Source organism: Callorhinus ursinus, unplaced genomic scaffold (assembly GCF_003265705.2).
Source record: "Callorhinus ursinus isolate GAN/ISIS: 27379988/994484 unplaced genomic scaffold, GSC_fseal_2.0 scaffold24, whole genome shotgun sequence".
Classification (NCBI taxonomy): Eukaryota; Metazoa; Chordata; class Mammalia; order Carnivora; family Otariidae; genus Callorhinus; species Callorhinus ursinus.
In genome coordinates, this window is record NW_027397086.1 from 21,310,661 (window position 1) to 21,382,749 (window position 72,089).

At 45.1% G+C, this 72,089-nt stretch overlaps 1 long non-coding RNA gene across 1 annotated transcript; it reads right to left on the reverse strand.

Annotated features, from left to right (window-relative positions):
- Positions 1–24,030: 24,030 nt before the first annotated feature.
- On the reverse strand, positions 24,031–39,365 carry LOC141369965 (uncharacterized). Its single transcript, XR_012373571.1, has 3 exons — positions 39,254–39,365; positions 38,710–38,872; positions 24,031–25,133 (listed from the first exon to the last, which is right to left on the reverse strand). It is a non-coding gene; the product is annotated as an uncharacterized lncRNA (long non-coding RNA).
- Positions 39,366–72,089: the final 32,724 nt, after the last annotated feature.

A 72,089-nucleotide genomic window follows, 5' to 3' on the forward strand; every position in this document is an offset into this window, starting at 1 on the left:
AACCGCCGCCTCCCAGAAACTAGACTGGCAGATCACACACATTTTTTTTCACTGAATTATGGGAAAAAAAACAAAGCCTCATGAGGTAGGAATGATGACTCTCAATTATAAGGAAATTGAAGTTCAAAATCTTGATGTGCCTTCTCCGTGGCTGCCCCACTGGTCAGAGGAAGAGTCAGGATTGAGACCCAGGACTTCTGACTCTGTGCCTCAGACTCTTTCTCCTTTCATACCTCGCATCGTAATTCTTGATGAAAAAAAAAAAACAAAACAAAACCGTGGGCCAGTTCAGTATTTATTCCTCCACAAGAAGAAATTGCTAAATTATACAAAATCTGACAGCAGGTGGGACTACCCCCCACTCGCTGCCAAAAGACTCATTCACTCAGTTACCAACCAATATTTATAGCATAGCAAGTATGCCCTGGGCATTGCCCAGTACCTTGGAGTAGAGCATGAGCAGAGTGAAAGTTGAGTCTCTATCCTCAGGGTGATTCTTGCTGTCTCCCGAATGCCTTCTTTCCCAGACCCACTTTCCCGGGATTGATGAAAAAGAAGTCTATCTGTAAATCTCAGTGGTTTCCTACTGCTTTTCTCCTGGGACCTCCCATTGCCTGTGACATCATATGGCTGCCTTTTTGGGGTACCTCAGAGCTGTGACCCCAGAGGCTGACTATAGTAACTCTTTCACAAGTCCTTTAGACCCCTTCCTCACTAGCCCAGATTAAGAGTTTGCCCTGAGCGACTATAGCCAACACCAAGCAGCAAACCTCAGACCACAGACATGTGCCTTGAAGGCATTCTGAGTGTAGACACCTGCACAGCCAGTCTCTTTGGACCTTCCTCGTGATGGCTTGATTTCCCCTGGAAGAGCACCTTCTGGGTCCTGTGGGATGGACCGCACACATGAATCTTCATCATTTCTGCTGCCTGGAAGAGCCATCAGAGGGAGATTCCTTGGTGTGGTGATGAGAGCACATCTTGTCGTCTGTCCTCCCTGAATGCAGGGAAGGACTAGAAAGAAGCAATCAGTTGGGGTGCCTGGCCACGAGCAGTTTCCAGCTGACTTTGCCAGGTCCGAAGAACTATGACCTAACCTCTGCTTCAAGGAGACTACAAACAAATGTAAACAATCAGTTTCTAAGGCTGGTGTCCAACTCCTGGTGTCTCGGTCCCCTCTGCATTGTAATGTATGTCTCCGTATCCTGGTAACTGCTGAGAGAGGCTCTCAGTTGAGATGACCAGTACAGCCTGTGAATCTCAATAGAAGGCGAGATCCACGTGTGCACATCTTTCTACAGTTAGCAAGATCTGCTATTTCCAAGAGCTCACTCAATACCTCTGATAATATGGAAAGGCAAGTCTTGCTATTCTCATGTCACAAATGAAGGAACTAAAGTGCAGAGTTAGCAACAGAGCTGGGGCTGCACACTGCCAGCATGATTCTCCATCTTTTGCTTTATGATAAGATGAGATGATTAATATAATCGGAAGACCTTCCTTGAAAGTTTCTTGCAGGGAATGGAGATTATATAAACTAATTAATAAATGCATATATTTATATATCCATTTATATCTATATACCTAGGTACCTATATATAAGGCATTTAGCCTTTTGCCTGACACAAAGTAGTCCCTCCAGTAAGAAATAGCTCTCTTTCTCTCTCTTTTTTTAAGTAAGGCAACATAGTGTAATCATTGAGCCATGGTTTCTGAACTCGGGACAACTTAAAATGATATCATGATTTGGGGCACCTGGGTGATGCAGTTGGTTGAGCATCAAACTCTTGGTTTCAGCTCAGGTCATGATCTCAGGGTTGTGGGATTGAGCCCCCTGTCAGGCACTGTGCTCAGCATGGAGTCTGCTTGAGTTTCTCCCTCCTTCTTCCTCTGCCCCTCCCCCTGCATGTTCTCTCTCTCTCTCTCTCTCTCCCTCTCTCTCTCTCTTTTAAAAAATGATATCATGAGGGCGCCTGGGTGGCTCAGATGGTTAAGCATCTGCCTTCGGCTCAGGTCATGGTCCCAGAGTCCTGGGATCGAGTCCTGCATCGGGCTCCCTGCTCCTTGGGAGCCTGCTTCTCCCTCTGCTTCTCTCTGTCTCTCTCCCTCTCTCCCTCTCTCTCTCCCTCTGTCTCTCATGAATAAATAAATAAAATATTTTAAAAAAAGAATTTATAAAAAAATAAAAAATGATATCATGACCTTGGACAAGTTACTTAACCTCTCTGGGTATTAGTTTCTTTATTTGGAAATGAGAATAATGATTTTTTTAACCCCCAAAGCTTCCTAAGTTTCGAATGAGAGTTGTATAAATAGAAGACGGGAATTTGCTCCCCAACACTGAGGTACAAAAAGCAAACCACTACTTTGATAAGGTGGAGTTGGGGGGAAACTCATCTTCTTTCTGGGCTATGTAACAAAGATTGAAGGGTCTTTCATGGTGCCTGAAAATAGAAGAATATACTCTGTTCTCAACTCCATAACTATTCACTGAGATGGTAAAATGAAAATGTTTCCATTCTCAAACAGGAAACTCTCTGCCATCATGCGAAACATGAGCACTCGGCTATTTTGCAAGGATCCCCCTGACTCTCAGGGGTCAATTCTGTGGTATCCATGCACCACTCTGTCAGAGATCTTGGCACTTCTCAGGAGGCTGCATGAGTTCCTGTCACTTATGGGACCTGCCGAAGCATGTCCCTCACCCCCAGGCTCTGGGATGATAATCTTTGTTTACCTTGTAGGGCCAGTTCTGCCTTCTTCTTCACCCCAAACACTAACTTCCCTCAAGAAGTATCTCAAACAAAGGCCTGAGGGTGGGAATAGGTATGAGGGTGTCTTTTAGATGCCTTCTCTCTGCGGGGCTGCCGCAAAAAGCTTTTGATAAACTCGCCAAGGTGAGGGAACATGTACTCTAGACAATTGTCCAACCTCTTGCCAAATAGAAAACACAAATTAGACAATATGTTTTCCTGCCAAGAATAAGAATAAGAAGGGGCGGAGGAAGTGGAGGAGGAGGAAAGGGGCGGGGGAATGAGAAGAAGAAGCGGAGGAGAAGGAGGAAGAGGAGAGGAAGAAATAATATATGTAGTGTCAAGTACAGTACGACACGTTAAAGACACTTAATAAAAGGTGGTATAACTATTGTGCTATTGCAGTTTTATGTTACTGAGACTATTCTGTGGGGCTTCAGCACTTTCTTTCCATGCTTTGTTAAAATAGGGGCAGGATCTTGGAGTGAGAAACTGTGATATAGAACAAGCACTTTGTCAGATGGGCAGTGACTGGGTTATCCAAAATGAATAGAAATGAAATCTTGAAATCTCATCTAGGCCTTCTCTTGCTCACCTCCCCCTTACTTTCTTCATGTTGTTTGGCTTAGCTAAAGAAAGGGGATTTGGCATAGACTAATGTTGCGCAATATCATCCATGCAAGTATAATAACCAAAATGTGAGCAGATCCAAACCAGCAGTATCTTAAAAGAATAAGACATCTGACCAAGCAAGATTCAGTCCAGAAATGCAAGGATGGTTCAATACTGAAATGCTGATAACCGCATTACATCATTACATCAGATTAAAGGAAAAAAAACATGATCATCTTGATGAAATTTACCAAAGTGTCCTGATTAAACTAGGAATAGTACAGAAGGAATAGAAGGATAGTTCTTACATGTTAAAGAATGTGACAAATTGGGGTGCCTGGGTGGCTTTGTTGGTTAAGCATCAGACTCTTGATGTCAGCTCAGGTCTTGATCTCAGTGTCATGAGTTCAAACCCCCCATGCTGGGTGTGAAGACTACTTAAAAATTTTTTTTAAAAAGAAGAAGAATGAGAGAAGCCAATTTAAAAATTAATAATTAAACACCAGGTGCATTATCATTAAATTCAAGAACAAAACACAGACATTTACTATCATATGTTATTATTTAACACTGTTCTGGAAGTTCAAGTCTGTGAAATAAAGTACAAAGAGAGATAGATATTAACAAAGGTATTTAAAAACCAGTTACCATTTTCTGTTTCTTAACCCCTTAACTTAAACCCTTAAAGAAAAACAAAAACAAAAACAAAAAAATAAACACTTAATAGAGTTTGGAATGGTTACTGCTTGCAAATAAATATATAAAAACAACTTCTCTAAACAACTACTATAGGTCATTGAAATATTAATAGGAAAAAAGAAATTGAAATATTAACAGAAAAATCATTTTATAAATCAAATGATGTAAACAGTCTAAAAATAAATTTAATAACACCATATACAAAAAATAACTCAGCATTTGCATATACCTAAATATAAGAGCTATAACTGTATAACTCTTAGAAGAAATTATAGTAATAAATTCTAATTACCATGGGCTAGGCAAAGTCTTATCTATGATGCCAAGAGCACAAGTAACATAAATTGGATAAATTGGACATGCTCAAAATTTAACTTTTGTACTTCAAAGAACACTATCAAGAAAGTGAAAAAATAACCCACAGCTAAGGAGAACATATTTACAATTCATGTATCTGATAAGGGACTTGGATCCAGAATATATGAAGAACTCTTACAACTCAATAGTAAAATGACAACCCAGTTTAAAAATGAGCAAATGATCTGAATAGACATGTCTCTGAAGAAACTGTACAAGTAGCCAATAAGTACATGAGAAGATGCCCAGCATCATTAGCCCTTACAGAACACGCAAATCAAAACCGTGATGAAATCCCACTTCACACCCATCAGGATGATCGTGTGCAAGAACTGATTACTCAGTCCCACAGCAGGATAATGGCAACAAATCACGTTTAGCTCAGCAGAAGTCTCAAATTGATATATTAAAAAATGGCATACAAATTTCACTCAAAAATATACATTAAAAAATGGTTACACTAGTTGAAATGTCTGAATATGGCATCAGAACTGTAAATAGGGACAGAGGAGAGATCACCATTCTTTATTGTAAGACCTTTAGTAGTAGTTGTTTTTTTAAAAAAATCATAGTCATACATTTTGTGGTTGAAAAATTAAAAATTGATTTAAAAAAAAGAAAAGAAAAATGTGCATCTCAAGCTTTGTAGAAATTGAGATTCGAAATCATAAACAATCTGAATTTAAGAGATTTAAGAGACAGAAAGCCAATTCCTTACTTCTCGGGTTTAACGATCTGAAACAAGTCACTCAAATCTCTCTGAACCTAGACTTAAATGTAACACTCTCTGACCTGTGTGTCTTTAACAGATTGTGCCAAAGATCAAATGAGAGCATGAGTGTGAAGATGCTGTTTGAATTAGGAAGTTCACCACAAATGTTAGCTAATTACAACACAAAAAGAGACTTAACATGTCTATGCAACTAAAACCAACTCGGTTTCCTGCAATTTGGGCCAGTGGTTCTCCCTTGCACAGTGCCTGGTGCCTAGTAGGGCTTCCATTGTAATATACATGAATGTATAGGAATGTCATGCTTCAGAGAGATCAAAGATTAATAGAATCTCTCAATAGAACCATGAACTGGGCAACTGTATCATTGTGGTGACATGCCTAATACATAGAGTGATAGGGTACAACAGAAAATTGGTTAGAGTATTCCTAACACCCTCTTTAAATAAAAGGGTCCTGCTCTTCCAACTTTTGATGGAATAAGTGTATAATAACATTTACATTGAAGTATAATTTATAAACCAGAATGGCCCCTGGACAGTGTGACTCAGTAGAATAATACCCTTCGGATGCACAAGTCCCAGCTCTGACATTCAACAGTGTCACGGATTTAGGTGAACCACTTAACACACATGAGCATCAGTTTCCATTTCACTAAAATAGGCATAATAACCTCTACAATGTGGGACTCCAGGATGGATGAGAGATACTATACAGAATGAGCCTGGCTCAGGCTGTCCGGTTGATGCATGCAGTGATGTATCCCATTCTGCAGTGATGCATCCCAGCCTGCAATCTTCCAGCAGTCAGTCCTCCCTGTGAGTCCTCATGCTCTCTGCAGTTGAAATCTGCTGCTTTGTCCACAATTTTCTCAGGAAAGATAATAAGGTAATTATCATGGCCTTTTCCCAGTATATCATTTTATGAATATGTAACCTTCATCTCTGCCTGTCTCTTGCCTTATTTGTGTATTTAGCAAACTAAACCCGTGGCTCCTAACCCAAAGGATACCTGTATAAGCTCAGAGGCATGGCTAAAATAAGAATCCCCTGCCTCCATGGGACGCCAGTCCACTGACTCTGCTGAATCCTCTCCTCTGAATGTGCCCATACTTTCCCCCACGAAGTGGCTTCAGTGACAGATTCCCACGTTCAGTGTCCAGGACTCCCCCTTTGGGAGTCTGTCTATTACTGCCCGTTTCCCAAGCTTGGGCAGTAGATGATCAAGGGTGGCTTTCCTCCCGGATGCCAACCAGCCTTGTGAATGTCCCTCTCAGTTTAAGAAAGAACCAGGCTGAGCACAGCATGCTTCCTGGCAGACAACAGGGGGATGAGTCAAGGCAAAAAAGCAGAACTGAGCCATGGTGAACTTTAGTCACCACAATGGCATTTGCCATTCAACAAACATTTATCAAGCTGTGCTATGGGCTATTTTCTCACATGTTGTCCCACCAAGCCCTCTGTCACCCGATGAATGGGCATTATCTCCTCATTTTACAGATGAGGAGACAGACACACAGATGTTGGGTAGAGCTCTGTTAGGGCCGCAGCTAGTAACTGCTAAAGGCAGGATTTGCACCAGAATCTCCAGATAAGAAATTGTTTTTTCCACATCGCAGCTGCCTCTGCTTCAAGCCTGAAGTGTATTCATGAATCCTGCCTATGATTACTTGAGAAGCTGTCACGTTGAAGAGTATAATACTGGGAATCTTAGATTTGTGCTTTTCTTAGGATGGTATTATTTCCCCAGCTTCAAAGGATTTATTCATACATTCAGAAATGATTTACTGACTACCTCCCATATGCCTTGCACCCTGCTGGATGCTGGAAATACAGAGAAGCCTGGGACATGGTCTTCACTGCCACCACAGCTTAAAGAAGAGCAGAGAATATATCTCACTGGTGTCTTCACCAAATGGGTAAACCCAAGTGCCGCTGTCAGCTCCGGGCCTTCCCAGGCCAATTCTCCAACAACACATGGGGCCTTCAGCTTACAAGCCCATCCCTACCCTGCCTGAGTCACCTTAGCAGTGTTGTTTGTAACTGAAGAGCAGGGTACAACAACAAGGCAACTCTGAGAGGGCTCCTGCCACCCCTCTCCAAGAGCAATGACCTGCCACCGGTACCTGCCAACAGCGCCTAGTGTCTGGGGAGCCTTGCTGTAGCTGTTGGGTGGCTCTGCGCCCACTGGCTGCTTAGAGCATACCCCCGTCTAAGAAAAAAGATGCCCACTAATATCCCAGGCCTCCCTCTCCCTCCCGACATGAATCCCATCTCCTGCTTGGACAAATTTCTGGTCTGACATCTTAGGCCTATAGCTGGGGTCCTGAGGACCTATCTCTTTCAGATTGACTTCTTTCTGAGTCCTGGGGTCTCCCCACCACCCCAGGCCTTCTGTCAATGGATGGGGCTGTTTCCTAAGCCAGGCCGACCCAGAGTGAACCATGGTGCGTGTGGATCGAAGGAATGAAGACACCTGGCCCAGGGCTCTCATCGGCCGACCTTCCCTGTAGATCTCAGTGTAGGCGCCCCGCAAGCCTGAAACAGAACACCTAGACAAGTGTCTCTTTCAGGTTGCAAATCACAAAAAGTCAGGTTGCCTCGGATACAGAGGTTTTGTGATACTCAGGGAAGTAAGGAAATTCCAGAAACAGACTGCTGCTCTGCCAGGCTTCAAGGAGAATGGCTCCCATGATGGCCTGTGGCACGAGAGACAATAGCAGGCAGCCTGGAATTTTTGTCTTTAGAAGCAGTCACTGGGCTTCCTGTTCTGGTATTCCATCTTCCAGGGCTTCCTTTCTGTGTGTCTTTCTGTGTCCAGTTGTTTCTGTCTCTACCCTCACGTTACTCTGCTATTCTCTTTTTCACTGATTTTTCTCTATATACCATATTCAAAACTTTGCTAGCGAGAATCTGATCATGTCCCTTTATCAGCATATAAAATGGACTATTCCTGGAGGGTAGATGGTCAAACCAGATTCTCAAGGCTGCTGCTCATTACGTGATGTCGAGATTCTAGCCAGAGAGCGAATCTTGGTCTAATCAGTTGTCCCTGGCATAGGGTAGTCACAGTGCACATGACAAGTTATACTCAAGGCACTAGATAGTCTCAGAATCCCCTGCATTCCTCTCTGCCATACTTCCTCAAGGACTGACCTTATCTCACCTCTTTGCTAGTTAGCCAGCCAGCAGATCTCAAAGGATCCCAAAAGATCCCTGAGGTCCCAGCATGCCTTGCAGCCCAGCCCAGTGAAATGACCACAGTATCATTCACAGGAAGCCATTCCCTATTATGTTGTGGGATGGACCCGATGCTAAGAAAAAGAAGAAATCATCTGGCTTTTTTCAATTACTGCCCTTCTTTCTGGCTCATCAGGATCCCAGTTTCCTGGGTTTTCTTTTTTTTTTTTTTTTTTTTTTTTACCATATTTTTCATCCATCTCTTAGAAGGAAACAAACCTGATTCCTCATGAACTCATTTAGAGTCTTGGCTGCAGTTGTTTTCCCAAGTAACTCACTCCACATGTTCATCCCTCTTGCCCGATTCTGTTCTCCTGGAGGAGCAGGGTTTTATTTGTTCTGCAGCAAATATTACTTAGCTTGATCTACAAGCCAGGTGCAGCAGTGCATTCGGGGAGTGATGGATCGCCAGCCTCGTCAATGTCATTACCGTCACCAGCACCACCGCGGCTCATTTCGCAGTTGCCAGGGGGCTGACGCCAGGATGGGTGCCTTCCAGCCACACATTGTCCACACTGTGTCATCCTCATACAACCACTTGGGAGCCAGTTGCTATTTGGTCTCCATTTACTGTTGAGAAAATCGGGACTCCGAGAAGTTGAGTGCAGATAAGAAATTAAGATCATCTGGAGCCCTTTGGAATTTCCAGGTGACCTACAATGTGAGAATGGCAGACTGCCCTTTGGCTTGAATCTGCCCTGTTGATCTCAGTATGTTCTGAATGCTTTTCTATGCCAATCTGCATTCGGAAACTACAACATAACAATAAGCACAGTTACTCTGCAAGGTTCTCCTCGAACCCTGCCGCCCAAACCTGTGGCACCAACACGGGCCATGTGGGCACACACACTAAACCCATGGGCATAATGGTCCAAAGCTGTCCAGCACCTCATACTTTGCTCTGCTCTCACTCACCTCGTATCTTTACCACGAGAGCTTTGCCATCAGCTTTCTCATCCTAGCCTGAGCCAATGGACTCTTGGAGGCTTCGGGCCAGCATCCCTTACTGAAACAAGCCAACAAACAAAAAGCTTTGCCTGTGTACAGCCTTTAGAATATCCAATGCCATTTTCCTCTCTTAAGCCCCAGTTCTCTCCTTGCTCCGTCCAAGATGAAACTGGTCCACAGAGAAGTAAACCAACTTGCCCAAAGTCTCAGTGCAGAGGTGAGACCTAGGCCTGAAACCAGGTTTCTTCCTGGATCTTCCCTCAGTTGGAACATGGGATTAAAATCGTGTGCATACCCATTATGTGCTGACTTTCTCCTCCCTCCTGCTTGTGTCCCACCTCATACCCTTGCAACCCAGCTTGCACTGCAGCCATTGCTGGTGGGGTCTGAGGTGCTGTCCCCCAGCTGTACCACTTCCTCGCTTGCTTGCCACCCTAGGGTTTCTCAAACGTCATGAGGTAGAGCGTCCATGGGTACCTGCTCAGCACTTATGCTTGGGCAAATCTGGAAATGCATGGGAGTTAACATCCCACGGATCAGTCCTTAACCAATGTGGGAGGAAAGCAGGTGGATTAGTGACCCCATTTTCGTCCTCAGACGATTATGAAGCACTTCCTATATGCTCCTAGGAGGGCCCCAGCAGATTCCAGCCCCCACTGCCCCTAGTGATGATTGGCTAGATAGAGCACCCTTGCATTGGCCTTTCTTCCTCGTGCCCCTGCTTCCCAGCCCCCCAACTAGTGTCCCCTGAGATTATATCTAAAAAAACAATTACCTGCCCACAAACCCTCATGTCAAGCTCTGCTTTCTCAGGCGGTGACCCAGGCTCTGACGGCTCCCTAGCTGTTCTTCAACAGAGCGGCTTCACCTCATTCTGTTCTTTATACTGGGCTACTAACCACTTTGCATAGACTGTTTTATTTCATCCTCACGAAAGCCCTCTAGGATAAGGATGATTATGATACCAAGGATATAGGTCCAGCTGGGGAAACCGAGGCTCTGGCAGGTTCAGGAGCTTGTGATGCTGGAGAGTGCTCCTGCAGAGTTCACACAGTCATGTGATTATTCATGTGTCCTCTTTCTCACCAGACCTAAGCGCTTTTGGGGGGCAGGGATCGAGTCTTACATGTCTCTGGGATCTCCTCGAAGCAGAGCCTAAGCAGGAATCCCAGCACACAGCAGATAGAGGAAAGGACTTGTTTATGTGATGAGGATCCACACCGGCCTAGAGGAAGAAGGCCCCCTGGTCTCAATCAGACATCGCCCTTCCCACCACACCGTCCCACCCCCAAGATGAACCTAGGAGCCTCCTTGCTGCTCCTAAAGCTCTAAAGTTGTTGTAAGAATAATTGTTAACTTTTTTCAAGGACCTGCTACAACTAATTTAATCCTCAGATGAGCCAATGAGCTTTTGTTGTCATCATAGCTTGATCATATTGTGTGAGGCACGAGTCTCCCAGCCTCTGTCGTGAGCCCTTGAGGGTCTCCGGGACAGGGTCCTCCTGGCTCTGCTTCCCCCTTCCACAGCCTCCTGCCCGGGGTTGGGCACAGAGGAGAAGTGCTGTCACAGAGCAAGGGCAGGGCCCACTAGGTGTGGTGGCCTGGTGTTTTCCCCAGCTGGGCCTGGGCCCTGTGGTCCTGTGGTCAGCCTCAGGGCTGACCTTCACTTCTCAGACCTGCCTTTGGATCTGGCTTCTCCCAGGAGCCCAGCTTTATAAACAAAAAACAAACAGAGCAAATAAAAACATTATCTCATTGGTGCTTGAGTCAGCTGCTCCAGATGCTTGGGAAGATGGGGAGGGGGTGCCGCAGAGCCAGCAGGAAAGTGGGGCTGCACGGGGTGCACGGGGGCTGGGGGACAACTCCTCAGGTTTGAGAGTCTGTGGCCCATGGGACACCTTCGCCGGCATCCCCACCCCCACCCCGCCTCCACCAGCTGGCCGGGACGGATGCCTGCTACCTCCTGGGCACCCATTTCCCACCCCTGAATCCCCAGGGGAGGCACAGGGCAGCTGCTCTGTTTGATAAACAGAGCTGTTGAATTAGGTACCTTCATATCCATTATCTCATTTACTCGCCAGGAACGGTCCGTGAGCTAAGGCGTACCACCCCACTTCACAGGTGAAAAGCTGAAGTCCAGAAAGTGAAATCATGTACCCAAGCAGGAGCAAACAAGTGGAAGAACCTGGACTTGACCCAAGGTCATTGGCCTGGAGCTTCTGAGCTCGTCCCAGTCCCCCCTCCCCCCCCAAGAAGGTGTGGCAACATCAGAGCTGAGAGCAAACGGTTTGGCTCTCCTCTCTGCTGGGGACATTTGTGAGGATGGAAGGGGAGACAATTTAAAAGAAAGTCAGCTTGTGTTTCCCGAACCCACATCCCTCTGTTGAGCTTCAGCAGAAAGAGCGCTTGCCTAGGAGCCAAGGAACCTGGATCCGAGGCCCAGAACCCCTTGCTACTGACATGCTCTGTGCACTGAGTAAAGTCACCTCCCCTGTCTGGGCTGCAGTTCCTCTGATGATAAGTGAGTGTTTGAGATGAGCCCTGACACCAGGCAGCCCATATGGCTATAACTTCCTGCCCCATGTTAGGTGTTCCACATTTTAAAGGAATCTTCAACCCTTTTACCTCTTTTGAACCAGCCTAAGACACAGAACTTCAGTCAGCACCACGGGTTCGTGCAGCAGAACACAGAGCAAGGCAAGGCTTCGCAAAGCGGCGTCCTGGCTCTTGCCCGGCCACACGGATGTCTCCCCCCGCCCCAACCATGTTGCAGAGGCGCTGAAACTCCCAGAACTGTGCCCCATTCTCCTATTTTTCTCATGTGTTTCAGGTCTTGGCTCCCTCTAGCATTTCATTCTCCAGACGTGATTCAGCGCAGAAGTTTCATTACATCTTGACATTTTCCACCCAGTCTGAAAGTTCTGCGTGCGGGCCTATCCTGAGGCTCTCTTGCTGTTTGTTCAGTAACTAATTAGTGCTGGTAGAGAAACAACTATAGCCTCCAGGTCATTGCCAAGACCAACGGCATCCAATTCCACTGGAGGTACGAGGGGGTGGGACCAAGTCTAAAGTCTGGCAGAGGCCAGCAGAGCAAGGACATGTTGTGGCAGGGAGGGGAGAGAAGGTGGCCAGATGTGTGGTGGAGAGGCCAGGGACCGGGGCGATGGGTGGTTTTCAGGGGAGCAGTCTAGCTAGAACTTAGAAGAGCATGCCAGAAGATAACGTCTCGTCCCCTCCCTCCTGTTTGCTGACATCACGCCCTGGCTTACACCCCAGTTCTAACACATCTGAGAATTTCAGGGGCCGCTGTCCCTGTGGATCAGGTCTGATCAATGGAAGACCTCCACCGCCCCAAAAACTCATTTCGGTGATTTAATTGACATTCAGTGCATGAGCCCCTGCCCTGGCTAGGACACGCTGATGTAGAGGTAAATGCCTCATGGTCCCAGGTGCTCCAGGACTGACCAGCCAGGGGAGAAGCCGGTGGGGAAAGAGGCAGCGGGCTCAGTGTCGGAAGAAAGAGGGCGAAGTGTTGCGTAAGCTTTGGGGACACATGACGGGAAGAGAGCCAGCTCTGGCGGGGGATGCTGGGACAGGCTGTCTGGTGGCAGAGCATTTGAGGTGGGGCTTGGAGCCCACGTGGGGACTGATGGCGGAGGGAAAGCACGAAGGGCCTTCCAGACTCACTGGATCGGGACACTGCAAGTAGCTATAGCTGAAGGACGGTGGGGGAGGGGGTGAGGGTCAAAACACTCAAGGCTAAATGATTGGACAGTGCCCAGGTCAGAAAGGGTCCATCTGAGGATGTGGGGTTTCCTCCTCTCACCTACGTTGTCCCATATGGTCGCTACTAGCCACATGAGGCTATTTAAATAAATTTATACTAACTAAAATTAAAAATCCAGTTCCTTGGTGGCAGAGGGAATATTTCAAGTGCTCAATAGTCACAAAGGTCTAGTGGCCATTATATTGGCCAGGGCAGATATAGCCCATTTCCGTCACCACAGAAAGTTCCATTGGGCAGTGCTGCTATAGAAAGTGCAGACCGCTGAAGGAGGTTTGTCACCTGAGAAATATGCGGGTCAGATTCGTGTTTCAAGTGACATGTGAGGGACCAGAGACCCGTCATTTGGGAGACTTTCCTGTTAATTCTGCTGAACCTTGATGAGGATAGAGAATAGAAGGAGAGCCAATACTCCAGCTGAGTTTTAATGATGGAGAGCGAAGGCGGGGGGGTGGGGGGAGTGGCAGGAGCTTCGCTCTACCCTTCATTAGTCCAGGGGAGCCTTGACGGTGATAGAGAAGAGCAGGGAGGTGTGGATAAGTGCTATCATCGAACCAGAGGACCAAGTCTTTCCCAGAGCTGCTTCCTGCTGGGGCTGATGGGCTCCGAGTGCCCTTCTCTTTTTCATTAGGGCTCAGTGTCTTCCCGATGTCCACAAAATCCTGAGGCCCTGCAGAATCCTGAGGCTCTGCCACATCAGCAGGGATTCAGATCCAGACAGTCTGGGTTCAAATCCTTCTGTGGCACTTGCTGGCTAATATGATTTTGTGAAAGTTTTAAAGCTTCCCTCTGTTTCTGTTCCACATGTGAAGTGGGATGACAATGGCACCTATGTCGTAGGGTTTTTGAGCACCACATGAGATAATATTTGTAATAAACATGAAACAGAATTTGGCTCATAATAAGCCTCAGAAGAGTATAATCTCATGTCATGACCAGGAAGCGGTGGTGGCTTGAGGTTTAGAGTATGAACTCTGGATCATTCTTTCTGTGCTTGAAACCAAGCTTGGTCACTTTCTAGCCAATGGCCTTGGAAAATGTATCTCAAATTCTCTCTATGTTCATTTCCTCCTCTCTGAAACGGGGCTAGTACTAGTACCTGCCCCAGAAGGTTGCTGTAAGAGTTCAGTGGATCATGTGTGGAATGGACTTAGACCACCACCTGGCCCAATAACGTGCCCATAGTGTAAGCTCTTCTCATTGCTGCTAATGTTATTATCAGTGCTGTTCCCGTTATTATTAAGGAAGCAAGGCAATCTTCTGACTCTCTCATACTGAAATAATATTCCCCCCCCCACCAGTGTTGACTCCCGCAAATGGTGCTGGTAGTAAGAACACTGAGTTGGAGATCCTGTTCTTACCTCTATCCCATGAACCCTCCAATGGAATCATTTCTTCTTTTTCTTTGTTTCCAGGAACCCATCCCACCTCATCTTCCAAGTTGCTCAGGGTAACACACTAGAAGTGGCTCTTGATGAATAAGGGAGCTTCGGGGATCTTGAAGTCTTTTTGGTTCTCTTCTCAACAAAATCTGGCTTCTAAGACTCTTGACTCACTACAATCAAGGGGAAGATGTCAGAAGTTGGGTACAATGCTGTTCTCTTTGCATTATTGCTCAAAAATTATTTAATTCTTTCCCAGGGAAATGGATACCAGGGTTTCAGGTCCAAAGGCTGGACCCAGGATGAGTCAATACAGGCTCTTTGCTCCTCACAGGTTTGCGATGGGGTATCCTTTACACAGGGCTTCTCAGTGACCCCTCTAAATTCCCCCTAGGCCTTTCCCAAAGGACAGTCTCAAATAGACATCACGAGCATTATCAGAAGCCCCTAGCAGATATCCCACATAGCTGGGGAACTGCTGACTGATGGAAGTGACAGCCATGTTTTTTAAAGCCTTTTAATGCCTGTCACTAACCCCCCCCACATTCTTCCCTGCATGTTCATGCATATAAATCAGATATGATTATGCCCTTCACCACTCCGCTTCTCTGAATCATCCTGACATTGATTCTAGGATACCTCCTCACCGTTTCTGCACCAAGGAGAGCCTAGGGGATCCCTGGGATTAATTTGAGGTTCCTGACCTCAGAGTGGTTATGAGAGGAGGGGGGGTGGTAGCTGGCTTCTGCCTGCCAGACAGGAGGCCAGACCCTCTGGCACTTTGCGTGGGTTCTCTCACTTCCTCCAGGCCATGGCTGAGTGAAATGGGCATTACAGTGCTCGGTTTGTAGGAAAGGACACCAAAGTTTGGAGATCCAGAGGTTATGCATGCAGCTTGTCAGAGCTGGAGCTCAAATTTGAATCTGTATCTCCATCCCTCTGAGACTCTTTGCTTTGTTGAATGTCCCATGGCACCTAGTGCCATATTGGCAAATTGGAACCTTAGCAAATTGGAGGGACTTGATGGGTCCATTCCTATCCCTGGCCTCACTCAGAGTCCCTATTCATCCCTCAAAATCAAAGAGAACATATAATTTACCATCCACACTGGAGACTTCCATAAAGGAAAAGGTTTAACTGTCTATTAAATAATTACTCCTATACAGCAGGCAAAACCTGGGACATGATCTGCGTCACCCTTGTAGTTGACAATATGAAGTTCTCTGCATAGGTCAGGGGTTGAGAACTAGACATGGGAGTGAGTGTTTATTGGCAGGAGAGAAGTGGGAATCAAGGAGTGGACAAAGTGGAGGTCATTGGAGAAGATGTGGAAGAGGCAGAGTATAGAGTAAGAAAGAAAAGGAAAAACGCTGATAATCCTGGAATAGTCCCTTTCAATCTTCTTTCTGTACACCTATTTTTAAATATTATAATTGAAACCATATAGTTTGTATTCTGCCTTTTTCACTTAAAAATTTTAAGAGCATTTTCCAATATCTTAAAGATATCTCTAATATCTTTAAAAATATTGTATTGTCTGCCTAATTTTCTATTGTAAAGATGTAACAATATATGCCTAAGCAGTCCCTTTCTCTTTGGACATAAAATTTGTTTCCAGTTACTTGATTCCATAAATGGTGTCACAGTGGATCATATTATAAGTCAATCTCTGTTCATACTTCTTTTAGCTTGTGGGGAAATACTAGAATTTCCGATAAAAGGGGTATATGTGGTCTACGTTATCCCCTCCCCTTCTCCCTGTCTTGAAAAAACTGTGATACCCAGAGCTGTGGCAGCCTTTTTTTTTTTTTTTTTTTTGACAATGAGGTGCTCTGAATGAATTAAAGGCTGAAGGAATTGCATGACCCCTGGTCTTGACATTGATGAAACACTGAGCCAATCCCAGAAGCCAGACTTAACATATGTGAGAAAATCACCCTCTGAGTGTTTACACCGCTCTGTTTCAAAGTCTCAGTTTCCTGAAGCTGAACGCTTTCCTGCCTGATATAAGTGGAAAAGGGGAAGTGAGTTGGGAAAGAATTGCCTTTAATGGGCTGAGGAAGAGGGAACGAGAGTAGGATGGTGAATATTTATAATTTGCTACTCTTTCTTGTGGTTCTTTTTCATAACTTCTTCATCCTTTTTCATAACCTACGATATGTAAAGCACCAGCAAACACCTTCACTTCTGCTCTACCAGCTGCTTACCTCCCCTATCCATTTTTACTGCCAGTTCCTTTTTCATTTGATTTATCATATATATATTCTGTACATTGAAGTCTAGAGTCCCATAAGTGCTTCAGTCTTACTCATAAGTAATCCTGTATGTATGAGAATTATGCAGTAAAGCAACTCGTCCTGGAGGTAAAATTACTAGTCCACCTATTAAATCACATATCTATGGAAGTTTCTTTGGGCAGCAAAGACCAACTGACACAGAACAAGAAGGAAGCATGCAGGTGGCCTGGGCTTGTACCCCACCACGGACCTGAGGTCACATCCATCAGGCCAGGACCCCTGTCACTGACAGCTCTCCTTGTTTGTCTGTATAATGGACACTGGAATGCTGGCCTCTATCCACAGTAAGGGAACCTTACAAAACAACATCCATTAAGTCTACCCCTCCATTTGTCAAAGGGAGTGGTAATATTAGGGCACTGTGTATGGGATGAAGGCAATGGGAGGGGAAGCGTTGATTTAAAGATTTATTTATTTATTTTGAGAGAGAGAGAGAGAGAGAGAGAGAGTGTGTGTGTGTGTGTGTGTGTGTGTGTGTGTGTGTGTGTGTGGACATGGGAGGAGGGGCAGAGAGAGAGAGAGAGTCTTAAGCAGACTCTGCACTGGGCACAGAGTGCGATCTCATGACCCTGAGCTCATGACCTGAGCTGAAACCAAGAGTCAGATGCTCAACCGACTGTGCCACCCAGGTGCCCCAAGGCAGCAGTGATTTAAACCTACCATAAGCACAGCAATGTGCTAGGCATTTTATTCTCCAGCTTTTTTCAGGTATCTCTTGTCTGAGTGATTTTTATTTCCAAAGTGAGGCATACTTCACTGACCTCAGTCAATACTGTGCTGATGCTCAGGGAAGGCTAGAGGGTTGCAATTACCAAAATAGTTATGAACATAGAACCGGGAGTCGAATCCTCGCCCCATCACTAATGAGTGGTACGATCTTGGATGAATTACTTAATCAGTTTCTTCAATACCAAAATGGGGAAAATATACGCGGCCATGTCAAAGGGCAGTGGTCTGGAGGGAATGAAATGATCCATGTGAAAATATGGTGCGCGGTGTCCAGCACATTGTAAGTCAGTTTTCCTTACCAGTGTTTCTCCATCAGTGCTCTCCAAGGAACCTCGGCCCCTTCCCCTCCATACCCCCTCATCCCTGACTCCCGGACCCTAGAGAGAGGATCAGAGTGGGGCAGGCAGGCAGCCTCTGCTGTCATGTCCGTAACCAGAAACAGTATATTAGGAGAGCTCTTTTCATTTCTTTTAAACAAGAACAAATCTTGAAAAAGGGAGTGTGAATGGCTTCATTTACTGGCTGATGGAATTTGCTTGTCATCTCTGAATCCGCCCTCATTTTCCTCAGATTCAACACCTTCCCTTTCGTGAGCATGGAGCATTTTCTGAGGGTAGCCTTCCTGGACTCAGTGCCTGTCCCGCAACTTCCCAGGAGGGGGAAGAAAAGGCCTCTTCCTGCAAACCCCTTGTCCGATCCTCCCAGTTCTTGGTTTCTCACTTTGAAGTTAGATCGTTGCTTGGAATTTAGACTTTTAAACAATTATTTGCATTTTTTTGTATTACCTCTATCTATATCTATAGTCTTACGAGTTTTCTCTTCAAGACATCACTTGTTCAGTCATTGTCTCCAAAACTTGACTGTCACAGTGTCATTGTCTTTCTTCTGTATCCATTTGATCCATTATCAAAAGAAGTTCCCCACCCACTCTCGGCCCCACTGAGCGCTGTGTCTCTCTATCATTGTTACTGCCAGAGATTCCTTCTGCATAATTGGCCCCTATATTTATACTTGAAAAAAACTTTGTTTGAAATACGTCCCAGAAAGGAAAGTCCCAAGAAGGTAAACCGGTGATTGCTTCAACCTATCTCTTTAATTGTCTTTATTTCTTTTTCTTTGTTCCTTTTTTTTCTTCTTTCCTTCTTTTCTTTCTTTCTTTTTTTCTTTCTTTCTTTCTTTCTTCTTTTAACTAGCACTAGTCTGAGATCTATACGTGTCAGTCTCGTAGGAATGAATCAGACCCCCTCCCTACTTCATCCCCCATCTTAAAACTCACTTCAGCTCCTTTGGTAGCTTGACTGATACCATATTCTTCTCTGCTTCCTCCTCAGCCAGTTCCCTGGTGCATTTGGCATCTTTAGCATTCCCTGGAGCAACAAGACCCCTTAAGATCCACCCCCAAATCCCTCAGCTCCCCACTCCCCTTTTATTTTTCAATTTGTGGAAATAAAATATGTTATCCATCTCCTGAAACTGCCTCTTCAGTTGTTACTGATTAGAATATCTGGATTTAGAATACATCATGGGATATTTAGAATCAATAGGTGTGTGTTACAAACAGAAACAAGAAACCAAGATGATCACCATCAGATTGTCAAAAGATCAGGATTGAAATCTTGAATCCAGTTTTAGCTCCATAGCCTCAAATAAGAGACTTAACTTCCTTAAGCTTTCATTTATTCCTCTGTAAAATGAAGACAATCTTGTCAAATTCACTGGAAAACACACAGGAGATAATATAGGAGAGAGATTTCTCTACACATATTTGATACTTTGGAGGTTATTATTATATAAATATCTTAAAAGGAATTTATTCTGAACAGTTTTAGATGTCCCTTGATGTTGTAATCCCACAAACCCTACAAAAGTAAAAGGATCCAACCTATGTTACCTGGTTTTTCTTCATGGTCATATAGATCAGTGGTCCTGCAATCCTGTCACTGCTCTGCATCCAAGCTCTGGAAATGGCCTCAGGGAAAAGCAAGATGTTTGCCCAGTCAGAAGGGATGATAAAATAGATCTTAGATCATTGAGAGTCCCCCTCTCTCTTTAGTGTTTCCAATCTTTTTATAAGCTCTATTATAGGCCCTTCACCTTTTAGTCCTGGTTAAGCTAGAGGCTAAGGATTTACTCATGAAGGGTACATGAGGCTCGTAAGGGATTGGTTATATGTCCCAACATGGCCCCCCAAATGGTACCAGAGTGCTATGAAGACAACAGCTCACCAGTCATGGAAAACCCATTTCTTAGACCCTCTTCTTACCAATGGAACCTGCTGAGTGTGAACAATGATCAACCATGACTTCGCTTCTTGGAGGCCACTTCTCTCAAATAAAAAGAGTCCTGAGCCGAACTAAAGACGTTTCTGGTTCCAGCTCTGCCAATATCTCCCTGAACAGTGAGCCTGTGGTGGTCACTACCATTCTCTGGACCTCCAAGTCCCTTAAACACTGATATTCTGGGATGTTATCCTGCATATCTTCCCTATAGCCTTGACAACAATCCTAAAGCACTTTCTGTCCTCCCATGCCTTTCAGCTCTGAATGTGCAGTATACCTGAGCCAGATTGCCAGAGCTACTGTCCCACATGCCCTCAGTGTTCCAGGCAGAGCTGACGTGAGTTGATGACTCTTGCTCATGGTATTGGGGGTGCATAAAGAGATTTATGTTGGTACATGGAATAAATCTGCATGTTAAGATGCTTCCAAAGGCAATATAGATGGTAAATTATTGCTCCCGATACAGGTTTCCATTTCACTCTCAGCAAAGCAAGACCTGGGACACTTGGAAGTCCATGTTAAGGATTTAGCTAATTAGTACTCTGGGGAAGCGGTATAGAAAGGGCATTTGGAGTCCAATCTAACTGAATTCGTCTCCATTCCTACTGTCTCTATGACCTTGGAAATATAATTTAACCCCTCCGACCCTCAGTTTCCCATTTAGAGTGTTGGGACAATTAATCAATGGTGGATGTTTCTAGAGCACCACTTAGTAAATCAAAGCATAATGACGGCTTAAGAACAAATTGTAGCGGCTGATAGTGATTTCCTTCCAGGGTACAGAGTATGAAAAAGGGGGAAAAAATAGCTTTGCAGTGGAAGAACCTGACAGATACTACCTTGGTGAGGTGATCAAGGTCAGTATCAATGGTCCTAAATCATGTTGATAGATGTACACTTGATATGACGTGATGATATGATGTGACACTTTACATCCATGAGAGCTTCCTCTTACAAACCCATCACCCCGGTCTACTCGTGAGAAAGACATTACATTACGAGAGGGGGAGAGCCTATAAAATACCTGACCAGTACCCCTCAGCACTGTCAAGATTGTCACACCCAGAAGGAGCCTAAGGAGACATGACCACCAAATGTAATGCGGTATTCTGGATGGGATCTGGGAACCATGAAAACCACAAACAAGGTAAAAACCGAGGATATCTGAATAAAACATGGACTGTAGTTAATAATAGTGCACCAATATTGGCTCATTCACTGTAGCCTATGTACCCTACCGGCGTGAGACGTGAATAATGGGAGAGCCTGGGTGCAAGGTATATGGAAACTCCATACAATCTTCTTAATTGTCCTGTAAACCTAAACTGTTCTAAAGGGAAAAAAAGGCCTATTTTAAAAAGTGGAAGATGATAGCCATTTTCTGCAAAGAGTCAGTATTTACTGCCCTTGTGGGGAGTGCCCTGTCAGTGCGAGGCCCAGTGCCGGGTGCCCGGTTACAGACAGGAATGAGGCTGGTCCTGGCCTCCCAAAGAGCTCAGAGCCTATTGGGAAGTCAGCCACGTACTGAGACACCGCATGAGCAGAGATGGGAACGATGGGCCATGGGGACGGACACTCGGCCATGCTTCTCCTAGAAGGCTCTGGCATTGGTCTGGAAGAACTAGTTAGAGTCTGCCAGGTAGGGAAGGGGCTGGTGGCCTCTGGGCAGAGGGAGCTGCATGTGTAAAGGAACTGAGGAGGGAGGGGGCAGTGGGGAGAGGAGCGTGACAGCCATGAAGTGTGGAGGGACATGGGGAGTGACATGAAGCCAGAAAAGTCAGAACTTACTTATTCCACAGGTGGGGCTGCTGGCGCAAATGACCACATACTCAGTGGCTTCAAAAGACCAGAGTTCTATTCCGAGTTCTGCGGCCAGACTTCTGACGGGCAGGTGTCAGCGGGCCGCACGGTCTGAAGGCTCCAGGTGGGACTCATTCCTTGCCTCGTCCTGCTTCTGGTGGCTGTCAGCGTTCCTTTGCACGGACCTGCACAACTCCAGTCTCTGCCTTCATCTTCACACTGGCTTCTTCTCTCTGCCGGTCTCCACATTCTCTCTTCTTCTTATAAGGACTAAGGACACCTGTCATTGGATTTAGGGCCGACCCTAAATACCGGATGATGTCGTCTCAAGACCCTGAACTTAATTACACCTGCAAAGACCCTTTCTCCAAACAGGATCACCTCCACAATTTTCAGATGTTGGCACATGGACATATTTTTTGAAGGTGGGGGGGGTCACTATTCAACCTATTTTAGTGGCCAAAGAAGGACTGTCTGAGATGCGGACATTTATGTAGGAAACCGACTGGCAAAGAACTAGAGGACGAGTGTTCTAGGTAAAGAGAATAACATGCCCAAAGACCCTGAAGTGGGAAAAAGCTGTGTGTACGTCTGACAAGCTAAAAGGACACAGCAGAGCTGGAACCTGGTCGGCAAGGGAGACCGGAGGCCAGAAGACCTTGGAGGGCTAGGTAGGAAGTTCCCAGATTATAGCTGCTCAGGCTGGAAGGGGTCTCCTAACGACTTGCCCCGAGCTCCAGACTCATTCCCTCTCCAGAGCTCTCCTTTTTACCTCCCCGCCGCTCTGGAGGGCCTGTGTGCAGCGCATTGCCATAATTCAGGATGCCAATCGACGTTGCAGGAAGAGGCTCTTTGTTTCCACCCCTCTTACGGCCATGCAGCTGGAGAGGCAGCAGCTTCAGAAGCCACAGTGAGCCTGGCTCTCAATGCCAACTTCCAGTTTCGATGAGACATGCCCCATCAGGCCCCGCTGCAAGCTGCTAGCTTGTGCCTTTGAACAAGCCTCGCCTGGTTTGGTTTCAGGCCATTCAGGCAACTGGAGTGTGGGGCGTGAGCTCCAGGCCGAAGTTTCCTACTAGGCACGGAGACCTGGGAAAGTGAGTGAGGCCCTCAAAATTTCTCTCCCCTCACCTTGAAGATAGAAATGAAAAACCCTGTCTTGAAGCAAGGCTATGAGACTCAAATGAGATGCTGTGTTTGAAAATGTCTTGTGACTTCTCAGGTGTTCTCCATCCCGAGGGAGGTGCTCTCAATAGCACTGATGCTCTGGGTGTCTCTACCCGTCTTCCTGGAGGCAGGAGGTGCTCGGGACCCAGCACATCCTATCATCTACTCATATTCTCTGCATGGGACAGCTGCTTGGCATCGTTTGTCACTCCGCAAGGGGTTAACATGCATCACGTCCCATTTAGATATCATCATGGAGCCAGCTCCCCAAATGGAAAGAAACACAACTCAAATTTGTCTCTCTATAAAAAGCAGCCTGTCTTTGAAATTCGACCCCACTGAAAACCTACTGAATTGAGCATGGAGGGAAAGGAGAAGAAAAAAAAAATGTGTGTAATTAATCAGTATTTTGTCCAACCCAATTTGGTTTCAAGGACATTCATGAAGACCAACATACCTATCCAGGCCAATCCAGGGAGCCCTGTGAGTGGCCACGTGGACTTGAACTCCCTGTTGTCTGTAGTCCACTCATTTGCAAACTGGTTTCAATGAAGGTAACAGTTTGTGGTAATAGGAAACATATGCGCTGGTGGCCACTGTCAGTAAAAATAGCCAACATGGCCTGTGTGGCCAGACACAACGTCAAGCTAAGAGCAGGAAGACAAAAGCTGTGTGAAGGAAGGAAAAAGTTGTTTCAGAAGCCTAGAGACGGGAGGCTGCCTGACAGGGGGAGGAGGTGTCAGGCACTGGAACATGAAGCGAAGGGACTTGCCAACATTTGCATGAGACACCAGCCCTCCCCAGCCTGGTTTTCCAAACTCTCATGCCCCGGTGGAGAGGGGACAGAGAAGACTCTGGTAACAGAGCTAAGGCTCAGCACATGTACAGATCACTGTGGGATGTGTGTGGGGCACAGAATCCTTTCTCTCCTAACCGTCCTCAGAGATGCCGGAGTCTGAAGGAATGACGCAAGGAGGTAAGGCCAGAAATTAAAAAAAAAAAAAAAAAAAAAAATTTTAAACATAAATTTTAGGGTGCTTTTCAAATGCAACGCAATAGAGCATGGATTTGCAGATTGTGAGACCTGATTTAATCTGTCCATACACACACTTTTGAAGCAAATTATCTAATCTCTCAGAGCTTAGGTTTTTTTAGTCTGTAAATGGAAGATAATGTAGCCAGCGGTTGTTTTCAAGGGTACATGAACTGATGCTCCTTACTGTTATTTACAGGATAGAAAATGCTGTTCAATCATTCGTTCAACAAATATTTATTAAGTACCTACTAGGGGCCAGGCATGGTTGCAGAGGAATACATCAGTGAACAAAAAAATAAAACTATCTCCTCTCACAGAGTTTACATTCTAGCTGTAAGTAAAATATAGCATGTTGGAAGGTCAAAAGTGCTATGGATACCAAAAAATAGGGAAGGGGATCAGGAGGGCTGGTATCAGGGTGCAGTTTTAAATGGGGGTAGTCAGGGAAGGCTTTGTTGAGAAGGTCACATTTGAACAAAAGTGGAAGGAAGTGAGAGAGCGAGACATGGAACTGTTTGGGAAGCTAGTATTGAAAGCAGAAGAAACCACTGTAGTGAAGGCCCTGAGCAGGAGAGAGCCTGGGGTACCCAGGGGCAGCAAAGAGGCGAGTGTAGCTGGAGTGGAAGGAGCCAGAAGTCAGCGAGGTACGGGGGCCGTGGGGACTGTGGGAAAACTTTGGCTTGACTCTGTAGAAGTGAAGCATCTTGGGAAGGTTTTGAACAGAGGAGTGAAAGGACTGAACTTCGTTTTTTAAAATAGAATGGCACTAGCTGCTGTATGGAGAAGAGTTTCTAGATGAGCAAGTCCAGGAGCAGAGAGTCTTGTCAGTTGCAAGAATCCAGGTGAAGGCAAATGGTGTCTTGGATCAGAATGCTAATGAGAGAGGTGGTGAGAAGGGGTGGGGTTCTGGAATATATTGTGAAAATAAAGAGAGCCTCCAGGATTTGCTGATAGTTTGAACATGGATTTGAGAGAGAGGAGTCAAGAAAGACTCCAAGGTTTTGAGCCTCAGCAGCTGGAAGAAGCTGCCACGTGCCAAGATGGGGATAATTTGTAGGTGAAGCAGGTTGAGTGTGAGATGCTTGTTAGACATTCAAGAGGAGGTGCGGTGTGTAGGTAGATGACAACTACAAACATGTGGATGGTATTTGAGGCCATGAAACACTAGGTCACCATGGGAGTGAGTGAAGCTAGAGAAGATAGAGATGTTTCTCCATGGGGCATCAAAGGTGTACAGAGCTTCAGGAGCCTTCCATACGTCACCTTCCAAGTTCATGAGCTACAAGAGCAATTCTCTGGAGAGTCTATGTGGTTGTGAAACCTTGTAAGAGAGATGGATAAAATATGATCATTTTATATACCAAAAAAGTAAGAACCAGAGAAGTGAATTCATTTGCTCACTGTCAAACACCTGATGAAAAGCAGCACAGGAATCCAAACCCAGGTGTAGCTGGGCCCCAGGGCCCTTCCCGGGTGGGACAGCTGTCCCCCAGGGCTGTGCTTACTTCTAAGGTAGACACACATCTTTCGTCCTCGAGGTATTTATCAAGCTTCTCTGAGTTTGACATCTAAACCAGGGCATTCTAGCAGTTAAGTACTTTTGTTTTCCAAGCTGGAGGTCTTACCAGTCTTGAAAACTCAAAACATGTCATGAAAAACTGTCTTTGGCAAAGAAGAGCAACAGCAAAGGAACGAGAGGGAGAGAGAATGACAAAAAAAAATCTTGTCTTCCATTTTCCCAAAGGTATTCACTGTCTCCTGGGCTCTAAATCATCTTCTCTATCTTTGGAGGAGGTAGATATAAGGCAGATACAATATTCCTTGTCTTCTGTGTCAGGCATGAGGGAGGGATAGAAAAATAAAGTGATCTATGTGGGGTCACCAAGTGACGCCTGAATGTGACTTGGAAGAGGTCCTGGTTCCTGTGCGCCCCTCCTTTCCCCTCCCCAGGAACACAGCCTATCAAACACTGCTGTATACCATGTGTACACAAACTGGTATAAATAAAATACTATTTGAAAATCTGTGGAGGATTCTTATCCACTCTGGTTGCAAAACGCTTTTTGAGAAGCTACTATGTATGTTGACATTCATCTTAAAGTTGAGTGAGCATGGCTTGAAAAGATTAAGTAATTTGAATAAGGTTACTATACAACAACAACAAAAAAATGTAACTTTTAAAAATCTTATTGGGGCACGTGGGTGGCTCAGTAGGTTAAATATCTGACTTCGGCTCAGGTCATGATCCCAGGGTCCCGGGATTGAGCCCCTCATTGGGCTCCCAGCTCAGCAAGGAGTCTGCTTCTCTCTCTCTCTCTCTCTCTCTCTCTCTCCCTTTGCCACTCCCCACCACTCTCTCTCTTTCAAATAAATAAATAAAATCTTTTAAAAATGTTATTATAATCCCTAGAAAGTAAATAGAAATCTATTTTTATAAGCACTTCACTTGGGCATCTACAAGAACTACAACAAGCAAGTCCAGCTCTGTCTGGTGTCGCTGTTTTCAGCATCCTAACTTCCTCTGTCTTCTCCCTTCCCTGTTTGGTGAACAGCTCTCCTTCTTGAGAACCACCTCATGTTGATCCTCTTGAAGAAATGGCCTGGATCTTCTCCATCCTGGCATCTTCAATGCCTTTCTGGTTTCCTGACATAGTGCAGGACATGGCAAATGTTGGCTCAGCTGCACTGAGCTGAATTTAGTAAGCCGAAGAGGAGGAGGAATAAGGTTGTAACTGTGTAGGTTAGGGTCAGACTAAGCTAAAAGAGCCTTGAATGCCATGCTAAGCTGTATGCATGGCATACATCTGTAATTAGCTGTATTTAGCTGTAATTAGCTGATTAGTACCAGCGCCACTGCCTCGGGTAGCCCCCAGGTCCTGCATGGCCGTGGTGGGTCGTCTTACAGGAAGAAGCTTGCTGGGTAAATCTAAGTGGGGGTGGTGAACACATCTTCCTCATAAACTTCAGAAAAAAATCTACCCCAACACTTCCTACTGTTTTGTTTTGCTTTTTCCAGATTTGAAAACTGGACTTTATTTTTTTCCTTCCCACTCACACCTGAGGCCTTTTCAGGGGTGCTGCCAAAGAAAACCAATTCCAAGACAGGGCCATTTCAGGCTTATCCTGAGTCCACAGTAGGGAGATGGCGCGGAGGAGATGACATTTGATGTCTTGAGATTTCCTGCTCAAATTTACAACCCAACAATTTTGTATGGGTTGTCTCAGTCAGATGAGCCCAGGAGAACTGTTCAATTGCATTCAACTTGTCCCATATTTATTAGCTACGCTAGCACAGGAGGAAGAGAGAAAGATACCTCTTGCTCTTAAGCAACTGTCTGTCCACCCAATGGGGAGGGAAGAAACAGAAATAGACAGATAAGCTCACAGTAAAGCAGAGCCCGATGCTAAGACATGGTGGCCATGTGCTGTGTGGACGTAATCACGTGCAGTTAGCGGAGGCAAAACAGAGACTTCCTTTGGCAATGACATTTGAAACTGGCCTTCAAGAACACGTAAGATTTTGGGCGCCTGGGTGGCTCAGTCATTAAGCGTCTGCCTTCGGCTCAGGTCATGGTCCCGGGGTCCTGGGATTGAGTCCCACATCGGGCTCCCTGCTCGGCAGGAAGCCTGCTTCTCCCTCTCTCACTCCCCCTGCTTGTGTTCCTTCTCTCGCTGTCTCTCTCTCTCTGTCAAATAAATAAATAAAACCTTAAAAAAAAAAAAACATGTAAGATTTTGACGATAAAGATGGAATGGGAAGGAGGTCATTCTACTCGGAAGAAACAGAAGGGCTAAGTGAGGGAGGCAGAAGGTCCCAAAGAAGTGGATTCAGAGAGCAGTTGCTCTTTTTATTTGACATGAGCTATTTAGGGACCTCTGGTGACATTTTCTGAGCCGTATATTGAGGGAAATGTAGCCTGGTTGATTCTAAATACACTGGGTTTGGGAGTTAGGGATAAATTATACATATATATAAAAGAAGGAACTGGCTCATGTAATGATTATGGAGACTGACAAGTCCCAGGATCAAGCAGGGTAAGTCAGCAAGCTGGAGACCAGTGGTTCAGTTCTAGTCTGTGTCCAAAGTCCTGAGAACGAGGAGAACTGATGGTTAGTTCTAGTCTGAAGGCTAGCAGGCTCAAGACCCAGGAAGAGCTAATGTTTTCGTTCAAGTCTGAAGTCAGCAAAAAAGCCAATACCCAAGTTTGAAGGTAGTCAGGTGGGAGAAATTCTCTCTTACTCCAGGCAGGGTCAACGTTTTTGTTCTACTCAGCTGGACCTTCAACTGATTGAATGAGGCCCATCTGCATCTTGGAGGGCAGGCGATCTTATTTACCCAGTCCACTGATTTAAATGTTAATTTCATCCAAAAACACCCAGAATAATGTTTGATCAAATATCTGGGCAGCCTGTGGCACAAGCAAGTTGACACAAAATTAACCATCCATCACAACCATGTATTTTATTTAGTGGTTTTAAATCTACCTCCTTACTGTAGGGATATAATGCATAAATTCTTTCTAAATTTGTTTTCGGGCTTTTGTTTTGTTTTGTTTTGTATGTATTTCCTGGACCAGGGAAATGTTTTTTTAAAGAGGGAAATAACCATAAGTTTATTAACCTGTTATTCTTCCAAGTAATACAATTAGAAATAATTTAAAATAAAAACAAAAACATCTTCCACCAGTTGCTATGTCATTTCATAAAAGGATGACAGTTTTAACACCCTAGCCCCTCCAAAGGGAAAGGCATTAACTCAGAAAGAAAAACCATCTTTTCCAGAAAAAGACAGTTGGCAATCTAACACTGTCATTTTAACAGGACATTTTTTTTTTAATTTGAAATAAAAACACAATGTAAAGTTGCATCTAATTATGCTGTAGATAATATTTCTCTTGACAGAAGTTGTCAGTTGAGATAAGTATATATGCACCATATTACAATACAAAGTGAGCTTGAGTCTCCAACTCGTTTGTCACTTCATTATTAACACTGTCATCAAAAATACAGTTTCAAAGAGATTTATTGACGGAAATGGAAATCATACACTTCTCACTGCTTCATTCAACTTGTAATATCCTGGGCACACTCAGAGAAATGCGTGAGCGGCTCAGTTCACCGGAGTGTTAGCAGCTGCGTCTCCTTTCTTCCCCCAGAGCAGGAAGGAGAACTCAACACTGTGGCCCAGGAGTCCGGCTGCTGAAGCTGACAGGAAAGGACCTGCCAGTAATTTTTTGTTTTTTCCTGCCTGGCTACCCACGGCCAGGAGGACTTTCTCCCCCTTTAGCCTGACATGGAGTGCTCGGAATGTAGCTGAGTGGAACGTCACGGAGCTGACTTCAACACAGGCAGCACCTTTCCAAGTGTGCATATCTGGAAAGCGCTCAGCTAGTCTAATCCTCTTACTTTTCAGATGAGGAAACCGAGCCCCAGGGGCCTGGAGATCCAACTTGAATCAAAGTGGGTTGAGGACGCCCTGGCCTGGATTTGGAAATCAGGCCCACGTCTCCCTGGCAGCCAGTATAGCTTTGACTTTTACCCACATTCAGATGGCTTCTGGTACCTGACGGGCCGGGCCCGCCATGGAGCATCATGTTAGGTGGATGCCTGTCTCTCTCACCTGTTTAATGCCCCAGGGATTCCAGACCTGGGTCCTTCCACAATCTTGAACTCTACTGCACTTGAACACACACACACACGCATGCATGCACGCATGCACAGACACACACCCAAATCAGAAAGGCGTAATTACAGAAAGATAAATCATCCTTTCTGAAACTTATCTGAAGACTGAAGGCCTGGCTCTAAACCTAAGTCTAAGGGACCTGGGGTCCCACTGCCTATTTACGTATGTCTCTGGATTTGTCTGGACAGTAAACAGTATGTGTTATGTTTTTAATACCACCTCGGGCTAAGCCCTGTGTCTAGCATTCTACATGCATGATCTCATTCATTATTCACAAGACCCTTTGAAATTGAAATGGATGTGCCCCCCTTCTATAAGAGTACTGAAGCCTAGCAAAGTTTCTGTGACTCCCAGAACCACACACAGATGAACGGCAGAATGTAAGTTCAATCCTTTGCCAGGTCCCAGTGTGTCCTCGACCAACATACCACGTTATCCAGGACCAGTCGTATGGCAGGTGCAGGAGGAGAATTGTTCAGATGAAGAAATGCATGCGTAACTTCCTCCTTCCACGTGAAGATGCTGCCCCACCACCCCCCAGATCAGGCCACCTCCAAAGTGATTCACGATATGTCCCATTAAATGTGTGTGCCACAGCTCTGACCATAACCTTCACACAGACTAAAGGTGTGCTAGTTTGCTACACTTTTAATTTAAATACTTGGTGTAAGTTAGACTTGAGGCCTGGGGAAGTCCCTAGATCTCTCCCTTATGGCGGGGGGACGGGCGGGGGGCAGGGGGTGCCGGGCTGGGCTCCCATCTATTCGCGCACAATTGATTGTTTGAAGGGAAATGCTGGCCCTCACAGGGCCCCCTGCTGCACTTCATCTCACTGGATTTGGCTCATTGTTCCAGCCAACTGAGATCATTTAGAAGTTTGATTTTGTCATCAATCATTTCTTCTATCCCTCCCAGCTGCATGTCAGCCACAGATGTGATAAGCGGACTTTATATGTCTTTGTCCAAATCACTGGTACCAAATATTAAGCAGGACCAAGCACATTTCTCTGGGGCCTGCCTCTGCCATGATCCCAGGGCATTTGCATGAACCTTTAGTCCAGCCTTGGTCCATGACCTTATCATGTTGTTTTGGTTTTTTTATGCAGTATGCAAGCTCATCAGGAGTTGAGCCTTGCTATTACATGCCTTTTAATCCTCACTGGGCACAGTGCTGGCCACTGGAGAAAAATTCAGTGTTTGCTGACCAGGGCAATAAACAGAGCCATTGATTTGGAATCAGAAGCCTCGGGTTCAAGTCCACTGGCTACATATAAGCTAGTTATCTTCCCAGGGCCTCAGTTACTGTATCTATAAAATAGGGATAAGGATCACTGCAGACACCCTCATTCAGGTGTCGTAGAGCTCAGTGAACGACGGACATGAATGTGCTGGTTCACCCAACCCTAGTTGTGCTTTTATGCACATATTTCTTCAGTCTGAAATTCATTTCTCCTTCTTTATCTGATCAACACCACCCTCACCCTGTTCTCCTCCTTCTGCTTCTCTGGGAATCCTTCCCTGGCCCCCTGAATAGGCCATCACCACGTCCTCTGAGCCCCCATAGCACTCTGTAGGACTTCACTGGGGCCCTTGTCCCCATATGTCCCCAACTGTCTGGCTACTTGTCCATCTTCCCGTCCAGACGATGGTCTTAGAAGTCAAGAGCTGCACCTTACGTATCTCTGTGCTGGGCATCAGAGGACACTCCATACCAGGTTTATGGAACAAATACGAATGTTGCAATCCTGTTCTTGCCTTAATTGTGACCGCAGGGAATGGTATGGCTGCAAGGGTTTTGCTGGGGCCATGGGCAAGGGCACCCAGGAGCACCCCTCTAATGGGGCTGGATGTTCTAGGAGAAACGTGGGGGAGAAACAAAGGTGGGTCTGATGACAAAGCCAGCTTCACAGCTCTGTGAGAACAGGGATCATGTGTGTTTTGCTTGCCAGTGTCACGGGGTGTGATCCCCAGCAAGCAGACTCTGAGCCGGAGATGTGCACCCAAGAAGTTTCCTGGAGAGAGTCTTTGGGATCAAGCCCTGTGAGACAGTGGGGGGAACAGGACTGGGCAGACGGCCCTTCAGAGTTGTCTCAAACTGAGACAAGACCCTCCCGTGGACCTGTTTCGGATGAATGCTGCCTAAAAGAGGAAGTGAAAGCTTGGGCTAGGCACTTCTCTTCAGCTCAGGACATTCCCATAAAGAGACACGGCTGAGGGCTGCCAACACTCACGGCTGCTGGAAACCTGACCTCCTCGGTGCTGGAACAGGAACATCTGTTATGTCGCTGTGCCCAACAGCGTCGGGCTCACTGTGGCCCCTCGGTGAGCACACGTTGAGTGAATGAAGGAATCTGCAGCCCACCTCCCATGGAATCCTGTAGGTTCCCTGTGGGATTTCCAACACCCATTCAGTCCATTCACCTTTAGAATGTGCAGCCCCGTGGCCAGGACTGTTCTCGGCTCAGGGGCGAGTAAGACGTGTTGCCTTCGCGGGAGAAGAAAGAGCAACACATAAACAACCAATCCTATCCCCAGGGGAGGACTTTAGGTGGAGTAAGCTCGGAAGGCCATGCCAGCACCAAAGAGGCAGACGGCTTCTTGAAGAAGAAGGGCTACATTGAAACTGAGCCCGGAAGGACAAGAAACAGGCAGGTTCCAGGAAAACACGCAGCGGAAGCAAACAATACTGGCATGACGGACCCCGGTGTGGCCCCTGTGGCGGAGGTGGGCCAGGCGGGGCTCTAGGGGCCTTGTGGGCCAGGCTGCAGAGTCTGCACCCAGGCAGCAAGGAAGGGTTTCTGGCAGTGGCCTGATAGCCCAGGCTTGTTTTCTCAAAAGAACACGGGGTTCAGTTCCCTGTGTCATTTTCTTTCCAAGAGCTCAACAGAAACCAGCCACCTAAGCATGTGCCATCCCTGTGGCCTCCGCCCAGAGCAGAGCATGCACTGTCCCCGCGGCGGGGTCCTCTGACAGGCTGAGGGAGCCGCTGCCCCTCACGAGCAAGGGCGTATTCTGCAGCTCCTGAGGGTGCGGTACCAGTGAAAGGAAAACCAGTCAACACGGAGAAGTCGGGGCGACTCTTCCCACACCTAAGGGGCAGTATCAATCACACACTGGGAAGTCTGCTGCCCCGGGAGTCTGCATGGGGTGCCTTCCGTCCACCCTCGGAGGCTTCCTGGGTCCACTGTCCGGGCAAGCCACACACCCTCAACTTCCTCATCTATAAAACGAGAAAAAGCACTGAACCACACTAGTGGTAAGGACACTCCAATTAACCCAAGGTGGAGATACGGTTTTATGTGTATCAGATTGACAAAGCTTTTTAAAAGATAATGATCCGTGCTGATGATGGTGGATAATAGAAGCTGGCTCGTTCCCTGTGGGTAGGTGTGGCAGACAAATCAACAATTAAGTATCGAGTCTTTGAAATTCACATCTCCTTTTACCCAGATATTACACTTCTAGGAATTTGCTGTAAGATAAATTGAGAAATAAAAGGGGGGAAATGCATGTTACACGGTGTTTAGCAAAGCATATTGATGAAAGCAAAAATGTCCGTGTATGGAAATCGCCTAGATGTCCCTCAACATCTATTAGAAGATAATTGTATTAATAAATTACAGCACACCCATATGTTGGAGTACTGTCCAGGAATGCGAAATTAAGCTTGCAGTTTTGATTTATTAACATTAAAAATGGTTGCAATGCAATGCAAGAAAAAAGAGTAAAATTTATTTATATTTCAATCCCAATTTTGTAACCACAATAAAAGCTAGAAAAATATCTTTTGTTGTTATTGTTATAAAATTGGGATTGAAATGTCGTTTTGTATTTTTTCACTTAACGTTGGGTTATAAGTGACTGGTTTACCCACAAATTAACTCATTATCAGTCTGGATACTAGGGCAATTCTAATTTCCTACTCCTTTTTTTTTTTAAGTATTTTAAGGATTCCACAATTACTGTTTCTATATATTTTTTGAGAATCAGAAAAACCCAAACATAATTTTAAATACTAATAATGTGTGCCTCTCTTACTGTAATGACAAGTAAGAATGCACATGAAGGAGCCCTATAAACAGTGAACCCCATATGTCCGTGAGAATGCATTCCTTTCTGAACCTCTGCATTTCTTTTGATGAAAGCATCCTGCAGGAAGGACAATGTCCATTTTGAGGACCTGGTAACCCGGAAGGGTCTTTGGTAGGCAACAGGTGATTTATTGGCAGTATCTGAAGGGTGCTTCTTAGCTATCTCCCTGGCCCTTCCTGTCTCTCCAGTCTCACTGTCCTGTCCTGTTCAGGTCTCCATCAGCTCCTTCCTGTACCGCTACATTGGCCCCATTTTTTATCCTTTCATCTCCTGGATCCCGGTCTCCTTCAGCCCTCATGCGAGAGCCACCGGGGCTAGTATCCCACCATGTACCTCTGACCACGTTATTCCCATGCTGTTGCCAAAGGGAAAGTTCAAGCTTCTCGGTGTGATGCACGAGGCCATGAGTAATCTAACCTCCATTCAATTGTCCAGAGGCATCTCCCACTTCACCATGCCTGAAAACATGCCCTTAGGTGCAGACAAGCTCTAGTAGGTTAGTTCCCCAACATTGTACTCTTTTTTAATGCCTCCATCTTCCTGCAATGCTCTTGCCCCCCTCATTCATCCTGAAGTCTCCTGTTCAGCCTTTCCAAGCATTCTCTGTGAAGTTGCCTTTTCTCCACCCCCCAGCCCCTGCCCAAAGATGTCACTTGTGACATTAGTAATTCTAATGTAGGTAATTCTTGACATGTCTGTCTCCTCCATTGGACCACAAGCTCCTTAATGAAGTATTTTATTCATCTTTGAAACACTGCCACCTAGCATGTACCCAATACAGTCCATGGATTTGTTCACACTTTCTTGAATGAATTTTGTCAGAATTGTACCCATGGCGTAAAGCAAATCATACCTACATTTGCCCTGGCTGTTCTGTAATGCTGACTTCACGAAGTCCCCAGCCACCCAAGTGATCTCTCATAGTTGTCATGTGGAGGACAGGAGAGCTTTAGGGGAAAAGCAGAGCCCCTCAATTACCATTTCTGACAATCCTCATTTTAGCTCAGGTCTCCCCATGCAAACAGACAGTCGACATGTGATTGGAGAAGAAATAGAAGTATGTTTCTATTAAAACCATGTTCCTTAGGTTGTCACTCTGAATTTATATCCCTCTGGCCCTTGCCAAGTTGGCTCTTGGCTATACTCTGTCCTGAAATGAGAGCATTCTTCTCATAGCCCCAGGAGATGCCTACAATGCCTGATGATTGAAAACAGACCTTGCAACATAGATTTGGAAATTTGTAGAGTCCAAAGCACCACTGTCCTATATAACCTTCCCCAGATAACAGCATCTCTTCGCACCTCTGATTAGAGTTTTGCCAGGTAGAAGAAGTCACTGCTTGAATGATGCTCCTGCTACCCAAGAGGATGGGCAAGAAAGAAAGCTGGGATGGTGAGAGTCAATCAGCTCGGGGCACAGGAAAATGCCACACACGGTTGGTGGGTTTTGGCCTTTCGGTAGAACCAACCATGGGGTATACGTGCCTCTAGGTGTTTAAATCAATAAAAACAAGCGATTATTGGGTACTACTATTTACAGCATCCCTTGCTGGGTCTGGTGGGGAATGAAGGGTTAAGCAAGAAGGTCATTGCCCCCAAACTGTTCATTTACACCGGAGAGGAAAAGTCTGGATCTAAGTCGCCATGACTTACAGGAGAACAGGATAAGTATTATGAGCCATGGAAAGTGCTGTGTGTGTGCCAGTGGGCAATATGGAATGATGAAAAGAGCACAGGCTTAGCAGCCAACCAGATTCAGGCTCAAAGGCAAGTTTAGCCTGTTACTTTTAGGCAAAGTACTGCACCTCTCAGAGCCTCAATTTCTTCCACTGCAAGATGGGTTCCAACAACCACTTCACAAAGAAGGAGTTAGGAGGAGTTCAAATGAGATAGAGCAAGTAAGGACCTGAACCACAGTAGCCCTGGCTTCTCTTCCTTTCACTGCCAGTCAGAGCTAAGACCCAGTGACCCCACAGATAACCCTAGGCAAACACAGGTCCCGGGGTGGGGGGGTGGCAGCAAAGGAAAGCAGAGTCTGCTCTGGTGAAAGCCTTTGCCCTGTTCTTTTGGTTTTTAGAAGAATGTCTTCCTGTTCAGTGACCTTCAGTCTACATGTCTTTGGACTTAGCAAATGCTCTGTCAGACAGGTTAAACGCTTCCAGTTCACTTGGATTACAATTTCTGTCAGCCTGAGAAACTGAGCTGGGCTCACTCAGACCAGGAACTTAGGAATCAGGCCAGCAGCCCGTCGCCTGCCTGGAGCATTAGATGAATGCCTGTCCCAAAGAGGAGAGTGATGGGGTCACCCCTAAGGATCCTCATGTCCAGAAGCAAGACATTCATAACCTGAAGCCACCCTCCCAAGAGCGTTGCCCCTGGATCTACAAAATAGTGAGATCCTTGAGGGCAGGGGTGCATCCGATTCAGCCGACATCCCATTTCTAGGTCAGGGCCTCACGTGGGTTGGATGGGAACCTGTTTGTGTCAGAAGAAGTCTTCACCCTTAACTCCTCACTTACCCCCAACTTGCCTGCGGAGGCTCCTTTTCCACCAGCTCCCCTGATGGGTGGAAGGATAAATGAATGGATGTAAACCCACATGCTTCCTCCTGAAGGCATCAGAGGTTCAACAGGGAGCAGGCTGGGATAGGGGCACTATTACTTCTCTCTTTTGAGTGGAGAGGTGTTATGAATTGACTGAATCCCCCAAAATTCATATGTTGAAGCCCTAACCCCAAAGTTATGGAGATACTGCCTTCGGGAAGTAATTAGGGCGAGATGAGATTATGTAATAATCATGAGGCCCTGATCTGATGGGATTAGTGCCCTTCTAAGAAAACACACCAGAGAGCTTTCTCTCTCCCTCTCCCTCCCCCTGCCCGCCCCCAAGCGCACATCAAGGAAAGCTCATGTGGGCATACCATGAGAAGGCAGTCATCTGCAGACCAGGAAGGGAGCTCTCATCACGGCTACGCTGCCACCTTGACCTTGGACTTGCTGCCTCCAGGACAGTGAGAAAATCAATGACAGTTGCTCACCCTCCCATTCTAGGGCATTTTGGGATGGCAGCCTGAGCTGACGAAGATAGGAGGGAAAGACAATTCTTCTCTAGCAGTTGACACCATCATCCACCCACATGTCCAAGCCAGAACCCTGAGAGTCATCCTTGACTCCTCCTACTTCTTCTACCTTTCTCACTTCATCACGAAGTCTTTTTTTTTTTTTTTTTTTTTTTTTTCACCACGAAGTCTTAAGAAACCATGTCTCCAAGCTGCCTTATTCTCTGCCAGAGCTTCACCAGAACACTCACCAGGGCCTCTACACGCCCTGGACCTATCACCAGTTCTGACCCTAAACACTTCTCTCGGGGGCTGCTGCAGCAGCCCCTTGATGGTCTCCTGCCTTTAGTCTTTCCACTCAAATCCAGCCTCCAAGGGATCATTGGAGCTACTTCATGAAACTTGACCTGCCACTGCCCTGCATAGTGCCCCTCCTGGATTCCTATTTATCCAAGCCTGGCCCATTACCTGGACATAACGAGGCTTCAGATAACCCACCTCTGCCTACCTCAAAGCCTCATTTGTCAGCTCAGCATGATGCCCCCAGCCCCTGACTCACCTTGCAGGTTCAGCAGGCTGTCCTCTCTCAAACTGCTGCATCTTCACATCCCTAGCCTGTTTTCCTGCATCCCACTCTCCCACTGCCCCCAGCAAATGCCTCCTTGTTCTCTAAGACTCGGTTTGAATCTTTCTTTCCCAGTGGAACCTCCTCAGTCAGCCTCTGACACCCTCCCTCCAGGGTTGGAGACCTCCTCTAGGCTCCCATAGCAACCCCAGCTCATGGCCATCCTGATGTTTACTGTAGAGTATTTTTGTTGACCAATTCCTTGTCTGTCTCCTTTTTAGAATCAGTGTCTGAGGTTTGCGGGGGCTGCCATAACAAAGCACCATAGGCTGGGTGGTGTAAACCACAGAAATGTATTGTCTCATAGTTCTGGAGACTAGAAGTCCACAACCAAGGTGTTGGCAGGCTTGCTTTCTTCTGAGGCCTTCTCCTGGCTTGTAAATGGCTGTCTTCTCCTCCGTGTGTATTCACACAGTCTTCTCTCTGTGAGCTAACATCCTCTTCTTGTAAGGACACCGGTTGTATTGGATTAGGGCCCACCTAATGGCTTCATTTTTAACTTCATTATTTTTAAAAAGTCCTATCTCCAAAAAATAAAACAAAATAAAAATCCTATCTCCAAATACACTAGGTTTTAAGATTTCAACCTATGAATTCTGGATGGGGACACAATTCAACTTATAACAGCCAGCCATAAGCTTCTCGAAAACAGGCACTGTGTCTCATTCACACTGCATCACCAGGTCTAGCCCAGAGCATGGGTCATGGCAGATGTCTCCGGAATTATCTGTGGAGTGAAGACACTCCATGAAATTCTGAGCCAGTCAGAGAGACTGCTCTCTCTGTTCTGTGATGGCCAACTCTGGGGACTCCCTCCTCAAGTCTCATTTACTCTTTGAATCAGACAAACCAACCAAATCAAAAGAGAGAGAACATGTGGTAATGGGAGGATTGTTTTGCTATGGACAACCAGCCTGGACTCCAGGAACTCAGTTAACTTCATTCAGTTAACTTCTCTGAGATTTCACCTCTTCAAATGAAAAATGAACCACTGGAAAAGAACCAGTGGTTTTCATTCTGGCTGTCCACTAGAATCTTCTGTAGAAAGCCCTGGGCACTGATTATTTCTTAAGGGTCCCCAGGTGATTTAATGGGGAGAGTTGAGTACCTCTAAGACAGAAGATAGAAATGGTGACCTGTATCAGCGGTTGTGAGGGGCACCCAATCTTACTGATGTTCACTTAGCTGGTAGGAGGGGCAGGCAATATCTGTCCTGGTTTAGGCAACAATGAGAAGAGTTTCAAAAGTTCCCTATACCTGAGCAGTTTCAAGTTCTTGGCAGATGGTAGAAAGGAAGAAGCAAAGAATTATTAACTCATTCACTGTGCCAGGCACTGCGTTAGGCGTGTGATCTCATGGAGTCACCACGATCCTGGGAATGTTCTGCCCATGTTACAGGTGAGGAGACCTGGATTCAGCAAAGGGAGATGACTTGCCTCGTGTGGCCTCATGTGGCCTGCTGGTGGGAAGAGGAGTCCATGTTAGAGGTGAGTGCCGACTGCATAGCCCGGTCTTGTGGCATTGTCATGTGCAGAGCGGTGACCATCCGGGGCCTGGGCCCAGGATGGTGGCTTCCAGCAGGTGCTCCACAAAGATTTGCTACAGGAAGGACATGAAACAGCACCTACTGAGCACTCCCGCGTGCTGTGTGATGTTCTGTTTGCACATTCTCCCCCCACGGAGTTTGGTAGCATCGCCAGATTGTACAGAGAGCGGGAGAGGTTAAATAACAAGTCTTTTTGAATATGTTTCAGCATCTGGGGAAAAAAAAAAAAAAAGACAAAGCTAATTCTTCCTAAGGATTAGTGAAGGTCAGACAGCTCATGTGCCCCTGGATCGGGGATTCCAAACCCAGGTTTCTCTGGCTCCAAAGCTCACGTTTCCCCTCCCCACACTCCACTCCCCCCTCCCCACACTCCACTCCCCGACACATTCAGGACTTTGCCAGGCAACGTCCTGGAGGCACTGACAGGAGCTCACCGAAACTTCCTCTTCTTCCATGTGACGGGTCTCTGTTGGAAAGGGCTTCGGCTGATCTTCACGTGCTGCTTGCACTCTCAGCTGCCTGGAATCCTGAAATCCTGGGCCCAGAGTGGAGTCTTAGGAAGGAAGAAGTGTATGATTTGGCTATGACGCTGTGCCCTGGGTAGGTTGCCCTTCTTAAGATTATGTAACCACAAATCAGCCGCCCGTGAAGGCACCCTCAGCTCAGCACGATTTCCAAGGCCAGGCAAGACCCAGGGTGGAAGGGGGGGGATTTCCCTCTAGAATGCAACTCAACTGAGTATGTTTGGGGACAAGAGGTAGGAGTGATGGTGGCTGTTGAGCTCTGGCTTTAGAGCCCCAGAGATCAGGATCTTCCCCCAGGAGAAGCCAGTTAAGAGGACCAGCCTACTCTGTGCTCCCCTTCTGCCTGCTAGATGCTCACAACAACCACTCAGACTCTGAGTGAGGCTGCAGACACCAGAGGGGTTTTCCCTAGGAAGCCAGAATAACCAAAATTTGCAAAGTTAAAAATAAGAGGCTAGATGTGGAAGGCATAGCTCAGCCCTCCAAGGGAGTGATTCATAGCCTGGAGGTGGGGTTGGCTCTGACCTTTCATCTTCAGTTTCCTTGAAGCAGCTCTTAAGGAGATAACTGTTTTCTGAATTGAAAGCAGGAGAAAAGCATCTAAATTATCGTATTCCATTGTCCTGTGGTACAACCCCAACCATAAGAACAGAGACCTGTTTTATACATGGGGGCTCCCTTGGCTAGGGGAAGGGGCTGCTGCCATTTACATCGTGGCATTTGTGGTCATTGGCAAGCACACACATGCCGTGGCTGTAGCCCCAGCTTTGGGGTTGATGTTTCCTTCATTCCACCCTGACTCCGTATCCCCTGCTGTGTAACACTGGGCAAATTCCTTTACCTTTCTGAGACTCCGCTTCCTCACCTGGAAGACGGAGGGATAACAATAGAAGCTAAAATGTATTGAATGCTTCCATATTGCAAGTCACTTTGCGGGTTAAAGAGGGATTTCAACTCAGCCATGCAGCCTCATTACCAAAACATCCTCCACCCAGTACTAGGGTGTCAAGGCAGCTCTCAGCAGCTTCGATGGCTGACCTGGCATTTGTATTCAGAGCTTGTTTGATTTTCATAATTGTCCCGTGAGGTGGACCTGGATGATGTCTACCATTCTGAAATGAAGAAATGATGCTCAGAGAGTTTGAGTGGCTTTTCAGAAATGGAAAAGATGGGTCTGAACCCAAGGCATAACCACAGTGCTACGTGCCAGGCATGTGTCTCACAAATGTTTCACTTAACATAGAGAGTAGTCATTGTCAACCAGAGGTGATTTTCTCCCAGGAGACATTTGGCAATGTCCGGAGATGGTTTGGTTCTTACAACCCCGGGGCGGGGGAGAGGAGGGGACTATTGCTTCTCGTGTAGAGACTAGGATGCTCTTAAACATCCTGCAAGGCTCAAGACAGCCCCTACCACAAGGAAAGAACCTGCTCCCAAATGTCACTAATGCCAGAGTTGAGATATTCTGATATAGGGTAAAGCAATAAGGCAAATTGTTTTCATTTGACAGCTGATGAAGCTGAGGCTTTGAGATTAGGGGTCACATGGAAAGGTCATGGTCAAGGGGGGAGTAAAAGCCAGTTTGGACCTACACCCAGCTTGGTAACCACTAAGCCATGTTCTCTCTCAGAGGGAATCTGGATAGAATCCATCTGAGTCATGGAAGATACAGAAGGGACAGTCTGCCTTCAAGTGAAGAAAAGTACTTTCCTGCAGCAACACTTTTATGCATGTGGGGGTTTAGACCATTTGCCCAAACAGAAAATCTAATTCCCTGGTCTAAACCTGAGACTTGAGAGCTGGACCTCTCACCCGCAGAGAATCTCAGCCCTTGATTTCTTTTATACCGAGTAGTATGCTTCTTTTTCTCCAAAGGAATGTCTATATTCCCCTCCTCCAAATGCCTCTATTCTTAGTCCTAGACTCTAAAGAAATGAAAATGAAGGACCCAAAGTAGTTATCAGTGAAACCATGGCACAGGGCAGGAGGAAGGTGAGGCTGGCCCCCCAGGGAGGGAGGAACTTGAACCTGACACCCTCTTACTGCAACCCTACCTGTCTCCAAAGTCCTGGTCTCCACGTCAATGGTTTGCAAGCTTTTCCCTACTACCTCCCATAGAGAAGGCATTCTCAGGTATGGCCCACTTACTGGGTATATCTCACCTTTTATGAAACTCCAGTGCATTTTGCAGATAAAGATACACGTAATCAAAGCCACTATAATCATCCCTAACCACCATCACATTCAGTGAGCCATCTTCCACATGAGACCCCATGGGGCTGTGGATTAGGCTCAGTTCTGGGCCCAGGACCTGTGACATCACTGTCCTGTGGACAGGGACCTATGGGGCTGCTGGAAAGGCTGCTGTGGTAGAGGTTCAGGGGGCTTGGGGGATAGTCTAAGGTATGGTCAGTCAGGGTAGGGCAGACCTGGGAAGGCCCACTGGGGCGCTCTGATGGGTACAATGCCAAGGAGCAACTCCATTCCCTAATGTCACATGTACTAGATACCTCTTTTTATTGGTGGTTAAAGGGGCTTTTCAGTGGTGTATTAGCTGACCAAGGAGTATCTGCTCTGAGAATGTTTGCCTATTGCACAAATTAGAGCTTCTTCATTACTCTGAAACCATTGACGACATAAAGAGGGGTTTGGATTTGAAATCTATTTCATTTTTATAAACAATCGAATATTTGCCAGTAAAAAAAAGGAAGAGCTCTTACGTTCTCTAAATATAATTTCAACTGCAGAAAAATTTTAATGGTTATAAAAATGTTTTACAATTTGCACTACCTCTATTTAAAAAGTTTCTAGTCTATGGTCAAAAGTTTGAGTCAGTTATTAAAATATCATGCTCAGGGATTGTGAAATCATTTGCAACAAAGGATTGTGATTTTTAAAAGTCATATTAATGGGTGTAAGCTCAATTACTGGAAAATTTAAAAACTTTTATTTGGAGGCTTTATATAAATTCACTATTTAATATTTCATCATAATTTATTACATAAAGAAAAAAATCATGATTTTTAAAAACTCAAGCCCCATATAAGCACTAAAAAATCAAGCCCTATATAAGCACCACCAGGTCCCTTCCAACCTGCCCTCATACACCATACAAATATCGTCATTTTCTCTGTGTTCTATGACACGAAGGAGATTGGGCAGCACTATTCTAGAGGACAGACTGGGCCTGTGTCCTGATCTGCTAGCCATGTTTATGTGCCACCACAGCCAGATTGTAAGTTCCCTGGGGTAGGAAGTTGCCATTTACACATCTTCAGATGTCCTATGATACCTCAGACAGGGTTTTTTGTTTTGTTTTGCTTTGTTTTTTTTTAAAGATCTCATTTATTTATTTGAGAGAGAGAGAGAACATGTGCATGAGAGAAGGGGGAGGGGCAGAGGGGGAAGGAGAGAGAGAATCCCAAGCAGACTCCCTGCTGAGCGCGGAGCCTGACCTGGGGCTGGATGCGGGGCTTGATCTCACAACCCTGAGGTCCTGACCTGAGCTGAAACCAAGTCAGACACATAACCCACTGAGCCACCCAGGTACCCTTTGGCTTTGTTTTGAAATTCAACCTGAAACTTGGTGCTTGAGGAGGAGAGTTTAGTCCATTTTCATTTTTGTAACATTTGGAAATATTTTGATCATCTCAATTAACATTTTCTATTTGCCATGATTTTTCTGCTCCTTTTTCTCTATTCTCCTTTCTATTGGCCAGGTCAGGTTTTATTTCCCTCTCTTACATGCAAGCTTGGAAGTTATACATTCTATCTCTGTTCTTTTATTGGTTACCTGTAACTTTTAACATAGAATTCAGCAAGTCTAAAGTCAGTTGATTCCTTTATTATCCCTCTGATAATAAAAATCTCATGATCCCAAGATCAAGAGTCGCATGCTTCTCTGACTGAGCCAGCCAGGTACCCCAAATTTACAGTGTTTAACTCTGATTCCCCTACTTGTGTGTTTCATGTTGCTGGTTTCTAATATGTCTCTAATATTGCATTCTTATTTCTAAACCCTCTGAAATTAACCCTCCAAATTCATCTTTTAAAAAAATTAGCGTTCATTTACTTTGGCCAACACACTTAAAAATGTCTTCCCTCACTCTTGTTTCTTACATCTCAATCTCCCTTCTGGGTTCAGCTTCCTTCTTACTGAAGTGCATCCTTTAGTTCAGATGGTCAACTCCCCACATCTTTGTTTACTCTGGCATCTTTATTCTGCCTTTCTCTTGAAGGAGAATGCCATTTGGTGTAGAATTCTAGATGGTTGGGTACTTTCTCTCAGCACCAGGAGGCTATGGTAGCTCATTGTCAGACGGGGTTTTGAACAGAATACTTTCCATGCTTATCTCAGACAGTTCTTCTCGTACATAAACCCATAATTTGAACTTGTAATAAGTACAATGGTAGCTACCATTTTTTGAGCACCTACTGTATTCAGCACCACATCAAGTACCTTATAAACACTATTTATTTTTTATTTTTTAAATTTAATTTAATTTAATTCTATTATGTTATGTTAGTCACCATACAGTACATCATTAGTTTTTGATGTAGTGTTCCATGATTCATTGTTTGCGTATAACACCCAGCACTCCCTGCAATATGTGCCCTCCTTAATACCCATCACTAGGCTAACCCATCTCCCAACCCCCTCCCCTCTAAAACCCTCAGTTTGTTTCTCAGAATCCATAGTTTCTCATGGTTTGTCTCCCCCTCCAGTCCCCCCCCTTCATTTTTCCCTTCCTTCTCCTTAATGTCCTCCAAGCTATTCCTTATGTTCCACAAATAAGTGAAACCATATGATAATTGACTTTCTCTGCTTGACTTATTTCACTTAGCATCATCTCCTCCAGTCCCATCCATGTTGATGTAAAAGTTGGGTAGTCATCCTTTCTGATGGCTGAGCAATATTCCATTGTATATATGGACCACATCTTCTTTATGCATTCGTCTGTTGAAGGGCATCTTGGCTCTTTCCAGTTTGGCTATTGCGGATATTGCTGCTATGAACATTGGGGTGCATGTGGCCCTTCTTTTCATTACATTTGTGTCTTTGGGGTAAATACCCAGGAGTGCAATTGCTGGGTCATAGGGTAGCTCTATTTTTAATTTTTTTGAGGAACCTCCACACTACTTTCCAACATGGCTGTACCAACTTGCATTCCCACCAACAGTGTAAGAGGGTTCCCCTTTCTCCACAACCTCTCCAACATTTGTTGTTTCTTGCCTTGTCAATTTTTGCCATTCTAACTGGTGTAAGGTGGTATCTCAACTCGACCATTCTCTAACACCAAACCCAAAGATAAACTCAAAATGGATGAGAGACCTCAATGTGAGACAGGAATCCATCAAAATCCTAGAGAACACTGGCAGTAACCTCTTCAACATCGGCCACAGCAACTTCTTTCAAGATAAATCTCCAAAGGCAAGTGAAACAAAAGCGAAAATGAACTTTTGGGACTTTGTCAAGATAAAAAGCTTCTGCACAGCAAAGGAAACAGTCAACAAAACAAAGAAGCAACCCACAGAATGGGAGAGGATATTTGCAAATGACACTATAGACAAAGGGCTGATATCCAAGATCTATAAAGAACTTCTCAAACTCAACACCCAAAAAACAAATAAGTCAAAAAAATGGGCAGAAGACATAAACAGACACTTCTCAAAGGAAGACATACAAATGGCTAACAGACACATGACAAAATGTTCATCATCATTAGCCATCAAGGAAATTCAAATCAAAATCACTATTTTTTAAATAAAATATTCGACATACATAAAAAGATATATGTAACGTATCTGTAAGTGGGAGAGCTAATAATATAAAAAGCATTTTAAGAAGCATTCATTGTAATCCTGTAAACAACTCCACTGAAAGATCTGTGTTATTGTCCCTTCTTTACCAATGAGGGAAGTGAGGTATAGGGAGTATAAGTCACCACCCAAAGCCACACAACAAATGATGTCATTTTAGGCTATCAATAGTTGCTTGAATGACTTAGATCAGCATGTTTCAAAGTCTACAGATGTCAGACCAATATAGTCATCAACAAACTGAAGAAGACCTGCCACAAATAAAAAAGGAAATATTTATAGAGTTCTGATCAACCCCAGGAAAAAGCACATGTAAAATCTGGGAAATTGTTTCCTACTATAACGTCTTTAAAAAAAAAGAAAGGGCTAGGAAGAGAGCTTGTGGAGGCCTGAGATGAACTGTATCAGCTGCAATTCCGTCCATCATATTCTCAGTTCGTGATGCAACAAAGTTAGATGAAAATGATAAAGCCACAGAGTTCTGATCACATGGGACTTTTTTTTAATCTAAAATCATGCATGTGTCAGTGACGCAATCCCAGAATATGACCCGTAGTTTTTATGGCAAAGAACACAGACCACAATGGTCCCACTTCCTTTTGTCTGACAGCATCCGGACCTGGTTTTCAGTCATCAGAGACACGCAACTGGCCGTCATGGGCTGGCGGGGGGGGGGGGGGTGCTTCACTAGGAGGAAAGAAGAAGATAAAATTTCTCCCCCAAAGCCCACTAGTTGCCTGTCCACAGGTCCTATAGAGCGGTAAGGCAGGATGGGTTTCCCTTTGCCTGGGAAGCTGTCAGGTTTTAAATGACCAAGAAATGGTGGTGGTGGCAGGGGGTGGTGACACAGTGTTAGAAGAAATAAGTCTGGATTGAAACTTTGTGTGAGGGAAGGACCACAGATATGTCAGGAAATTTGACATTTTGACCTGACCAGTTTATTACAGTGGGAAGGAACAGGGATTCTGGGTATCAGACAAAGCTAAGCATACTCCATTCAAGTAAAACCAGTGTCCTGGGTTTACACTGAATCTTCCAGGAAAATTTAAGCATGACCCTGGTGTCGTGGAGGTTAGAGTGTGTCCAGAAGTGAGCCCATAGGTGTAGAAACATGACCAATAAGCAAAGCATGCCCCAAATCCATGGGGTGGTAAGAAGTAACATCTCTACATGTCACTAACAACCTAACTCAGAGTGCAATGCACAGTGTGTTTGTGAAAATGTTATTTCCCTGTCCTCTCTCATGGAGGGTGAGCAAGACAGTAGTGGAAAGAAAAACTATTTCTTGAAATATCTTTAATAATGAAAAGCAAAGAAAAAATGTGATTTAAATCTATTTCTCAGTGATTTATAAAAGAAATAAGAAGCTAGATGGCCTCTGAAATAAAAGTGGAAACAAAATAAAGACACATTAGTATCAGCAAACTAAACGAAAAACTGGTGTGTATGTTGTGGAGGCTTGGCATGGTTAAGGCCAAGATCTACAGGAGAGACCATCAGGCTGGAGGCCCAGGGAAGACTTGCTGTTCAAAGTCAAAGGCTGCCTGCTGGAGGAATTCATTCTTGCTCTGGGGAGGTCAGAGTTTGTTCTAGTAAGTCCTTCAACTAATTGGATGAGGCCCACCCATATTATGGAGGGTAATCTGCTTTGCTCAAAGTCCACTGAATTAAATGTTAATGTATTCCAAAGCACACCTTTACAGAAACATCCAGAATAATGTCTGACCAAATATCTGAACACTACGGCCCAGCCAATTTGATACATAAAGTGACCCATTGCAACTAGTTGACGGAAGTAATCTGTGTTTAGTGCTTTGTAGTTCTCAGTGTAAATTTAGAACCTTTATTTATTCTATCCTTTCATCTACTTAGTACATTTTTGTGGGTTAGCAAATTGAGGCTGAAATGGTGAGAAACTCCCCAAACACAACTCAGAAGCCTCTTGACCAGGTTCTTTGATCTTTTCCACTGTGCTACCTTCACAGTGGTGCCAACAGAACCAGGCTCGACCCCAGGCTCTGACTCCAGAGCTGTGCCCCTTCCCTGGCATCAGGCTCCTCTTTGAAAATAATAATTCAAAAAGAAAGACCAATGTGAACCTCTCAGCTGGAAGAATTTATTATTGTGGCTGCTGAGGAGAAGGGTATAGGACCAAGGAATATTTCATATTCTTTTTCAATGTTACCTATGACCAATGATTTTGCTAATATCCTTATTTTCCTTATAAGAGAAGATCTGATCTGAACTTGAAACTATTTTCTTTAAAATAGATGTTCTTTTGGGGCACCTGGGTGGCTCAGTCAGTTAAGAGTCTGACTCTTGATTTCGGCTCAGGTTATGATCTCAGGGTGGTGAGATCAAGCCCCGCATCAGGCTCTGCGCTGGGCATGGAGCCTACTTGGGATTCTCTCCCTCTGCCCCTCCCTCCTCTAAAATAAATAAATAAATAAATAAATAAATAAATAAATAAATAAGATGTCCTTTTAAAAAATCAGTTTCATACATGAAGCTTTTTCACATTCATCCCAGTGAATATTCGTTCAGTGTCCCTCATATGTTAAGGAAGAAGGTGAATTCCCAGTAGAAAGGCACTGGAAACCAGACACAAAAGTGTACCTGCTGTATGATTCCATTTATATGAAGTTCAAGAGCAGATACAACTAACGTCAGAATAGTGATTACCCTTGGTGGGAGCTCTTGACAGGCAGGAGACACACAGGAGACTCCTGGGTGCTGGAAATGGTCCACATCTTGATCAGAGTGGTTGTTAACCAAATGTGCATGTAAGCAGAAAAGTCACTGAGCTGTACACCTGAGATGTGTGAGCTTTACTGCATGTATGTTATGTCTAAATTTTAAAAAGAAATGTTATGCTAGAAGAAAAACAGAAGAAAAGTGGGGGCAGGGGGACCAAACAAAAGCTCTGGGAAGTACTTGTTTCCAGCTTTGGACTGGTAAGTGGGACCATAAGCAAAATAAGAACATACTGTTTGTTGCAGAGTCAAGAGGGGCAAGACCACAGGATGAGGATTTTCATTTGCAGAGCAAAGCCCAACTCCTGGATGGGATGGAGGGAAGAAAGGAAGTTAGGAAATTTTGCTTAACATAAGGAAATCACAAGTATGCTATTTCCTGAATATCTCAGGGAAGGGGTGAACGCAAAGCCCTGCATTTTCTTAGGAGATTTACAAGTCGAAGAGTGAAGTGAAACATGACCTATTGTATAACAAGTTTTGGAAAAGCTAAACTGCTTTTTACTCTCAAGCATGAATTCCAAAAATCTGGAGTCTGTGGATGAGTAGGTGGCGTCTCCTGTGGGATCCTTAAGGAAATGGTATCTGTGGTCAGGTGGTAGACTAAAGTAGTTACCTAACATTTTGGTTGAAAGTTCTGGTATGATGAAATCTCCTGGGTAAACATGTCATGTCCTTGACCTTGAAGCCCTTTCCAGAGTAGATGTAGATTTCTATTTACATCCAGGGATCTAAAGGATCACAGTGTTCTCTTCCTGGTCGGTGCTCCCCAGAGATAGTTCCAAAACAGAAAGAAGAAAAAAAAAAAAGCTACAGGCCTGGATTTCTGGATGGTTTCTAAGAATTGCTTGGGTTTTGGTGAAAAGAGAATTCTCCCAAATAGAATCATCTTGGATTTTCCAATTACATGCTCTAATTGCAACAGAGACCCAGGGCTCTAAAGTGACTCTGCAGGCTACGTGCTGGGCTTGACTCACTGGAAGCAGAGGGAGCTGGCCAAGACCAGCGTGGCCCAGAGCCCAGCAATTGCCTTTGATTGGGCTCTGCTGCCAGACCAAGTGTGAAGGGGGTCTGGCCATGTCTCCCCAAAATTTTGACTAAGAATGAAACACTTGGTTTCTGGAGATGCATGCTCTGAGCCATTGTGGCTGCCAGCTAGTGGGGCTAGCAGGGACTTTACTGGGCTCCTTATGAGCCATGCTTGTGGGACCGATCCATCCTGGTTGCAGGTTCCTGGATGCCAAATGTTCCTGGCAAGGAATATGCCAACTGCCAACCATCCTCCAACCACTATCACGGCCTAGGGACAGTGACCATATCTCTAAAATCCAAGCCATGGTTTTATAATGAGTGTAGGAGGAACACAGGAATCTGTGCAAGATTCATCTAGCAGTCATCTTTCAGAATGTTTATTCCTCTTCCAGAATGTTCTCTGTCCCTTCACCTTTTAGTCATTCCCCTCCTCCTCCTCCTCTTTTTCTGTCTCTCTCCTGTGTGTTCACTCAAAACCCTTATTTCCCTTCTCCTCTAAACTAGCTAAATCTTGACATTTTAGCTGAGGTCTTCCTTTTAAATATAGAAATTGATTTCAAGGGAAGACTAAGAAAAATCCTTGACACTAGAAGCCACTGGAATAGGGGAAATGGTCATTCAAGTGATCACGTGATGAGCCATGCAACATGACGTCATTTCAGTTCAAGTGTATCTGTTGTCTCTGTCGGGCATTTGCTGGATGCTTCAGAAGATCAAGGTGGAAGGAAGGCATACAAAACGGATGCACGGATGACAGCCGGCACTTAATGAGCGTTCTCTTTGTGTCACGTTCTGTGGTAAGCTTTTTATATCTATTCACTCATTTAATCCTTCCAAACTTTATGAGGAGGGCCCTGTTGGCCCTATATTACAAAAGGCTTAGAACTTTGAGTAACTTGACAGGACTGACCAGCTAGTTGGGGGCGGGGGCAAGGGGGGAGGCTGTCTAATCCCAGAGCACTAAGCTGAGCCGCAAAGCCCTTCATTCACACGGTCTTACTCTATCATTGCAACTAACTTGCAAAGTAGGCGGCTGTGTTATCCCTGGTTCGTAGATGATGAAACCAAGTCAGAAAGGTTAAGCAACTTACCTAATGTCACACAGCTAATCGATGACATAAAAATTTCAACCCAAGCTTGTTTATCTCCGGAGTGTATGTTCTTTCCACCAAGCCATGTGGTCACAGTCTCCAAAAGTAAGGAGTTCTTCATTTACTAAGAGTATTAAGACACACGAACAGCTATGGTAGAAAGACAAACAAGGTGTGGAGGAAGAAAGGCCACCTCTGGTTGAGGGCAAAGCAAGGCCCCCTGGGGAGGGAAGCATTGAGAGGGGTAGAGATGGATTGAAAACCATGGCCCAACAATTGCTCCATATCTCCAAGGGACAACGAGCGCCTTAGTCCCCGTGGGCCTGGCTTGCTATGTGGAGGTCCTAGTTCTCTCTCTTTTGGTTCAGCTCTTTCTTCTGATAGAAATCTTTAGTAGAAGGATTTCCAAATAGAAAACGTAGAAGGAATTATTATGGAATGGTTAGTTTTCCAAGAATATTAAACAATGTTTTTCATATCATCAAAAAACCTACATTTGATTAGTAATAATGACCGCTTGGAGCTCTGATGGCATCTTTCACCCAAACGCCTACCTCTAAAGCAAGTCAGCCTCATCATCAATCATGTGGCTGCCTCTCTGTCCTGATTACTATCTGAAACTGGGGAAATGCTTCCAGGGCAGCCAAGATGGGTTCTTTAAGTGGATCGCTAAGTGTCCTTGAGAAGATGGGAGAAGGACTCCCAGGCTCCCCCGTCCCTCCCCGAGCTTGCTTTCCTGTCCCCCAGATATAGCACATCTGTGCTGAGTGCCTGTTTTGAACCCTGAGCTGTGCTGAGGCTGGGAGGTGTGATGGCCCCGGTGGGAAGGAGGCAGAGGTGCTGCTGCACCAGCAATCGCTTCCCAATCTCGGCTCGCAGTGAGGTCCTCCTGCCCGTTGCACAATGCAAAGCTTACATAACTCGCCTTTAAGCAACCTAGAATCTTGCTTCAAATCAAAGGTTTCACAACTGCATAGTTGATTTCCAGCATCCCACATTGCACTTGCTCTAATTATCAGAGACTGGAGAAGAAACCAGGTCAACTCCAAGAATTTGAGAAAACAATAATCACTTCTTGAGAACTCACTAAATGGGCCAAGTCTTGGGATTTGAAGCCACATCTGTCGGTGGTGTAGAGAGAGGGTGGGAATCAGGGCTGTCTCCACAGAGGGATTCTTGAATTGGGTTTTGAAAGCTGAACAGGGATGTATAGGCAGGCAAAGGAGAAATAGTTCCCTCCCACAGAGTAAAAACACGTGCAAAGGTACCGGGGTACAATCGATGAACGAAAGCTGATGAATTCATGAAAGTATAGTAGCTTGGCATAACAGAACTGGTGAGTTCTACTACATTGTTCTAGGACAGGGGGAATTCTTGCAAGCTCACCTAAAAACTCTGGAACATCTGAGACTCTCCAAGATCCTGCTGGCATGAGCATGCCATGGCCATGGCCTCTCGGAAGAAAAGGTGAGGCGGACCCTTCAGACTGGCTCATGTCTCTAGGACTATCAGGATTAAACTGCTAGTTTGCAGGGATCATGAAAGCTCCCCAAGCCCTGCAGTGGGTCCTCAGGTGAGCCTGGAACTCATCTTGGATTATAAGACCCAAAAGAAATTGGCCTCAAATTGCAATGCTGGTTGACTACTGGTGAGGGGTGTTCATGAGACTGAGGTACACGTGTGTTTCTTAAATGCCCTCCCCTCAGTCCCTGAAATGGAGAGGAATCAAGTCAGCTGAGAAGGAGACCAAGTGGGGGTCACAATGGATGCAAAGCACTACCAATAGGGCTCGTGTGCCCTTGGGAAAGACCATTCCAGAGCTTTCTTTCTGCACCATGGTCTGTGCTGCTATTACTCAAAAGTAAGTCACAGTCCTTGGATCTGCTCTTAATTAGGTCAGGACTTATTTACAAAACCTTCCAGTGATTGACTGTCATTCTAAAGCCTATGAAATGCGTAATGTCACTGCTGTATCAGTCCAGACCACTAGCCCCAAAGGCACCGCATGGGGGATGCCGTCATAGTTGGTGTTTTCTCAGTGATAGTAATGAAAAGACACAAGAATTGCTAACGTGGGTATCTCTTTGCCCTGGAACAAGCCATTTTCATATATAATATTTCCTTTATCACCTATAATGTAAGCCTCAGGTAGGTATCTCTAACAGTAGCTCCAGTTTACAAAGGGGGAAATTCAGCTTCAGAGAGAATATACAAATTGGACAATGTCATGCAGGTAGTGAAGGCCAAGGCAAAGATTTCAGGGCCAGTTCTTGATGGCTCCAAAGCCCATTGCCTTTGTAACGTGTTTGCTATTGAAGTCTTTTGAGGCTCCACAAACGAATACACTTCAGTCCTAGGCCTAGTGCTGCTAAATGTCCTGTAGTTAGGCTGTACTTTTATTTAAGTTGAAGTACTCAGTTTGGGGTGGGAGAAATGACAATAACATTGTGTACTTGGTGACCATGTGCCCAGCCACATGCATACTGGAAATTTCTGGATACTCACAGCAATCTCCCTGAAATGTACCTGTCTCGGAGCGGGGCAATTGTATTTTTGTTGTTCACCACTATATCCCCAGCCCAGTGCCTGACACTTGGAAGACATTCAGTTGAACTGAGATGTTCATCTTTATCCCCATTCCTTAAAGAAGGAAGCCGAGACCCCGAGGAGCTAGCCAGCACACCTGTGGTTACAGGGCCTGTGAGAAGTGAGCAGAAGCTTGGACACAGGCTGCTGGTGGCCCCGGAGCCCACTCTGCCTTCTGCCAGGAGCCAAAGCTGCCCGCTAGCCTCTCTAGCTACCAACTCTTTCTTTCTCTAACTAAAGAAAGTTAATGAAATTGCCCTTGCGTTGCCCAACTTGGATGTCAAAAGGGGGTTTTGTGTGTTTGTATGCAACAAACATGTGCATGCTTGCATGTCTGGGGAGGATTTATATAGCAGCCCTTTCTAAACTTCATTTGCTTATAGTCAGGAGACTCTACATTTCTGAGAATCCATTGCTGGGAGCATTTCTAGGAGGCTAGTCATTTTGCCAGGATAAATTTGCCAGATGAATTCTGCACAGCCTTTCATTCTTCCCAGGATATTTACCTTAGAGTTAACTAAGACCATCCCTCCTGTGTATCTGAGATATGGCCTTTTCCTACAAACTAGACCATCCTTGAATGCCAAGCAAAGTTAACATCTTAGTATATGTAAGACCCAGCTCACTAGGATTGTCACATGAAAAGCAGAGATTTTACCCTGGTGATGGGGCTTTCATCCTTGGGGGTAAGAGTTGGGGGGAAGGGTTGCCTCCTCCATCTCAGAGGCTGTAGACATCTATGATTAACTATACAAAAGTGCCAGTTTGATGAGAAAAGCTGTACTTAGCATTGACTCCTCTGCTATAGCAAGAGTCTGGGGGGGGGGTGCAGCCTTTTTTTTTTAATGGAAGCTTTTGTTAACATCAGATATCTAATTAACTTAGGTTTTTAAAAACTACTGAGGTGCTGTGTCCTCGAGAAAGATGGTTATCAAAATAGTTTCATCTGACACAATTACCCTACACCTACTATAGAAGAAAGAATTAAAATCTTCCTTTTTCAAAGAAAGCCAAAGTATTGAATACCACGGAAGCATTTTGTTGTGGGATCCCTGTCTATGCAGTTGAGGCGAGATCAACTTACCAACCAGCATAATTATCATATCCAGAGTTTGCCTTGGAAAATGCCTTCCAGAATTTAAAAAACAAACCAGCGCCTGTGCCCACAAGGATGATTTGGCTCCCCCCGAGGATGAAAGGCCCCAGCTGCTCTGCAGTTATAATCAAACTGGCTCTCCCCCAGCCTCCTCTGGCTCATCCATCATGCAGTAATAACAGAGTTGCTGGCTGCTGATCTCCAAAATGGTGTTTAGGACATCAAGTGCTTCAACTACCACCTCCACGCACCATGACTCCCAAGTGTGTGTCTTCAACCCAGGTTTCCTCTCCCACTCCCCTCAACTCCGAATCAAGCTCCTCAGCTCCTATCAGAGAGGTGGGCTTCCCACCCTACTCTCCAAGACAAGATCTCCAAAACCAAGCTCACCATCTTCCCCTCTTTACCTTCCAACCCAAATGGACTCCTTTGCTCAGATTCCCTGCCTTACCAGCCTCACTATCCTGACAGTCATTCACAGCCCTTATTTTAAGGGTTAACATTATTATCTGTTGGTAGACTTTCTATTCTAGAACAGTTTAAAATTTACAGAAAAACCAAGAAGATAGTGCAGAGAGTCCCCATATATCCAGTTTCCCTATTGTTAACATCTTATGTTAATTATTATGGTACATTAGTATGGTACATTAATAAACAGGGATTGGTACGTTGTTATTAACTAAAGTTCATACCTTATTTAGATTACCTTAGATTTTATCTGAAATATCCATTTTCTGTCCCAGGACCCCATCCAGGACACCACATCACATTTCATCATTGTGTCTCCTTAGGCTCCTCTTGGCTGTGACTTCCTCAGGCTTTCCTCGTTTTTAATTAACTTGATAGTTTAGAGGACTACTGGTCAGGTATATTCTACAATATCCTTCTACCGAAATTTGCTGATGCTTTGTCATGACTAAACTGGGATTATAGGTTATTGGAAAGAAGACTGCAGAAGTTAAGTGATGACATGATTTGTAAAGCATTGTTTGGACATTGGAGAGGGTTGGTCACTTCAGTGACCATATGATAGAAGAAGGGCTAGTAATAACTCTGGCATTGAACTTATTAAACTGAATCATAATTTTTTATTTTCCTCTTCCCATCTAGTCTGTAAACTCTTTGACGGTAGAGACTGTCTGGTTCATCTCTGTATCTTCGGAATCTAGCACTGGGCATGAGCCCACGTCTATGACTGATACTTGAGAAATGGGCTTGAGAAATGTTTGAAGCCTCGGTTTGTTTCCTCATCTGCAAAGTGGGATAATAGAATATATTTCTAAGGATTTTTATGATGAAATTAAAATATTAAAATACTTGGCACAAGGCCTTGCACGTAGAACAGTGAGTACTCAAATATGTTAGCTGCTACCACTTTCATCATCATCATTAGGATCTGTTATGCAAGATATACTAGAGACCCAAACACTTCACTTTGATCTGCTCCATATCCAAAGTAGTAAATTTAGTGATTTGATGGAAACAAGAAGGGCCAAACTCAGCTTTACATGTTCTAGCATTCTCTTCTGTAAAATTTATGTTGCGTTTAGTTCACTCTGATAGGACTCCTTTGACAAGACTCCTCAAAAATGGTCCAGATCCAAAAGAAACATAAGGCATGGCTTCTACTATCAAGACCTTATGAACTGACTGTCAGATAATAATACAGGGCAGCATTTGATGAGGAGCCAAAGCAGAGGCAGTGTGGGTGTGGGAAGTTCTGAGAAGGGGCTGTGTCTATATGGGCTATATTGTTGCTAGGACCTGATCGGTGGGCATTGAATGATGGGTCAGATTTGGATAGTCAGAGAGAAAGGTTGGAAAGTCATAAGCAAGGATCTAGAAAGACTGAGTATACAAAAATTCAGTGCCTGACAGGAATCCAACCTGCCTGGCCGCAGGACTTATGCAGACAAGAGTAGGAAGTGGCATTGGACAGGACATTAGACAGAGCAAGATAACAGGATGGGTGTGGCTGGAAAGTTGGCCTGCAGGGTAAAGGAGAGACACTTAGATGTTTGAGCAAGAAATAAGTGGATAAAGATGGAATTTTCAGGAGGTAGCTATTCCTTCACTGGGCACGACTGGCTGGAGAAGGAAAGCTTAGTGGTGGAAAGATTAACATGCTAGGTCATTCATTCATTTATTGATTCACTGATCATATATGCACTCAGCATATATGCATCTACCAGACTCTGGGCATATGGAGACACATAGGCCTTGGTCCCTGCCCTCAAGGGGCTCACAGGCTAGAGAGAGAGATTAAAGAAGTGTCTGCTACAATCCAGACTAGATTACGGTGAAGCCAGAGAGAAGAGACAGTAATAATATGTGAGAGAGAGATAGATCAATAGGTAAGTTAGATACATATGTATTATAAAAACAAATGAAACAAAGTATGGTTCAAGAAGTCGGAGGAGAACCTAAGAGGAGAGAGGTTTAAGAAGGGGGTAATCAGAGACGTCAAACACTACTGGTGCAAGATAGAGAACTTGCCCAGGGACAATGACACCCAACAACAACAACGACAATAAACTACAATGGCAACAACAATGATAATGGCACTTTTCAAAAATTGCCATGTTCCAGAACCTGACGCCATTCCACAGCACTCAATATATGCTTTCTCCTTTTCCTTTGTGCCTAACACCGTGTAAGGTGCATAGCAGCTCTTGGTAAATGACTCGTGTTCTAAGCCAAACGTGAGCACTGTTAAGAGTCTGGATGTTTGGATAATAAGGCTGATGCCAGAATGTTAGAAATGGGGTTTATAGGTTGATAGAGTAGTAGTTTCTGTGGGTCATACTGTCTGGGTTAAATCATTGGTTTACTCCTAGATGGTAAAATCCTGTCTGATAGGATGCCTTCCCTTTGTTCTGTATGAGAATGCACTTCTTACTTATGTGGGGTTGGGTGGAACCCAGAATGCTCTTCAATCCAACCTCTCTGGCAAATAGGATCACTGAGTAGTAGCCCGGGCCTTGGGGAGCTTGGTTATTCTTTTCCTAAAGTACTGATGTTCCAAAGTACTTTGCAAAGGAGAGGGTGTGTTCTGAGCATGGACTGGATTCAGACAGGGAAGTTTGGGAGGGTGGGTAGGTGGAGACAGACTGTATTTCCAAGAAAAGAAAAGTGGCTGATGGCCTTGCTCTCTCCATGGCATCTCAGAACTGCTTTATATTCATCCCAAAACTGACCACATTTTAGAAAAACAGGAGATTTCTGCTGAGTAACTATTGGTTTGGGGAAACAAGTCCCTCCCAGAATGCAAGGGGTGACATCATATCCAGAAAGATTGTTATCACTAGTGTGACTCACTAACGCTCTGTCAACTGCATGCAACAGCTTTTCACATATACGAGTTGCCCACCCGACAAATGTGTTTACACAGAACTTTCAGACATGCGGTAGGGTGCCTTACAACGTTACAGGATACGAGTAAGAAAAACAAACACACTTTTATTTAAAACCCCAAAATTGTAAAGGAGGAATAGGAATTCTGATGCTAAAGTTAACCTTTAAGCCAGCAAGCTTACCTCCTGCTCAAAGGGCCTGCCCTAATAATAATAATAATAATAAAAACAGGCCTCTAACTCCCTCTGCATCACGGATGTAGTTCTAAACTCTTCTCCTTGCTCTGATGTTCACTCCACTTCTGGAAGGCATAGAGCATGACATAGGTCTTTATTAGGGTGGATGATGTCATCCATGGTCACTCACATAGGGAATCCAGGGCTCAAACCTTGTTCTTCTGTTTGCTCCCAAATTCCTCCTGTCCATCTGGTGGCCTTGCAAAGGCTGACATTGACCCCAGGATCAATCAAAGGTTGCAGGCAAAATCAAGTTCCTTTAGAAAGCATGAACCAGTCTGGAAGAAAGAAGTGGGACAGCGATTGTGGGACTTAGGGGTGAGGTGACAGGAATCAACACTAGTGAGAAGATTGGTTAGGATAAAGGAAAAAAACTAGTCCCCAGAGTTGCCTTCCTTGTCCTTTCCGAGACCTTTTTGCTCTTTACCCTGTGTTTCCTGTAAGTACATCCTCTTGTACATGGTATTTTGAAATCATATGTCTACCAAGTATACGATTCGTTTTAAGTTTTGCTTTTCAAATATCTATTAGGACATGTGCTATATAGGAAAGCTGGTCAGAGGCCCATGCCTATGGTGGCAGGAAAGCAAGCCTGGTGGGATGTTCTGCTCCAGCTGTTGTAACATTTGACTCTCACAAGCAATACAAGATTTCAGTACAGGAGGAAGGGAGATGTGATGGGAGATGTGAGGATGGGCTGCTGCACAGGCAAGAGAATGGAAGCCTTTGTGGTCCAGAGGGAGCCGCAGCCCTTGGGATGGAAGCCTTTGTGGTCCAGAGGGAGCCGCAGCCCTTGGGATGCTGCCCTCAGAGCATGAGGGGACCTCTAGGGTTTGGCTCCCTGTTCTCAGGGAGAATGCATCAGGGGGGAGATAGTGCCTTATTAAACCTGGGTCTAGCTTCATTTACTTTTCATTCTGTATCTCCATGAAAATTTCCAGTGAATGGTAGAGTTAGAATGGAGTCCCATCAGCAGCAGGTCCTCATGGATGAGAATCCCAAATCCTCTTAGCCTGCTCAGTAGTACGCTGGGATTTCCATAGCTCCTAACACACACACACACACACACACACACACACACACACACACACACACTTTCCTGAACCTTACCCCTCTCTCTAAAATCCATTGTTCCTAAAATCGTAGCAGACTTGTCAACATTTGACCTGGGATGGATGGGAAGGAAAATAAGGCCATGGTACAGTAATTCAATTTAACAAGACTCAGTAATTTATTCAATTGAGCTCAAATGTTTGTTTAACACCCCACTAGGCCCTGGTGTAGGGAACCAGACAGGGTTTCTGCCCTCAAAGAATCCTAGCCAAATCGGCAACACTCTAGGCTTGTGTTTCCTTCGGAGCAGCACTTACATGACCAGCCTTAGTTTCACCTTCAGAGCTTCTGAAAATTTGATCCTTTGGCCACACGCTGGCTTACCAAATTACAATATGTGGGGTGGTAAGAACCCAGCAATCTGTGTTTTTAAAAAGTCATCACAGGTGACTCTGACACACTGTAACTTGGAGATTATCTGCCTTACTTAGGCTCTTAACTAACTATGGTGTTTTATGTCTGGACCTCAAACACAGAACAATTTAGTGGCCTACCTGCTGACGGCGAGGGACAGAGTGGGGGGCAAGTTTTGCAGCACACATTTCCTGAGCCTCTAACAGCTGACTTCACCTGGGACTCCAGAACAAAAATATCCAACCAAAAGCTCCTCTTGGCCCACATGTCGCAAAAACAGCCTATAGAGAAAAAGATACAACCATAACTTGAGAAGCAGAATGAATGCAGCTCCCAGGCTTCAAGTTCAAATGTACTCATTGTAGACTGGCTCCCTTCTACCACCCTGTCCCCAGAACTAACCTTTGAAGTGGGTATTTTGACCATCTGTGTTTAATACAATGAGGATGTCAGCTCAGCAATTTGGAGTGGCCTGCCCATGCTACAGAAATTTTAATCCAGCTCCCCTAACTCCAAGTCCAAGATTATTAGAAGCTTCCACCTTGGGAAGAACGTTTCTATGAGGTCCATATCCAAGGGTATAATGTTTCAACAGGCAATGGGGCAGAAGTCGATCAACCACAGCCATTGGGAAGCAGCTGTGATGTGTCATGGGTCATTGGTGTAAGCCTTGGATCCCAGGCCTGCCTGTGCTGCTTACTAATTAGGTGGCCTTTGACAGGCCACCACCATCCATGCAGCTCAAAGCCCAGGGATTGTCCTCAACGCCTCCCTCTCACACTCTGCATGTAATCCATTCTCACTGGTTTTGCCTTCTGTCCCCACCACTCTTCGTCCCCACCACTATCACCTTAGGCCTGAGCTACTGCAAGAACTCTTAACTGATCACTTCCCTTCCAGTTTTGCTGTTCATCCTCCCCCCAATCCATTCTCCCCACAATAGCCTAAGTCACAGCACATCACACACAGCACATCACTCCCTTACTCAAAACCCTCAACAGCTCCAATTTATCTTAGCATAAAACTAAATCTCTTGCTATGATCCACGAGGCCCAGGGTACCTCTGAAGACTCATCCCGAGCCACTTTCTGCCTTGCTTTCTAGGCTCCAGGCATGCTGGTGCTTCTGTCTTTCAAATACTCTCCATGCTCCTTTCTGCTCGGAAACCTTGACATACTTTGGTCCTCCCCAGGGAGCACTTTTCACATCTTAATTCACCCACTTAACTCAACTCATTCTTCAGATCTGTTTATTATCACTGCCCTTGGGAGCCTTCCTCATTCCTCCTGCCCTCGCCTCTCTACCACTACCTCAGTTCCTCCTTTTACACACTCTCATGGCTCCCTGCACTTACCAGAGTTTGCAATTATGCATTGTATGGTGATTTCCTGCTTCACCCGTAGAGTGTGCGCTTATTCCCAGTACCTAATCACAGAACCTGGAATGAGGTAAAAAACAGGAGTAGTGGTGGTGGTGCTGCTGCTGCTGCTGATTCTTGTAACTAATATCATTGTGGGAAGCATGTACCAGTCTTGCTCCTGTTTTCCTTGCAGTAATTCTCTTAAACCTTGGAAACCCTGTGAATTAGTAGGCACTCCACTGAGATCTTGATGAATTAATGTACCTCATTTCTCTGAACCTCATTTTCCTTATAGACAAAATGAAGAAAGTAATACATGAGAAAATCACAACCAAATTTGAAGTACTTTATACTTTCTTTATTATTTACAAATGAAAGAATTTAATATTTTTAATATTTTTTGAAGATGTTATTTATTCGTGAGAGAGAGCATGCAAAAGGGGGAGGAGCAGAGGGGAGGGAGAGGGACAAGCCAACTCTGCACTGAGCACCCCCCTCCCCTCCAGCAACCCTCAGTTTCTTTCCTGAGATTAAGAGTCTCTTATGGTTTGTCTCCCTCTCTGGGTTTTTTTTTTTTTTTAAGATTTTTATTTATTTATTGAGAGAGAGAGAGAGAGAGAATGGTAGAGAGAGAGCATGAGAAGGAAGAAGGTCAGAGGGAGAAGCAGACTCCCTGCTGAGCAGGGAGCCCGATGTGGGACCCGATCCCGGGACTCCAGGATCATGACCTGAGCCGAAGGCAGTCGCTTAACCAACTGAGCCACCCAGGTGCCCCTCCCTCTCTGGTTTTGTCTTGTTTCATTTTTCCCTCCCTTCCCCTATGATCCTCTGTCTTGTTTCTCAAATTCCTCATATCAGTGAGATCATGTGATATTTGTCTTTCTCTGATTGACTTAGCATAATACCCTCCAGTTTCATCCACGTCGTTGCAAATGGCAAGATCTCATTTTTGATGGCTGCATAATATTCCATTGTATATTTATACCGCATCTTCTTTATCCATTCATCTGTCGATGGACATCTTGGCTCTTTCCACAGTTTGGCTATTGTGGACATTGCTGCTATAAACATTAGGGTGCACGTACCCCTTTGGATCCCTACATTTGTACCTTTGGGGTAAATACCCAGCAGTGCAATTGCTGGCTCATAGGGTAGCTCTATTTTCAACTTTTTGAGGAACCTCCATACCGTTTTCCAGAGGGGTTGCACCAGCTTGCATTCCCACCAACAGTGTAGGGGGGGTTCCCCTTTCTCCGCATCCCCGCCGACATCTGTCGTTTCCTGACTTGTTCATTTTAGCCATTCTGACTGGTGTGAGGTGGTATCTCACTGAGGTTTTGATTTGGATTTCCCTGATGCCGAGCGATGCTGAGCACTTTTTCATGGGTCTGTTGGCCATTTGGATGTCTTCTTTGGAAAAATGTCTGTTCATGTCTTCTGCCCATTCCAAGAAGCAATCTTTATCCCCTTGGTGGTGATATCACTAGTCCCCCTTTTGAGAATGAATGTCCTAAAAGAAATGAAAGAGGGAAGTAGAAAGGGAAGGAAGGAGGGCAGGAAAGAAGGAGTGAATTGGAGAAGCTGTAGAGATCCCTTGATGGAAGATGGCAGTTGGAAAAGCAGATGGTGCCAAGGCACCAGTTCTCAGCACAGTGATGGGGCTATTAACTCTCCTTCTCCACACTCTTCTTTGTTCCTCTCTGTGTGAATGCCCATTCCCTTCACATTTCTCCCACTTCTCCCTCCTCAATTGCAATCCTGAAACATGCCAGATGAGGCTCAGTGTTGTATGCATCTAGGTATGAGCAGCCAGACCCAGTTGCCACCCACAAGGAAATACAACTTGTTGATGATGGCATCCCACCCAGGGAAGAGTTAAGAAAGATGTTACACCTTTGGGAGTATCCGGAGAGGCTTTAGATAGTACAGCAGTCTTTGGATTTGGGCTGGAAAGAGGAGCAGGGCTTTCATAGGCAGTGATAGGAGGGGTGAGGGCAAGGGAGAAAAAAATCAAGGCATCCACAGTAGAGAACACAGCTGGGGGAAGATCTAGTGTAAGAGGTGCCGTATGGCAGTATGCAATGAAGGGAAGGAGTAGAACTATTTTGGAGATTCTTGAATGACAGGATGAGAGATCTGCTAGGAACCATTGAAAGTTTTCAATGGTGGCATGATCCATGCCGGCAACCAAATGGAGGGTGAAGTAGAAACAGAAGGAAAGAACCCTTTCCTTTCTATGAGAAAAGGTAACATTTTCTCATAGACCAGGCTAATGTTTCTCAACCACAATTTTGACTGCTGGAGCTCAGTGTTGTGTAGGCAGTCCTGTGCATGGTAGGAGGTTTAGCAGTACAGCATCCCTGGCCTCTACCCAACAGATGTCAATTGGGACAACCAAAAATGTCTCTAGACATTGCCAGCTCTTCCTTGGGGGACAAAATTGCCCGTTTGAGAACCACTGAGCTAAACAAGGACTAATGAGGGACTGACTGAGGGTGGCCAACCACCAGGAATGATGTTCCAAACTCCACAGATGTTAGGATAAGGCCAATGTGGATTACCAGGGAGTCCGTGCAATGTTTCAAGTAGGAATGATTGGGAAAACAGCAGCAAAACTCATGGAGAAGGAGCATGTTGGGAGGGATACATAAGGAATGTCATTTTTAAATGTTTTTTTGCTGTTTCTGGACACACAGGGAGATAGAGATGTCCTGTAAGTTAAAAGATGTACAGTAAAGTTCTCATGGAGGAAAGAATAATTGAATCAGTGGCATACATCAAAAGAGAGAATAGAAGCTAGCAATAGAACCATGGGATGAATGAAGTTCCTACAGGAATGTTTAGGGACAAGAACTGAGCTTAGAACCCTACATAACGGTTCTTGCAATGGGGAGTAGCAGGGTATGAGCAAAGTGTATTTTCTGTGGTGTAGCCTGGATGGTAAATAAGAATAAACTGATATCCTTGGGATTCTAGGTACTTGGCTCAAAGCTAACTCAAAAAGCACATTTCAGGGGCGCCTGGGTGACTCAGTTGGTTAAGCATCTGACTCTTGATTTCAGCTCAGGTCATGATCTCAGGGTCATGAGAGTGATCCCTGTGTCAGGCTCCACACTCAGTGCAGAGTTTGCTTGTCTCTCTCCCTCTGTTCCTCCCCCCATTTGCACTCTCCCTCTGTATCACATAAATAAATAAAATCTTTTTTTTAAAGGGCACATTTCATTGCAGTTGCAAGTTTCATCCTAAAAGTTCTGTTGAGGGACACCTGGCGGGCTTAGTCAGTTAACTAATCTGAGTCTTGATCTCAGCTCAGGTCTTGATCTTAGAGTCATGAGTTCGAGCCCTGCATTGGGCTCTACACTGGACATGGAGCCTACTTAATTAAAAAGTTCTTTTGAAATATGTATTTTAGCACATATTATGGATTGGCTTGTTTTACCATGAAAATACTTTAAAGTACTTACTTTCTCCCCATAATGCTTAAGCGGTATAGATAATCTAGTAGATTCAACAATTTTACCTGCCCCCTCATCCAGGATACTCATACCCCAGTTTGAGACACAGGAGTAGAGAAAATAATACAGAATTGGGAGTTTGACAAATCCAAATGCGTTTTTTTTTATCTGCCACTTATTAGCTGCGTGACCTTAAGCAGTTATCTTGAGGCCCTTGAACCTTGGTTTCTCAACAGTAAAATGGAGCACTACAGCCAATCGCCATTGTGAAGGTGAAATGAAAGTGAATAAAGTACAAAGTGAGTAACAGATGTTTAATAGGTAGCTCATTGACTATTTGGATGAGGGAGGAAACAAGTGAGATGTATAGAGGCAAAGAAGGGATGGCTGAGGTACTAGGAAGAGCTAATTTAATGTCCTAAAAGCTTGAGGAGGATGGCATTCCCAGAGTTGAATTATTTTGTAACATTATTGATTGGCTCAGAAAGGGTAAAGTCACCTTAGAAGAATCTTTGGAATTGGCACGAAGCTTCTTTTTGGTGGCACAAGAGAGCAGCGTTAGGCGCCTGCTGGTGGCGCAGTGTAATTAACCAGCAAGTGGAAGGTGAATAGGAGATACGAGAAAACCTAGACCATTCGTCCCACAAATTTGATGAGGAAGGAGAATGCCATGGTATGGGAGGTAGTGAGACTAGAAAGAGTCATGAAAATGAACTTACAACCTACGGCCTGAAGCTTCGAAAAATCCATAGGAAAAGAACTAATGGCAATACAACCTGAATGGAACATCCACACATAGGACAGTGGTCTTGCATCTTGCATTTTTTAGGCAAACATTAGAAAATCATTCATTACAGGGCACCTGGGTGGCTCAGTTGGTGAAGCATCCGACTGTTGATTTTGGCTCAGATAGTGGTCTCAGGGCCGTGAGATAGAGCCCTGCCTCAGGGTCCATGCTGAGCGTGGACACACTCTCTTTCTCTCTTAAAAAACAAAAAAATCATTCATGCAAGTTTCTCGCACTGTTACCCACACAGATGCACAGATGCACCATAGTTCTATGGTTATCACAAGTATAAGCAGATGCCATGTGTAAAGAAAACTGGACAAAACACAGTTTCTTTATTGCATTGTGACTCTCCAAGACCAAAAAAAAAAAAAAAAAAGGTACCATATCTCCAAGATCGTACATAATGGAATTTTTTTTTCCTTAAAACGTCTCCTACAACTTGTGTTTCAAACTTTTTAAATGTTTTTAAAAGTTCTGCCTTAAACAACTCCAACCCCAGTTTAATCTATTGCAACAGCCTCCCAGCGCACTGAGCTCCAGCATCACGGCTCACATCTGTCCCTAATGTGGTAAGATCTGTGGAATCCCCAGGCTGGTAAAAGGTGCCCAAGTCTGAAAACCTCTGCAGCTCCGTGCAAGCATGTGTTGCACAGGCTGAATCACAAAACAACACTGACTCACAAAAACAACCAAGTTGATGACAGTGAGATTTTGTTAAAATCACCGTATTGATAGCAACTATATTTTTAGGCATTGGGTTCAGGAATTGAAATAAAGATAATATCCCATCTTCCAGGTGGTTAGTAGAAAAAAAATAGAGGTTCTTTAAAACTATCAGGGTATACTGAGAGCGAATCACCGTCAGCCCTCCCTCCTCTAAACTCCCAGATGATCGCACCTGTGACACAGGGAAGCTTCTTTGAAATGCTCAGGTGAGGAGGGGTAGGGGAAGGTGATGGAAGGGCAATTTCTATGCATGGCAGGACAATTGATAAGGAAACATCTTGGTCACAGCTGGCTCCAGTCAGGTTTTCACCACAGAGAACAACTCTTACACCCGGAAGGTCAGTGGAATTCTTTATATTTAGGATTTTTTTCTTATAAAAAATTCACTATGGGGTGCCTGGGTGGCTCAGTCGGTTAAGTGTCTGCCTTCAGCCCAGGTCATGAACCCGGGGTCCTGGGATCGAGCCCCACATCATGTCCCCTGTTCAGTGGGGAACCTGCTTCTCCCTCTGCCCCCCACTCATGTTCTCTCTCTCTTGCTCACTCTCAAATAAATAAAATCTTTAAAAAAAATAAAAAATAAATTCATTGTGACCAGTTTAATAGAGTAAACTGGAAAGGCAGAAATAGCTCCGTTTAAAAAAACCTCATAACCCCAAACCCTTCTTTCTACTGATCCTGAGTGCTATGGGAGAAATCTGAACTACTGCTCTTCCTGAGGGCAAGGGGTGGTCTGCCAAGGTCCATGGGTAGTGAGGGTTTCTTCTCTGGTCATTTCCATGTATCAAATGTGGAGCAAGAACATGGTAATTCTGGTGCTTTCTTGTCTAAATACCAAAAGAACTCATCCTCTGTGACCAAACACAGGAACCTCAGAATGATACTAATCTACCAAATATGTTAACATGTTCTGTATGACCTCAGAGTGTCTGTAAATCCTGTTGTGAAAGAACAGTGACGGACAGGCGGGACAGAAATGCACTGACATCACTTCTGGGCTGAGCAAAGGTGTAGCCATAACCTGGAAGATGGTAGCCGGTTCCTAGCAGGGCTGCAGCCACTGCAGGGCCAAGGAGGCTGTGTCCCCAGAGCCCGGAGCCAGAGGGTGGGGCAGCTGAGCCAGGGGCCGGTGAGACTTTGCCAACCTCCCTGGTGGCTGAAGAAATGGCCCACACATGCCTCAGGCAGGCACACTGAGCTTACTGTCCTTCCTGTCCCTCCACAGGGAGTCTCAGACTCCCCACCCTCCCCTGCGAGAGCCGGGCAGTCCCTCTGCACCTGCTGCCCGGACCACTGCAAGCACTTCCTAGGCTTGCTATCACCTTCTCCACTTCTCTCAGCCCTCGTTTGCATGAACCCTGCAGCATTTCTAAAGCAAGCCTGGAATGTGTAATTCACCAGCTTGGCCATCCCCACTTGCCCCCCGCATTGCCAAGGACTGAAAACTTACACTCCTTCCCCTGCAGGAGAAGCAAGCTCTCACCCTGGTGCCTGCATTTCTCTCCAGCTTTACCTGCCATCCCTTCCTGCCCCCTCACCTTGTACCAGCTGCCTGGAACACCATCAGATTTCCGAGACCATCAGGTCCTTTCCCAGCTCAGGGGCAGTGCCCTCTACCTCGCGGTCTCCCATGGGGGAGTCCTTTCTCATCCTTCAAGATCCAAGCTCAAATGTCATCTCCATAGTCAAGCCTTCCCTGCATCTCCCTTGCCACCAGGGATAGAGGGAACAATGCCCTACGCTCACTTCCCACACACCCCCATGAGAGAAGCAGTTCGGCATAGTGACTACGAAGATGCACTCCACAGGGTTCAAAGTCCAGCTCAGTACTTGCTACTTCTCTGATCCCGAGCAAATCACCTAACCTATGTCTCAGTTTCCTTGGCTGTAACACATGGAGAGGAGTAGTAAATACCCCATAAGCTTGCTGTCAGAAATAGATGTGTTAAGCACTCAAAACTTTCAGAAGAGTGCCCATTCATAATAAATGCTCAGTGTGTGGTAGCTATTATTCTGTCCACTAAAATTTGAATACTGTCATCATCTGCTTAGGTGTCTCCTTGTCTAGAGAAGAGGGTGGGGACTGTGTCTTAGTCATGGCTATATTCCTGATACCTGACAGTTCTGTGTAATAGGCCCTCAATAAATGTTTATTGAACAAGTAGATTATTTTCAAGGCAGTAAAATATCCCCATGACTCCAGAGATTATATCTCAGGGAACTTTATTTATTTATTTATTTAGCTCCATGGGAAGGAAGACATTATGTAAATCCATAAAACATTCTGTCCTGAACAGACACCTGAAGTCAGTCTCATGAGTCCCTCTGTGAAGTGGGAGTCTGGCAGCCTGATTCAGAGTCTTAGTTCTACCAGGGGCTGTGAGTCCTCAGACAAGTCACTTTCATTCATTTGCTAAGGATTTTCCTGCTGAATATCAGTTATGTGCCAGGTACTGTTCTAGGCACCAGGGAGAAAGCATTGCACCAGGTAGGCAAGGTTCCTATTTTCAGGGACCTCAGGTGGAGGGAGATAGTACATCAAACAGTGAATAAGAGAAACAGAAAGCAGAAAAAGTTGGATAATTTAATGCTGTGATTGAAATAAAATAAGAAAACATGTGAGAAAGTACCTGGAAAGGCTACATTTAAAAAGTAGGTCAAGGAAGGCATTTCTGAAGGCCAGCAAGAATATTGAGAGTTTGAGGCCTAGAGGAAGAAGGGTCCAGGCGGAGGGGACAGCTACTGCAAGCGTCCCTTGTGAAACTGAACTTGGAGTGCTCCAGGGATCAGAAGAAAGCCCCTGTGCCTGGAAATTGGGAAGAGAGGGTAAGAGTAAAACCACCTGAGGTCATTAAGGAAGGAGCATGGATTTTAGACTAAGCGCAACAGGTAGTCACTGGAAGGTCTTGAGCAGGAGAGTAATACGGTTTGACTTACATTCTTAGAAGAGTCTAAGAGAGAATGGACTGTGAGATAAGTAGAAGCTGGAGAATGAGCAAGGAGACCAGATAAGAGGCCATTCCATTGTGAATAGCACGAGTTCAGATGGTGTCTGGGAAGTCGGACTTGATGAGCGAGTCCTGATGCTGATCAATTGAATGTAGGGGTTAGAGAAAGAGGAGAATCAAGCATTCCTAAGTTGTTGCCCACCGTGTTTGAGGCAATCCTGTTGGCAACACGTTCCACACTGAGGAATACTACTCCAGTTCATGCCCCAGGTGGCATGGAAGGCTGCCAGTTACTGGATGGGGACAGCGGGGCAGGTATAGACTAGAGGTGGGAGATTCAAGACTTCTGTCTTCAAAATGTTAAGTTTGAGATGCCTAGTAGATACCCAAATGGAAAAGACAGGAAGTTGTATATACAAGTCTTGAGTTCAGGGGAAGAGGTCAGAACTGTAGATATGCAAGCAGGAATCACTGGCATTCACACAACATTTCAAGCTATGAGGGCAGGTGTAATCACCTGGGAAGAACATACAGTCAAAGAAGGATCCCAGAGCAGAGACCTGGAAAGGACCATATTTGGAGGGGGCTTGTGGGGGCCCCAGCAAAAGATACCAGGGAAGCAGCCAGTGTCAAAGGACGAACTCCAGAAGATATGTTCTTGGCAGCCAAGGGAAGAAAATGTTTCAAAACAAAGAGATTGGTAAACTGGGTCAAATTCTGTCAAGAGATATACTAGGAAGAGGGTTGAATTTGGTAACATGTAAATCTTTGGTGACCTTGAAGGGATCAGGTTCACTCTTCATCTCTTGGACCCAGTTTGTCTATGAATGAATGAATGAATGAATGAATGAATAAGAAAGAAAGAAATGGAGAAGGAAGGAAATTGTTTTCGAATGTTTTTAAAGCAGAGGAACTCTTTTTTTTTAAATCATTAAAAGAATCCCAAGACATGAAACAGAACAAAATCAGAGCTGCTATATATAGCTGAAGTCGGGACTTCGAAAACCATCTCTTCCCGTCTCCTTGCTCCTACAATTGACCTGAAGGCAACTCTGGGAACCACAGGGACTCCTTGAAGAGAAGACCTGAAATGGCTGGTCAGAAGCTCGGTGAAGAGCTCTTTGGCTGGGAGGGCCGAAGTGGAAAGGTGTGGGTAACTCTGTCTGGTGAGCAACAGGCCGTCCACTGGCTAGGATCCTCTTTCCGTGTGTTGGAAAGAATGCGGCATCCCAGCATTATAGGCAGAAATGCTTTAGATCGTCTGTAATCATAATTCCTTCTGGTTTCTGGGCCAGTTCCTTCCAGAGTAGGCCATTGGCTGCTTCGAGGACACACCCATTCAACTGGTTTGCCCAGATCCTGCCACTCAGCCACGCCCCCCCAAAGCATCCAAAGCCCTTCCTTTGTTGCAAAATGATTCAGTGCCGTTTCCATCAAACATGGGGCCTGAGCGTATGTTCACACATGCAACCTGTGTATACCGAAAGATTTAAAGAGAGACTTCCTTTAAGGGAGCAGCCGCGGCAGGTAGATTCCTGGTTGTCTTAAAGGAACCAATAGGCATAGCATAGTCTGCATGGTCCGTGGTCTCTCAAAAGTGAGCTGTAGCCTTCTCTCAGAAAAAAAAAAAAAAATCACAAAAGGGTTGTTGAAGGATGTTTAGAGGAATAAAAGATAATGTGGAGGATCTTTAGGAGTACCCAGGAAACTAACAGAAGGAGAGAAAATTCTTAGTCCACGGGCTGCCTACTTTGTGTCAGGTACTCTGCTAGGCCTGGGGAGAGGGTGGGGTAGATGCAAAAAGATAAATCCCTTGGCGACACCCCCTTTGCTTATCTGAAATGAGCCATCTCCCCTCGGCTCGAGGACAGCTGGCAACCCAGCTGCCCACTAGAGTCCCGGGTTTTCCCAAGGAGCCTGCCCCATCAGACTCCTGAGGCAGGAGACCAGGAGAGCTCACATCACGTGATGTAACAGCCGCCACCCCCCCATCCATCTGCACAGACACCTGACAGTTTACAAAACTCTCACTGGTGCGCTAAGAGATGGGGCATCCCTTATGCTTTTGTTTCGTATGGCTTTTATGTTTTCCTCTCATTTCCTCGTGACACTCCGCTAACAATTCTCTTAGCCTCTTTGGGCTTGTTTCATGGTCGTGGTCTGTTTCTCAGTCTCTGAAACAAAGGCCTGACATGGGGAAGGGTCGCTGTGGGGCAGGCGTAAGGATGGTATTCCCAGGACTCCATAAAATCACAGACGCCTATTGGCCACTGGCTGATGTCTGTCCTAAAGGAGACTGGAGTCACTGGGGAAGCTTTTCACAGGGGATGTGGTAGAAGTATACAAACAATTTGATCTAGATAGTAAAAGGTAAGGAATCTACTTTGGGGAAAGACCCTGAGAGTGTTAAGGATCTGACCTCCTGACATTATCACCTTACGCACTTCAGAGGAGTTCAAATCCCAGGCTAGACCCCATTCCCCAGGCTAGCCCATCAGCATGGTCAGATCCCCAGCACAAGTGAAATTGAGTGATAGAGTCTGGAAAGCAGGGAAATCCTGCTGCATGCCCCTGGGAGGCAGAAGAGTGGGCAGAGGTCACAGGGGGCTTATAACTGTGGTGTGTTTGCCTCCATTACCTTTGCTCTGAGCTCACAGACAATTCCCATCTGTGAGACACCTTCCTTCCAATGTATACTTAATGGTTACAGATATATTGTTATATCACAACCAGCCTACAAGGAACATATATATTAATATTCTCATTTTCAAGAAATGAGGTTTTGTGAGCCAGGCCATGAGAGCACTTAACAGAACCCAGACATTTATCTGTTTCTAAATGCTATGGTCCTAACCACCCCACCATTCATTCAGGTGATACACAAAGCAGGAACAGGGCTGAGATCTGAACCTAGGTCTCCTTTCCTAAAGGACTAAAAGCAGTCCCCTGACATCATTTTGCCATGTGTTTAGATCTTGGGTTCATGCCCGGAGTTTTTATGTTTGAGTACCCCTCCCCCACTTTCTTTCATCTTTTAGAAATTTTGTTGTGAAGATATTCCTCTTGGAAAGTATCTTGTTTGGCAAGTTCCCATGGCCACTGGGGATTCGACTTGAAGGGAAGCACTAAGAAAATCTTTTTGATGACTCTGGAGTAGAGGCAAAGTACACCATTCTGGCTGAATTCCATCCAGAAAACCTTTCCCCAGGTTTTGTGTGAGCTAGAGGAGGGGGCAGGAGAGGGGGCATTTCACCTCCTGAGGTGACTATTTGAGGTTACCTTTGGTCACTCGTAGCTGGGATAAATGGACCATAGATCCTAATGCAGCAATGATAGAAATCACACCCCGATTTGCATCTTAATCCTTGGAGTTGAGCAAACATCAAAAAGCTCAGCAGGTTTGTTCAGATCATTATGATAATAATTAATAACAGGCTTGTTTACAGAGCTTCCGTTTCCATAGCTCGTCATTGCCTTTATGCAGTAGACTCTGCTGTGTTAAGGTAAAAACAACAACATTGAGAACTAAACGAGTGTCCCCAAATAAATCAATTTTTCCATAAGCTTGGACTCCAGCTCTCATGCTGGACCCCTCTATAGCATAATTTTCTCTTACTCCATTGATTCAAAAGCCATTTTGTCCATCTAAAGAGAACATTTCATAGAATAATAAATCATATAAATTTCTAAGACAATATACACATTATATCAACAGTACCTGGATCTGCCTATCCCCCTAGATCCAGAAAACTCAAGAGATAAGACCACTTATGATTCACCTTTTTATTTGTAGCACTTAGCACCATGTCGCCCAAAAAGTAGAAGCTCAATAAATGTTTGCTGTATTATTAAACTCAAGACTTCATAACTAAGAGAAGCTTTCTGGTACAACCCTTTACTTCACAGAGAAGAAACTGAAGTTCAGAGAGTGGACATGAACAATCCAAGGTCACTGAGCCACTGACTGGAGCAGACCTGAGTCTAGAAACATTGGCATTTGGCAAATCTCCCACTGCTCTTTCCCCGCTATAT